Consider the following 70,785-nt stretch of genomic DNA (forward strand, 5'->3'; position numbering starts at 1 on the left):
ATTGTAGAGTTGACAGGTAACTGGGATAACTAGATCACCCTAGCTAGCAGGCTCTGATCTTTACTTTATTTTTGCTTGTCTAATCCAAAACACACTGCTACCTATATATTGGCGATTACATTTATTTATGGAAGGAGATAACTAAGGAAACCTTCAAACGATCCAAGGAAATAACTAAATCTTCTCCAACTAAACGTGGAAGTAATAACTAAGGCAACTACTAATTTAATTTCAAACTTAGCTATTCTGTTGATTGCATTCCATAACATGTGCAGTGTATAATATTATGTTTTTATTGGATCAACTTAAGGATTAGTTTCAGGGTTTAGACTTTAGGGATTGCATTTGAGAATAAATACCATACTCCTATAACTTAATATATGGAATTAGATGCATTTCTCAATTTATAATTCTTTTTTGTTATATTTTCCTGAGACAGTATATTGAGTTGAACAAGCTGTTAGTCATGTTTTTCTGTTATCGAACTGTCTGATAATCTGTAACCGATGATGTCATGTGATTGAGTTTACACATGCTGAAAGTTTATATGTGCTAGTTTTACTACCACCCCTGTTTTAGTTATAAGGGGATTTCTATCTTGTAAAGTGAACACGGAGTAAACTCAGTCGTGTGGAAAGCATTTAACAGAGGAACTATGGGCTATGAAGCTGGGCTTGAGGTTGCTTCAAGAAAGGGCCAAACCTGATTCATTTTGGTGGCCATATATTGCCAATCTGCCAGAGACGTTTACCGTATCAATTTTCTTTCCTGGGGAAGACATAAAGAACTTGCAGTATGCCCCTCTCCTCCACCAGGTTGTAAATATATATGATGATGCTCATATATAGAGAATGCTTATTGTTTCCCCTTTTCTTTTCTGACTCGTTCTATTTCAGGTCAATAAAAGATGATGTTTCCTTCTTGAGTTTGAGAAAGAGGTAGAATGTAAGCTTGGCAGCATGCCCTTGCAGGATCATCCTTTTTTTGGACAAGATTTAAACTCATCTTCCCTTGGATGGGCTATGTCAGCTGCCTCTTCTAGAGCATTCCGTGTGCATGGTGAAATCCTAATGCTGTTGCCTCTTATTGATATGTGTAACCATAACCCAAATGCTAGGATTGTCCAGGAAGGAAGTGTAAATAGTTCAGACATGTCAGTTAAAGCACGTATCCTATGATTTTGGTGCAGTTCTGACTTTTTCCATTTATACAACAACAACAACAGCCGCATTTGTCCCAAGTAAATTGGTGTAGGCTAGAATTTTCCATTTATACACTCTTGAAATTTTAGACTTCAGAATCAAGTCAATCCTTTTCAATGTCAGTTGTCGCCTTTTTCCTCTTTCACATGTCCGCTTTGCAAACTGTGATGCTATTACTGGATATCTTATTACTACTTATCATCTGATACACTAATTTCTGACTTCTCTGCTTACCATTCACCATTCATAACATCCTTGTGTCAGTTGTGTTCTTCACTACCCTTCTTCACATACAAATATAAAATTTCTTGTGTTTGCTTGCATTTGTTAGCCATGCAATACTTCCATCAGCACGTACAAATATACATCTTATCACTACTATACTCTTTAAGCCATCTTTGTGCCATTGCACCTGTTCGTTCGTCTAGCAAGCGACGAAGACTATTGCCACTTCTGGACCTAGAGGTGACAAACGTTTTTTATAAGTAACATAGTTCGCAAAGATGTGGCATAGTGAGGTGCACTTATTCAACTGATTTGCTTGGTACATATCGTTTTAGTCTCTATTTTCCTTGCTTGTGGATATGCAAAATAAATCTATCTACTTATCTTTACGTCTATACGGCTATACACGAGTTGTTGCTAAGACAAAGATTGAGCAAAATGCAGCAATAACTCGGAACTATGGTTGCCACCCCAATGATTTCTTTCTTCTTGATTATGGATTTGTGATAACACCAAATCCGTACGACCAAGTGGAACTGAGTTATGATGGAACCCTTCTTGATGCTGCTAGCATGGCAGCCGGGGTCTCTTCTCCAAACTTTTCAGCACCAGCCAAGTGGCAACAAGATATCTTGTCACAGCTAAATCTACATGGAGAGGGTGCCATTTTTAAGGTTTTTCCCACACTCCTAACCTTCCCTTGTTTAGTTGTGATACATTGTTGAATTCGATTGGATGCACTATTTACGTTCCAATCTGAGTCTGTTAAGCTTTAGTTTCAGTAAGTCTGATGCTTGCTATGGTCAACACATGGGTTTCCCTTCAGGTAAACTTAGGAGGTCCGAAGATAGTTGATGGGCGCTTGTTAGCTGCTTTGCGTGTGCTTCTTGTAGCTGATCCAGAGGTTGTGCTCAAGAATGACCTCAAAACTTTGATGTCCCTTGACGAGCAAGCACCTTTAGGCTCTATTGTTGAAGCTTTAATGCTCCGAACGGTTCTTACACTTTGTGCTATATATATCTCTCCAGCACTTTCACACAAAGATAATGGAGGACGAGGCCATTCTAAAAGGAGAACCACTTCTTACTACTGAACTGGCCGTCTAGTTTAGATTGCAGAAGGTCATGATTGTTGCCGTGATGCAGAATCTTAGCCGGAGAATCAAGACGCTATCGCCGCAGAAATCCACCATGTAAGATGTCTGACATTCTGGAATTCCTTCATTAGACAATCTATTACCGTTCTGTACTGATTACTGCAGCATGTTCTTGTCGTCCTACTTCCATTGCCGGACATGGAAAAGTTACACCTGCGTGGTTCAAATGGTGTGTCTCTGTGTATAGTTGCTTGCATACACATGGGCAACATTTAACATCAGATTGGACAATAGACAATAGTTGCGCAAGTTGCAACTGATCTCTCTACCTGAAGATTTGAACAATGTAGGGGGAATGAAACAATAGTGTTCTTGATTATGAAATTATGTTATCTTCTGATTAACTGGAAAGAAAATCTTTTTCACAAGATGATCACAGCAAATCTTCCCTCTACGCTGACGCTAACGCCAAAAATATTTTCTCCAGAAAAGCACAGCAAAGAGAGAGTTCCGCATCATCCTTCATCCTAATTCGACCTAAGGGTGAAAAAACTATGAGTATTTACATGATCCAGATAGGAACATCACCCTAGCAACAACTGAAAATTTTCCATCTCGATGACCACTCTGACCATGCCAAGAAGACGATCAAACAAAAACCCTAACAACGATTGATCAATCAAGCCTAACACCTCTTAGAAAGGAAAATTCTAACGCCTGGCGAAGGAAGGGGAGGAGACGATCAACCGCCTTCTCTCCCCAAGGTTCTCCGAGATCAGCTTCCCTAGGAGTCGCCGCAGATGGAGATGGTGGGGCGTTCGACGTGGCCGAGCGGTGACCAGGCGCGTTGCGGCCTGGCCACATCCCGGAGGACGAGGCGCATCTCGGAGACCTGGTGTTGGTACGTCTCGTGCACCTTCACCTTCTCGTCGTCCTCCTGCTTGATCCGTCTCACCTGGCTGTGCACCACCCGTTGCTGCTGCTACTGCGCTTCCTGATCTCTCGGCTCCTCCATTGAAATTGTTCCTTTTGCAGCGCTAATCAAAACCTTCTCGGATTAATTCTGTTATTTAGATGGACCTAAGATTTCTCTAGAGATGAGATGACGATCGATCATCAGGGAAGGAAGAGATTTACCATCTGAACATTGCGATGTATGGGAGACCAGGGGACGTATAAATAGGGGGCTATGTGTGAACGGAATGGAGAACTGATCGGTTCCTTTCCTCTCTGCTCGTCCGCGCCGTTATCGCGGGATGCGGGGACAAGTGCAGGGCTGCACACGTGTTCGACCGGTCGTTTACCAGATCTGCTCCTTGGCTAATAGGGGCACTATTAATTTTTGGGTGTTGACTGTGTATGCAGCGCGTGTTTGGAGAATCGGTTCCTCTGATATGAAGTAGAGAGTAGTTGCACTGATATGTGGATCCCTCACATCTAAGTCCACATGTTAGCGACAACTACCCTCTTACGTTACACCAGACGAGTCTCGTGGATATTTGGAAGCACGTCGACCGCCCTGAGGCCGTGAGTCCATACTAGTCTATTACATATATAATTTTTTGTGCGTGCTTTGCACACGGCGGGACGTGGAACGCTACGGGGCGTTGCATGCACAGGACAGACGGTAGATCACGCACGACGATAGAAAATTAGTAAACGTTTTAAGTAGGAGATTAAAAGAACAAAAACTAACAAAACAACGGTAGCCAAATCTTTCACTAATTTTTTTGGCAAGTCAACATTTTAGCGAGATAAGCCGGGGCAAACATACCCATAGTCTGGCCTCGCGTCGGCTGATCGCGCCGCGCCGCGTCGTCCGTGAGCCTTTTTTTTCCCGGCGTCGGGACCACGTCCTTCCATGTGCACAGATACATGTCCGCGTGTCGAGCCTCACGTTGCGCGGGTGGTGCTATCCGTGTGTGTTGCGCGAGGTCGGGCGACGTAGGAGGCGCTCGTGGATGGGTACGGGCAACGCGAGCCGGCTTGTGAAGAAGCAAACGTACGTGTTGGCTGGCGTAAATAATTGGTGCAATTAATATTCTGATGAAAACGTCTTGGGTGAATTATGACGTGTTTTCGCACGGGAAAATGAAGAGGGAACCACAATGCTAAAGAGAAATTATATTTTTCCTTACGGACACAAGTACAACTCGTAGGTATATATATATACTCATACTATTACGTACGTATTTATGATATGTATTAAAAATTAAAGATACAGATTTTAAAGATTAACGAAATGACCATAAATACATCGCTATCGACGGAAATATTATTTATCATTAAAGAAAATTCTGCTTTGGTGAGACATACAGGATCAAAGCTGACAAACATGAGGTGATCTCTGGTCTGCAGGGGTAATCCACCCAAGCTAGGCTTGGTAAAGAGAAACTATATCTTAACAATTTTCTAGTTCCGTGTTACTTTGGGTGAATTTTGGCATGTGTTTGCAGAAATAAATCTTAGCTACAGCAAGCAAATGTGAATGTAGCGTAAAATAGAAGTTTGAATGGAGTTAGATTGAAAAGTGAGAACCGAAACCCGATCATGTAGAGAGTGGTGAGTGGATACTGGAGCGCCCTCGTTAAAAGAAGAAAAAAAAATACGGAGTGCTCAGTTTTTTTCTATTTTTTAGCTATGTGTACTTTAGTTATACAGAGAGTGAGAGCATTCTCAGTATGATTATATCACTTTGATGTAATTATTTGATATCAATAACAGCTTTCTTTTTTGAAAAAAGTTTGTTTTTTAACTTTTAAGGAGAGCTGATTTTTTGCTTTCTGTTTTTAGAGGAGGGAGAGCTGAGCTTTTTTGTTGCTGGGCTTAAGCCTACAAACACAGAATGGCCGATTGGCCCATTCCCAGGAGGTGAACAGGTGAAGGGACGTGAAAGCCGGCTATAATCCATGGGCCGAATTTGGTTTCGAAGGCCCCTAACCGCAGACCACGTACAGATCGTTTATCTCGAACGGAACTATCGCCGCCGCAGCTCTGTACACATCACATCCTTCGTCTGATTTTTAAGGGTATAACAGGACACCCCACACGTATGTTCATATACACTCCGAAAGGGATTGGAAGATTTAAAATCTTCATTACGTGACAACACGTAGTATTACTAAACACGTAAGTATGTGTATCTAATCTAATCCGAGTTAGATTTGGACATGAGTGCAAGGTCAGGAATCGAACTCCCCACCAGTCGCTCGCTCACCGGAAGCGTACCACCGAGCTATCGGCTTGTTCGTACAACCTTCATCTGTTCATCATCGAGCGCTCGCCCGAGACGGTAAAGATTCATATTCTCATCGCCCAACAAAAGACAAGACCTTGTCCATGAATTCCGCTTCGATTTTGCTTGCACGAGCTGAAAAGGTGCAGGACAATTCACGGTCGAACAAGACTGTTCAAATTTTACTGTTACCTCTAGTTATAAATACATGTGATATTAAAAAAGTTGGGCCAAACTATTAAAATTTTAACTAACAATAGTTTTTAAAATATTTAATTTCAAAACCTTAAAAGCATATAAATAGGTTCATATTGAAAAATATTTCCATAATATTACAAATCCAATGAGTTTTATAAATATATTTTAATAAAAAAACAATATATTAAAGATTATATCTTGTCTAAAACAACTATATTAAACTGGAGGGAGTAATAATAAGACAGCGTGATGATCTACCGTGGGCTTTGTTCTGTAAGATCATCCACAACCATTTTCTTTTTATTTTGTTATCTTCCTGATTCCCTTTCCTATTCTCATTTCTTTTATTTTCTTTAGTCTCTAATAAGTTCTCTTTGAAGAGATTTGTAAAGTAAAAAGAGAGAATCCCGTACTGAATGGAATAACTTTGAGAATCTCTTTATAAAGTAAATCATTGAAGCGCTGAATAAAACGAAAATTATTTTCTGAAAAGATTGTAGATCGAAAAAGAATCTATTGGACATGTTCATACATCGCCCGATCGTTCGCAGCCTGGATTCCGGAGCTGCTAGGTAGGTAATCACCACATGCCGCGCGTGGTGATGACGTGAACGCGACGGGGCCATCACATGAGGCGCAGCGTCTACGGGGCCGTGGAAACCGGCGCGGCCACGTGAGCGCGACGCAGGGAGCCATGCGTTTGTATGGTGACTGGTGTGGTGAGTCGCCTTCGCCTAGCAATGATCGGAAGAGATTATTCTCCCCCGATCGTGGCCTGTAGTAAAACAGATCGCTTGGAACCTTCAGCCCAGCCTACGGCCACTACCAGTTCATTTGTTTATTCATATCAGAAAAGGTTTGCTGGCATTTCTTCTGCAGTGGAGATCGATGTATCCCCTGCTCCAGAAGCAAGGGCAGCATGCAGTTACACCCACAAAAACATCATCAGGTCAACGTCTGTCATCCTTCTTGGGCATCGGCCGTCGACAATGATCTCGCTGATCTCTCTCTCTCTCTCTCTCTCTCTCTCTCCCTCTCTCTCTGCGTTGATCTTTCAGGCACTGCGTTGATCTTCTTTTACTTCCAGGTGCGTGGTTCTGCAGTGTCACCACGTCACTGTCCTCCCTGCGTTTCAGGCACTCTCTGGTGATAACAAGGACTCGTCCAACATCTGACATCTCATTTCTTTCTTCCATCTAGGATGATATGAGATCTTCATGTTCTGTTGTGATGGCACAGCGCTCATAATTGGTTCCAGGCTTCTGCGCAGGCAAAGGAGAAGTCTGCGTTTGTCAAACGATGCATGTGTGGCTCAGGACGTTGTCTCTCACCCAACATGGTGCGGCCAATGCTAGCTTACTGATGACTGACCTCTTCTAGATGGCTTCAATTTTATAGCAAGCTTTTAATCAGGATGCGGTAGCTAGGGTTAGCAATTCTGAAAGATTTCAGTGTGGAGAAAGAGCAAAAATGTTGAGTGCCGGTTTTCACATGCACTAGTCCAGAAAGGTGTGACAAAAGGTTGAGATCAGAAGAAAACTCCTTATATTTGCCACTGAATAAATGTGAGGTTCCTCACTGTGAGGCTGACTAGCTAGGTAGGTTGAAACACACCTGTCAGTGAGACATTCAGAGGTAATTTAATAAGAAATGTGGGGAGTATTATGTAGTTGTATAATTTCAGATCGATGTGAATGAAACCGGTCAAGATCTCTCCAGTTTTGATCTGGACTGCACATGGTATATACAATGTGATGATGCATGATTCCCATATAGGGGCAGCAAGCTTAATGTGATCGAGCCATCGGATTGTGATATATTACTATCCGAGAGGCAAAGAAAATCGGTCCATAACGCATGTTACTCGCCAAATTAAAATCATACAATATCAGTTGCACACATGTCCATGTCGATGTGGTCGATGAAATTTGCCATATAGATGCTAGTCCGCTCGATCGATCGCCCCTGCCTCTCTTTCACTGCCGTTTCGTAATCTAAAGGCGCACATAAAAAGTTAAGCAGTAAGTTATTATCGGTTTTTATTACGAATCGACAATAATATTCAAATTAGTACTGTTAGTTTTTTGCTAGAACCGATAATGATACCACTTCATAAAAAGTTACACCTTTAATAACCGGCATTGATAATGGCTATCACTGTTGGTTGTGTTTAAAAACCGACGGTGATATTTCAAAAACCTTATAAATTCCTACACCTATCTGCTTGGTTTCTTCTGAGCGCCTTTAAATATTTCACTTGATCGCTCTCGCTCTCACACTCAATCTCTTCGATCCATGCTCTCCTCTCCACTGCCGTGATGGATCTGCCACTTTCTTCTCCCGCTCCGGCCACTCCACCGCCACCTCTGTTGCCACCTTCTTCGATCACGCCCCTCCCCACACCCACATTGTTGTCCAATAATGAGGCAGAGGCCCTGCCGAAGAGCTCGAACGAGGCACGGTCTTTGGACTCCGATGAATCGACGGGGTCCCCCTCCCGAGGATGATGGCGTATGGGACTACTTCCTCAACGAATTGAAGGTGAAGCAACCTTGGAGCTCAGATGATGAGGAGGAAGAGGAGGAGGAGGAGTCCGGCGACGACGGCAAGGATGAGGACGATAACAATGATGAGGACGACGATAATGATGACTACTACTTCTTCATGGCTGACTCACTCGTTTATGGTTTTTTTCGCGCAGGTTTAGGGTTATTCGCGTGATTTCAGCGGAGTTGTTACCCAGCCGTCATTTACGCCAAACAGGTGAAGAGCTTGCATTTCGGCGGGGTTGTTACCAGCCGTCATTTACGGAATCTTAAAAACTATGTACATGCATGGAACATGGAGGATGAGCAGTTAAGGTTCCCGGTCATCTATCATTGATTTAAGAATTGGGGAGTTGATGATCTGACCGAATCTCAATCATAAATCAAGGACGATTAGATCCTTAAATTGGTTCGCAGATAGGCATTTGAGGTGGTTACCTCCCTTAACGATCTACGTGCTGAGATTCTGAAGAAAAAAATTGGAGAGATCGCCGATTATACTGAAGCTTTCAACTCACATCAGAAGAATATCATCTGCGAGACTAATAAAGCGTATTAGAAAATTATTTACATTTTTTATGCAAACGGACCAATCATACAAATGGTTGCTAACGAGGGCTAACCAGAGTAGCAGACTAATTAGCATTGTTGCCGTTGCTTGAAAAATGCCAAAAGGATGCAATCATGCAACCCAAATACGTACCCAATCAATCACACAGCGCTGTTGTTCTTAAAAAATTGCTCTTGAAACATCACTGAACAACCCCATTGGTACGTTTCGCTGACGAGTAGGACGCAAAGGCTAAAGATAAGGTGAGAAATTTCATGATGACGTACTGAACATCACTGAACTAACTGTACGTCGAGAGAAATTTCATGACGACGGAACGCTTGGTGGAAAACCAGCGTGTTTTTTATTTCGATTTTGACCATTTTCAGAAACTATTTCTGAAACTAGACCAGCAGCAAAACTATTTCTAGTTTTGATCCTCGCTTCGCACCATATATGATGACACAGATGTAGACTGTGTCCGCGTTATCATTACTAGCGTGGATGTTACGACCAGTGTGACACGCTGCGTGGCATGATGCTGATGTTGGATCTGCGATGTAGATGGGGGATCCAATATGGCATATATTCCGCGCCAATACCTTTGACGTAGATATTTTGTGTGCCATGCTAGGGGCTTTGGCATGAACCCCCTGCACTTAAAGCACCGTATATGGTCGGTTTGCTCTCTTCTTTTTCTTCTTTGTTCGAAACACACAGCGCGTGAACAACTCTCTTTCTTTGTCCATCCCTTCCCAAAATCCAAGGATTTAAGGCAATTTGACTGTGAATTTGTTTGGGATTAGGTCTTCAAGGTAATCTCATCTGTTCCTCCTTATTTTTTTTTATCTCGATTTGTGACAATTTTGGTGTGAACTCTAGAGGTAGGAATCCACGAAAATGCGCTCGTTTTTGAGATTTATATGTAGTTTGGATTCATGTGTAGTGCAATGTAGGTAGCACATGGGTTGTATATACAATTTGGTTCAATTTCTTTTTTTTTTCGTTATTTGTAATTTAGGGTTGCATATCAATGCACTTTTATTCAATTTGTCATGAAATTTATATGTATGTGTATGATAAATGTAGATTTGATTTGTGATTATGTTAGTTCATTTTAAAAGTGAGGGCTTATTGTTATACATTGATAATTTGTGATATCACATCTTCATGTGATCCTATGTAGTGTGTACATGTTATTCGACACATCATAAATGTTGTGTTTTATTTTTGGCAAACAACTTATGTGCTATGTTTCGATGTGTTGTTATAGATAGAAAGAATAGTCAGTGTGTATTATGACGGTGAAATTTTGTAAAGTGATGATGGCAGTGCTAAGTTTAGCAGTAGTATGAGATTGAAGGTTGTAGTTTTCAAGAATTGTTCCAAGTTTGTTGAGTTGGTAGAGCGAGTGAAGAAGGCGGTGGGGTGCAATGAACAGAGTGTAGTTATTGAGTTGTAAGGAAGGTATGACGTAGGTCATGGCCATAGTCACAAATTAATTCTTGACTTGATGGGTGACGTAGAGTGGGAAGCATATGTGGATACGGTGAAGGAATTTCAGTGGAAAACTCTTGAGGTGGTTGCAGCAAGAAAGGTGATTCAGACGCATGCCAGTGATGGATTGAATTTAAACTGATCTCCATGTCTTAAAGGCATAAATGCAATATGTTCGACTGACGAGTGATTAGATATCGAGATTGAAGTAGATGCAAGCCAGCAATTGCAAATGCTTGTGAAGAGGAGGCGTTGAGAGTGATTTAGTGAGTTTAGCACAAGAGGTTGGTACAATCAATGCATCAACGGTTGGTGGTAGGGACAGAGCTAATTTGGAGGAAGCAAGTTATGCAGCCAAGAGAGAGCTGTTATGGATTGACTTTAATCTAGCAAGGGTATCCAATGAATTAGATCCTCATATATTTGGCGACATGACAGCGGACGCTGTCCCTTATGAGGCTAAATATGAGGACTTCGATGATGATGGTCCTGCTGGTGACATGAGGGAGGAGGATTGTTGTGCTTTCGAGTCAGTGATTGGCCGCCATCCTCGTGTCTCTGAATTTAGGGATATTAGTGGGATCGAAGGTGTTGTAGTAGATAGAGGTCATACTACAACCTTGGTACCTGATGTTTATCGAAGACCACTTGTGAAGAAAGGTATTGAATTCTCCATAATGCTATCTTTGAAGATGTGGCTACAAGAATATTCCGTAAAGCACAACCGGTCATACAAAGTCACTAGTGTTGTGGAGCCCCACACATGTGCTGATGGCGAATGTTCGGAGAAGCATTTGCAGTTGAATGCAATATTCATTGCATATCAACTATGTAGCACTGTGAAAGTGTAGCCTAACATTACTCCCAGAGCTTTGATTAAGATCGTGGAGGAGCTTTTCAACTACAAGGTCAGCTATGAGAAGGCTTGGAGGCCTAGGGAGATGTCACGTCCCAAATTCTATAATTGCATGATTAAGCTTAATAATGCGTCATTAGCATCATCATTAAGCTCGTGGTAAATTATATTGACACATTAAAGCACTTCGTTCCGAGGCAATTGGATAAGAGAAAGAAATTTGAGACAGAAAAGAATGAAATTCATAGTTAAAATGGACCCCTTTTCTCTAACACATGCGCCCCACAAGTGGCCCCGCCATCCCAACCACCTCTCTCCCTCCCTCTTGGGCAGTAGCCCCACCCACCTGCTCCCTCACCCGTGCCTCTCCCGTGCTCAACCGGCCAAGCAAAGGAGCAGACCCCTCTCTCTCAGGTTCCCTCTCACTCCTCCCTCGAATCCTTACTCTAGAAGCGAGGCCGAGGTACGTATGTGGTATCCATGCGATCACAAGCTCATAAGCTATCCATCCATCCCATTCATTTTCGTTTTTCCAAAAGATTCAAACCGAATTTGATGTCTTTTGGTGTTCTTGGTTGAAGCACAAGGAACACCAGAGTTCTTCGATTTCCTGCCGTTTCCTCCTTCTCCCAGCGGTCTCCAACCTCGGCAAAGTGTCTTAGGTGAGTATCCTAGGCTCCCATGGCTTGAATGCATGAATTGGTTGGTCAAAATCCAAGAATTTGGGGCTAGGGTTGAAATTCATGAGTTTTTGATATTTTGGTAACAATAGCCAAGTTTTAGTCGATTTTGGCTTATGCGTGTGGTCTTATGCGGTAGAGGAGTTCAAGATGATGCTCTAGGTCCAAATCCCCACCCCAAAGGTCACTGGAATGTCACCGGTGAGCTCACCAAGTTCCCCCAGTCGCATAGAGCAGTCTGACCGCGTTTCTTGGCCGGTCTGACTGCTAGAACCCAAACCTCTTTGCACGCCGGCGATTTGAACGCGATTTTGGATGGTCTGACCGCGGTCACTCTGACAGAACCGTTTTTAGCACACTTTACTGTTGGCTGAAACTTGTAAAATTCATAATAAATTCTCTGTAGCTCTAAAAATTATGAAACTAACCGACGAATTATTGCTGCTATACGTAGACACGAGAATCCTAGGGTCATACATCTCAGGCCCATCCTACCTCTAGGGTTCGTACCAAAATCGCCACAAATCGAAATAAAAAATAAGGGGAATGGATGAGATTACCTTAAAGATCTAATCTCAAGCAAATTCACGGTCAAATCGCCTTAAATCCTTAGATTTTGGGAAAGGGTGGAGAAAGAAAGAGAGCTGTTCGCGCTCTGTGTTTCGAATAGAGAAGAAAGAGAAGAGAAAAGGGCAAACTGGCCCCATGCGATGCTTTAAGTGCAAAGGGTTCGCGCCAGAGCCCCTGACGTGGCACAAAAAACACCAATGCGAGAGGCATTGGCATAAAATGTGTCACGTTGGATCCCCTGTCTACAACGCGAATCCGACGTCAGCATTGCGCCACGCTGGCCATAACATCCGCGCCAGCAGGTGCGGACACAATTTACATCCGCGCCATCATATATCACATGGAGCCAGGGGCCAAAACCTGAAATAGTTTTATCGTTGGTTCAATTTCAAAAATAGTGTCCAAAAAGGGTCAAAATGGGAAAAAAAACTAAACCAGCAAAGCTAAAAGGTAAAGTGAGAAAACGGAATAAGCCGACAACCGAGCCGATCGATACATCGATCTCCATCTACAAGCAAAGAACATTTTGAGCGGTGCATGCATCTGCATGCTTGACAGGATGAACTAACCGACGAATTATTGCTGTTGTACGTAGACAGGAGGAAATTCCACGGAAGACTTTTCAGGCTCTCTGTTGGCTCCGTAATATGTCTGAACACTGGCCTTTAACTGCATCGTGCATGTCATAACAAAATGCAGTTATATCTGCAAGACTGCAAATGTTCCCAGTATGGTCGATCTGAACTCACATATCCCCGATGAGGTAAAAACATGCGCCGGTCGCATGCATGCATACATGCACGTAGTCGCGTTTACATACCCGGCTTGACGTCCCAACTGGGATTAAAATTTCATGGAAATTTCGATAAACTTTGAGAATTTCGAACGAAATGAAATGTCTAATTATGAATTTTTCTTTTATTGATATGTGAGACCCATATAGCATGGACAAAAATAATTAAATTTTTAACAAAATTTTACAAATTTCGATCTTTTCACTAATAAATAAAAAATATACAACCAAATTGAAATCCCTAGTCCCTGGAGCCAGCATGGCACGACCTTTCCCTGTCTTCGTCAGTCGTCTCGTCGTCTGGTTTGCAGTTCCCAACAACTCGCTGCTGCAGCCTGCAGGTCGCAAAGTAGCTACGCACTATCACTAATCATCAACAAGTTTCCAAGGCATGAGATTTCATCTTTCCATGGGTGTCGAGCCAGCATGGCACGACCTTTCCCTGTCTTCGTCAGTCGTCTCGTCGTCTGGTTTGCAGTTCCCAAAAACTCGCTGCTGCAGGTCGCAAAGTAGCTACGCACTATCACTAATCATCAAGAAGTTTCCAAGGCATGAGATTTCATCTTTCCATGGGTGTCGTTGATAGATTGGAGCCTAGAGGGAAGGGGAAAAAAAAAGGAGAAACGAACAAGCACAGAGATGACACATCACAGGACGCGAGAGGACCCAAAACACAAAAGAAACAAAGCGGAGATATCCAACAGCGGACGGGATTCTCTAACACACTGCACAGCCACTGACACCTGAGCCACAGACCCGCATGTTACGTCCTACTAGTAACCCTGTCCCCAACCAGCTGAACAACCGCACGCTTGTGGTCCGTAGGGTTGTCAGGGTCCAGCATCTCAGCAGCTAGCGTCACAAGCTTGAGTTAATGCACGGCCATGTTGGTGGGAGACCCATGCACGACGCAAGCTGGCTCAAACATGGCCGATTGGCCGTACGAGAGATCGAACATGGCCTGTCGACTCCGGCGACAGTGGTGTTTAACTCGATATCGTTTGGTGGAGCTGCAGGGAGAGCCGGCAGGCCGCGCGTACGTCTCCGTCGGTCGCGCCGTTGGATTGCAGCTCCGCCGCGACGTATGTCCCTGGCCGGCCGGCTTGCGTTGGTCCCGGTCACGTCTGCTCGATCGTGTAAAGGGTCACCTGTATTCCCGGGCCATCGATGAATTCAGCGACGCTTCCGGTTCGTTACTCGATCACATATCTATTTGGTGCAGTTTTGGCTCCATTGATTCGTGCAACTACCGTGCCGGGCAGCATGTACCACCGGAAATCAGTTGGCAACCAAAGACCGAACGATCGACTACGCCCGCCCGACCGACTAGATCTTCGCCGACAACTAGCCTATTTTGACCCTCCTGTGATTTCTTCCGCCTAGCTATTAGAAAACCTGGCGGCAACATAGCCAATTTCCAACACGCATACACGCAATTTCTACCTGAATCTCACGTCGGTGACAACGCCGGAACGACGGTGGTGAGCAGGAGAGTCAGACCATCGCACCTGCATGCACGCATGTGTATCTCGGCCGAAACGGCTTTTCACATCCGGGCCCGTCGGGAGACGTCACGGCCGGGGTTACACAGGGTATTTATATCACGTGGCAAAATGAAATCGATTGCCTTGTCGTAGTATATTGCAATTCTTGCGCCATTGCTAACAAGATTTGTTTACATCGAAGAGGATACATGCGAAAGGAAAGAACGGCAGTTCGTGTGAATTGGCTTCATCAACCGGCTGCGGAAAGTGTTCTGGTTCTCTGCCTTCGTCACAAGTAAGGAGAACCGGGCACAACAGAAGCAATGTGTGAACATCGATCGCTTGCATAACAGATGATGCAACTTGCTTCTGAAGCAGGATCACTGATACACAAATGGTTTACAATTCCATGGATAAACAAAGCATCAACTCCAGAGAGAGGGAGCAGCTACGTTGCTGAGGACACTGACAGATGTGATAAACTAAGTGAGAAACCAAATTAAAATATATCTTAGTTTGTATATCATGAGTTATTAATAATATTAGATTTGAAATGATTTTGGTTGTTATGAGCTTGTTTGTGTGTGATCTTATTTATAGTTAACCAAAGTTTGAATTGAAGCAGACTGTTTCAGAGTCTAGAAAATTATGTCTCACCGAAACATTCGGTGTGTGGATTTTTGACCATACTAGATAGTCCGGTGTTACGGTGAAGTGAGCACTGAAGCATTTTCAATGCTGAATCAGAAATATAAGCAAACACTGGATGGTCCGGCCTGGACTTCGAGAGCGCTAGAGTATTTTCTGTAGAGAGGAGATTTTTTGCGCCAAGTTTGAAGATGTACGTCGGATGGTTCAGTGCTGAGTTTGTGAACATCGGAGAATGTGCCGGACCTTTTTGTTGAAGAGAGGTTGTAAAAGGGTGGTTCGGTGGATTGGCACACGTCGGGTTATCCGGTAATGGATATGAGATCACCGGAAGTTTTCACCGGACCTTTTCTTTCATAAAGCAAAATTTTTCTAGAACTAGATAGTGCTACACTCACTGGATGGTCCAATGTTCAGGAGCAGAATACACCAGAACATTTGGTGTTCATATTTTCTGCAAAATATGCTCTAAGTTGAAGTTTTTGATTATTGTGCTAACCTAGAGATGTTTTAAAATATGGACTATATTTGCTTGTTTCATGATGTGCATGTGACGGATGTAACTTGTCGGTCTACGACGGGTGACCAGGGCTAAGCGGATGCTTGGTGCCAGATGATCAATATAGGCCGGATAGAGTCAAGGGTGATCCTAGCTGTAGACATAAAGGTCAAGCAAAGCATGCAAAGTAGGATGAAGATGACGTGTTGACAAAGTCAAGTGAAGGGGATGCCGATGCAAGTGACAAGGCGGCTCGATGGATCGAGAGCATGAGAGACTTGCTGATGCTCAAGATCGCAAGACGGAGGATACATGTCATCATCAGAGCGCTTGCTTTTGGTGGAAGCAAGTGGTGGTTAGTCGTGCTTTGAGAAGCATGCTAGGGTTTCATGGTTCAGTCTCAAAACCGTGGGAGGACTGGAGGAGTACGTGACATAATTGTAAAGCTTGCGTCGAGACGAAGCCAAGTCATGAAGGCGACGGGGCCATCCGATGAATGAAGAAGAAAATAGATTAAAATACCCTCGGTGGTAGGTAGGAGTGTACTACAAGAGAAATATTTTGGGAAAAAGCTAGGAAATTTAGGAGTCAAATTTCTTAGGTCTATAAATAGAGGGGTGAGACTATGAGAGAGGTTGAACCAGCCATTTGAGTACCTTGTGCCATCTGTATGAGAGTATTGTGCTAGGGTTTTAGAGGAGAGTAGGATGAATGCTTAGCCTATATAATAAGTGAGAGTTTTAAGAAGAAAATCTTTGTAATCTATCTAAAATATGGCTAACCTCTTTGAGTAATAAAGTTTATTTTGTTACATATGCTTGAATTTTCCTCCTTCTAGTTTCCCTCTTTTGGTTCCCTTACCTTGTGTATAAGTTTTTTCTCTTCAGTGTTGATTTTTATTTTTCTTTTTGATCTAAAATTTAACACTTTGGGAGGTTGTTCTTCTTGATGCTAAAGGTATAAAATTCACATACACATGTATATGTGATAGGGTCTTAAATTCTTGTACCTTTAGACCATCATCTTAGAGATCTTCCTGGTGTTAATCTCTTGATCCTTGAGTGATCTTTTCTCAAGATTCAATATTTGTGGGGATGAGTCATAGATTGGTTTGCTGTGGAACCTAGTGTTCGATTCCAACCATGAGACCCACATTTTGTTGAATCTTTAAATTTGGTTTTTTATCTTTCTTAGAATCTTCGGACTCTTCGATCCCATCTCTGGAGTCTTTGGACTTTCTGGGTACATGTAGTTTTTTCGCTGCGTATTTGTATTGCATTATGTTGTGATTCTCTTGTAGAGGTGTGTTGGGTGATCAAATAGGAGAGGACTATAAACTTCGTAAGAAATTTGTTGTGCGTCTATTCACCCCCCTCTAGTCGTCACTCTCAATCCTACAATTGGTATTAGAGTCGGTTTCATCACTTGTTGACTCTAACCAGTTTTGTGATCCGTAGGCAATATGAAGAGAAGTGGAAATATTCTGTTGTTTGATGACTGTGATTTTTTTATATTGGAAGGTACGTATGAAGACTTATCTTTTAAGCCAAGGAAGTGCAATATAGGAAATAGTTGGTTCCAACTATGAGATCTCTGCTGCTCGTATGACTCAAATTCAAATCGAACAGTATGAAGCCAACAAAAATGCCAAAAATATTTTATTCACTAGTCTAAGTCGAAAAGTTTGACAGGGCCCAACACCTTCGTATTGCCCAGGAGATCTGAAATACTCTAAGTGTCTTTTATGAAGCACTAATCAGATTAAGACCAGACACCAAAGCACATACAACAAAAAATACCAAATATTTGTGCAAGGCCACATAGAGTATTTAAATGCGATGTTTGCTCGGTTTGATGGGATTATTAGCTATTTTCGATCAACTAGTGTTTTGCCCTATTTTCATCCACTAAATGAAGTACACCAAGAATTTGCTGAAGAAGTTCGATATGAGTGATGTAAAACCCTTGGCGACACCGATGGTTACCTTGACCGTGCTTGATCCAGATGAAGATGGCGAGGAGGTGAACCAGTGGGAATAGAGGAGCATGATCGGCTCTCTCCTGTACTTGACGGCAACAATACCCGACATCCACTTCGTCGTTTGCTTATGTGCTTGTTCCCATGCTTCACTGAGGACGTCTCACTGCTAAGCGGTAAAACACATTCTGAGGTACCTCAAGCACACTCTCAAGTATGTACTTTGGTTTCTACTTCCTTTTCACTTTCTCTTTGAGGTTTTTTGGATGCAGATTTTGCTGTTTGTGGAATTGACAGGAAAAGTACCTCTGGTACTTGTCACTTCTTGGTATTTCTCTTGTGTGTTGGTCTTTTCGTAAATAGTCTAGCGTTGCGTATTCTACTGCTGAAGCTGAATATATAGCTGTTTCTAGTTGTTGTTCTTAAGGGATTTTGGGTTGAATTTCAGGAGTGTGTCACTTTTATGTGACAAGTGGTATAAGCTTAGCCAACAACCCAGTTCAACACTCCAGAATCAAACACATAGATGTGAAATTTCACTTTCTAAGAGACCACAATGAGAAGGGAGACATTGGGTTGAGCTACATAGATATCCAACACTAGTTAGCCGATATATTCACGAAGCCTCTAGATGCTATAAGATTTACCTATTTAAGAAGAGAGTTTGGTGTGTCTCATCCCTATGGTATTGTGTGAGGGGGAGTTGTCCTTTGTATATATTCTATCTTACTTTTGTTGTATTTGTATGACATTTTTTTATGTAAGATAATCATAGTAATTGAGCTTTGGCTTGTATGCGTTCATGTTTTCTGCAAAATGAGCTCTAAATTGAAGTTTTTCATTATTGTGCTAACCTGGAGATGTTTAGAAGTGTGGAGAAATATGTTTTGCTTGTTTCATGGTGTTTAGGTGACGGATGCAACTTGACGATTGACGACGGGTGATCGAGACTAAGCGGGTTCTTGGTGCGAGACGATCAAGAAGGCCAGGCTAAGTCAAGGATGATCCTAGATGTACATATGAAGGTCAAGCAAAGTATGAAAAGGAGGATGGAGATAGCGTGTTGACAAAGTCAAGCGAAAGGGATGCTGGTTCAAGTGACAATATGACCCGAGGGATCAGGAGTGGGAAAGACTTGCTAACGGTCATGATTGCAAGATGGAGGGCACACGTCATCATCAGAGCGCTTGCTTCAGGTGTAAGCAAGTGGCGACTAGTCACGCTTTGAGAAGCATATTAGGGTTTCGTGGTTTGACCTTAAAACTGTGGGAGGACTGGAGGAGTACGTGGCACCATCGTAAAACTTGCGTCGAGACGAAGCCAAGTCGTGAAGGAGACAAGGTTGTTTAATGAATGAAGAAGAAAATAAATCAAAATATTCTCGATGGTAAATAGAAGTGTACTAAAGATATGAGTATTTTAGGAAAAAATTAGAAAACTTGTGGTCAAGTTTGCTAGACCTATAAATAGAGGGGTAGGGCTATGTGAGATGTTGAACCAGCCATTTGAGTCTATTTTGACACCTATATGAGAGCATTGTGCTAGAGTTTTAGAGGAGAGGAGGACAATTGCTTATCCTATGTAATATGTGAGAGTTTTAAGAAGAAAATCTTTATAATCCGTTTAAAATAGGGCTAACCTCTTTAAGTAATGAAGTTTATTTTGTTACATATGTTTGAATTCTCCTTCTTCTAGTTTCACTCTCTTGGTTCCCTTGCTTTGTGTGTAAGTTTGTTCTTTTGATGTTGGTTTTCGTTTTTCTTTTTGATATGAAATTTTAACACATTGGGAGGTTGTTCTTCTTGATGTTAAAGTTATAAAATTCACATACATATGCATATGTGATAGTGTCTTAAATTCCCTTATCTTTAGATTATCATTTTGGAGATCTTCACCCGGTGATCATCTCTTGATCCTTGAGTGATCTTTTCTCAAGATCCAAGTGTTCAATTTCAACCATAAAACCCTTCTTTTGTTGAATCTTCAAATTTGAGTTTTGATCTTTCAGAATCTCTGGTCCAATCTCCGGACTCTCCGGTCTCATCTTCAAAGTCTCCGAATTTTCTAGATAGATGGAATTTTTCTGTTGTGTATTTATATTGTGTAATATTATAATTCTTATGTTAGATGATAAAATAAAAGAAGATTATTAATTTCGTAAAAAACTCGTTGAGACATATATTCATCTCTTCTAAGTCACTCTAGATCGTACTAGCGCATCAACCTGTGCGATGCACAGGCTAGAAATTTAACTTACAACTGAATTCTAGATATTTGTGTTAATAATGGTTATATGCTAAGATACATCAGCTATTATATTTAAATATTAGAATGTAAAATATAAATATAATTTTTATTCATAATATTGGAATCATATTTATTATTTGTGAATAGATCTAATTTATAATTTTCATTTTATGTGTTATGCAAATTGATTTTTATTTGTTTCTTGATTTTTTGAAATTATTATTATTTTTAATGTCGTCACCGTATCTCATATTATTTTTTTAAAATATATTATAAATTCTTTGATATTATTTTTATGTGATAATCCGTAATATGTTTGCGTTCTGTTGTTTTAATTTTGTAATGTTTGATACACGCATATTTAATTGTCATATTTTAATTGATTTGAAAAGTGTTTATTGCTAATGTAACTAAGTTGGAGTTTACTAACGTAACCTTGTTGGACAAAAGGTATCTATAAAAAATGAAGGAAAGGCAAGGAAAGAAGTAGTCTTGGAGTTGGACTCTATGATTTATTTTTTAATCTTTTGTTTCTTCTGGTTATTGATCTATGGTTACAGTTAGTCAATCAATCAATTCGACGGTCGGATGTTTTGTTTTTTTATGAGAAATTCTAGGATTTTTCTAGGATTAATGTGGAGGTATCAAAAGGAGCCTCAATTAGTAAATATAAGATACTAAACCCATGCTGGCTAATTGATCTGAGCATACGGCATTGCAGCAACCATGATGGAAGAGATGGACCTGGCCATGCATCCATGAACTTCCTGGTTGTAGCAGTAGTTAACTAAGGCAAGGAGACGCAGACGAGGAAAGCATGCAGAGCGGAGGAGAAGAGAGCTTGTGGGCGTGCGCGCGCGGCCGACGGCGAGAACCGAGAGAAGAACACGAGCGAGAGAAACAGCTGCGAAGGACGGGCGGGCGCGGGCACTCGCCCACGGTTACGCGCTTTGTCCGCTATCGTCTTCTCCTCCTTGCTCTCAGGAGCATCTTCTTCGCTCTGACTTGAGTGGACGCGGTCTATGGACGGCAGGCGATGCCTACCTGATTAGATGATGGTGATGCTTCCGTTTGGTGGCGGTGGTTATGTGTCTTTTTTTCAGTTTGGTTTTTTAATTTTGAGATAAGCTATAATTGAATTTTTTTTGATAAATCGAATTTTATTTCTTTTCATCATTATATCGATATGATACAACCGTATAAGAGTTTACTCTCGACCTCTGTATCGCTCAGAAGCACACAACCAAGTTATATTCAAACATAATTTGCAAAACAGGAAAAAATATGTTATAATCGAATTATGCTTTCTCGTCCAGCTGATTTGGCAAATGACGCCTTTCAAAGCTAACGGTGCTTCTTCTATTGGGTTTTATTAGCCTATTAGGAGTTACCAGAATCCTTGGTGTTAGATTGTATGGTGTTTTCTTTTCTTATTTCTTGCCCAAGCTTCTGAACAAGTCCATAGCATCCAAATAAATGAAGGATCACGATGTTTGTCAATGAACTAATGTTTGCCAGTGAACCAAAAGGAATCTTCAAGAACATTGAAATCATGTAGTTGACGAGCATTAGTTAAAATGTTGTGTCCAAAGCTCAAGCTAGAAAGAACAAAATTCAATCGATGATCCACGTGACATGGTCAAAGTCTCCATCATCCTTCGAAAAAGCATATGGAAGTAGTTTTGATGCTATTAATCCTCTTGTGCTTCACAATACTATTATACGTGAGAAGCCATCGTAGACAGAAACATACGAGAGAGTTGGAAATAGATGATAAAATTGAATTTCTTGCAAGCAATTACTTTGACTACAATTCTCCTATATACACAAATCATAAATCATAGATGGCTTAATGGATGTGAATTTCTATATAGTATCTAGTGTATGATACATTTGAAGCGGAACTAATAAAAAAAACTTAGCGTAGGTAAATAAAACGGTGTACATGGTCCGATAATAAAACATTACTCCGCTTTTCAGCTATATAAATCATCACGCCCAAAAAGTCAAAAATATCCAGAAAAATAATCCTTTTACACTTGGGAGGCATCTCTGATCGAAGTGAAAACCCTATGACCACCTGAAGCGAGGACAGCGTCCAGCAAGACATACGCCACAGAAGATCCGTTCGTCGTGTGCACACACTCAGCCGATACCCTGATTGTCTATACTCCATGCCCATGTTACCTATCGCTCAGTCGGCAACACCACCATCAAGCAGAGCTCCATTGACTCGACGCAATATTAATACCCCGCGATCCCCAGCTCCATGGCCGCAAACCAGCAGCTGCTGCAGCATCCATCCATCCATCCTACCTCACCAGCTCCAAACCGCTTCTTTAGCCAACCGAAGCAACCAGCATCCGTCCATGGCCGTGCTGTTAGCGAGGCAGGGGCGCGAGCTGCAGAGGTACAGCCAGAACACCGGCGGGCGCATCGTGGTGGGCTGCATCCCGTACCGCGTGCGCGGCGACGGCGAGCTGGAGGTGCTGGTGATCACGTCGCAGAAGGGGCACGGCATGATGTTCCCCAAGGGCGGGTGGGAGGAGGACGAGTCCATGGACGAGGCCGCCCGGCGCGAGGCCCTCGAGGAGGCCGGCGTCCTCGGCGACACCGAGCCGGTCCTCGGCTTCTGGCACTACAAGAGCCGCCGCTACGTCGACCAGACCTACGAGGGCTTCATGTTCCCGCTCCGCGTCGCCGACGAGCTCCACCAGTGGCCCGAGATGGCCTCCCGCAAGCGCACCTGGGTGAGTATCGATCGACTCCACACGCAAACACCTTTTCATTGCTCGCAGCACAGCCTGCCAATTCACAGCAAACTACTGCAAGAACATGTCATCTAACCTGCGTTCGCCATTGATGGAACAGGCAACGGTGCAGCAAGTGATGGACGGATGCTCGCACTGGTGGATGCGGGAAGCGCTCGAGCAGCTCGTCTCCCGGCACGCGAAGCTGCAGTCTGCTCTCTGACTGATTCATCGAGCGGGGCGAAGCTCGCGCGGGAGCGATTCACGCAAGGAAGAATCAGGAGCACGAACGCGGTCACGCCTCTCTCGGTGCAGCGGCAGGCCGGCCGGCCGGCGTTTGCCGGGCTCGGATTGAGTATATTTGGCCGCCCTCACCAGAGAGATGACGATGACGGATGACCTGCTCTGCTGCGTGGTCGATGCTGGCGATGCTTTCTCGAGCGTATGAAGTTAGACAGGAAATGATTGAAGAGAAAGTAAAGAAAATCAAACAGGACACACAGAGAACAGCGCGTAGCAATTCACGATTCTTTGGAAGTGTAAAAACTGTACTTTAGCAATTAGTGTTTCTTGGATGTGAAATTAATGCAGCCTGTTCATGAAAGTTTCACACGTAATTACTCGTAACTACTTAATTAAGCAGTAAAGTTGCTCGAAGACAGCAACATCTGAAACTCCTCGTCCCTCTGTATGTGCTCTTCAAGAGTGGCATCTTGCATTCTTGCTACCTCTGCCAGCCGATAAATGGTTATTTGCATTGCTGAGAAAACACACATAGGCGTGAATTACAACTAAGCACTTGAGAGCTACTCCAGCTGATTGAACCAAGCGAGTGTTCCAGATCAAACAGCACGGACCCATCGCCTTTCTAGATCAGAAGAACACAACTTCTGCAACCCGTTGAGTGATGGCCGGGTAGGAATGTAGGATCGACCGTGCCAGAAACTGACCTGTCCCTTGTCCGGCCCTGAGCAGCTACTGCTCCCGGGCCCCCCATTCCCATCACGCAGCTGTGCGCCGAGACGTCGTGCTCGCGATTTTTCTAAAGCGTGGCCCGCCGATAACAACGGCCGGGTTTCTCTTCGGCGATGAGTAAACTACTCGGCCTCACCGCGATCTCGACGTGGCGACAGCGACCCTGCACTGTCACCGGCCCGCTGATGGTCCCCACTCCGATTTTATTTTTGTAAAACCATTGACTTGACCCGGCTCGGGACAATAAGATTTGTCTGGGAGCGGGAAGGTAAAAATTAGAAAGTTGCTAATTTTCAATCGAACAAAAATAGATATATTTCATTTGACACTTGGATGAAGATCTAACGATTGATTAAAAAATTGATTCATAAGCGAATAATATTTTTTATAGTAGAAATATATACTTTAATATACGATAGATAAAAACCTCTGATTAAAAACAGATCATGCACATTGAAAGATTTGACAAACAACGCGTTGAGTAAAATGAAACCCTAATTTAGTTGATTGAAGCCTAGTAAATCTGTAAAAATTATTACGACAGATTGGCATGCTTACAAAGCAATTTGGGTTTGGGGTGGCATTATTATTACAAGGCGATGATTAATCCGGCGCCATCCGTTCTTGTCCACGTGTGCGTGATTTTTGTCAAAGTGTTAGGTGACACGCGCGAGAGATAAACATAAACCACGGGAAAAAAAGATATATCCAGATGTGATGTAGACACTTTCTATTGTAGCGTTCTTTGGATGATCATCACCTATTTTAATATGAATGTTAAAATAGTGAATCTTGTGCAAATGAAAAATTATCATGTATACCTGTTACTTGATGTATATTATTAGTATTAAGTAGATCTTGTCTACCGTTTTAACATCCACCATGTAGATAAATGATGATCACCTCGACATGTTGTAGGAGTAGACGTTCGTAACACCGATAGATTTTTTTCGTCAACTGGAGACACTTTGGTTTGCTGCTGTCGTGTACGCGAGCTCTTGTTGGCAAGCGGTTTTAGCCGTTTATTCGCGCGCACCGGTGGATTTTGGCGGCCGTCGGTGATTTTTCTTTTTGGTGACATCCGCTTTTACGGCGCGTGATACTGACGGATACGGAAGAACAATCAGACGAATCGATGGCGTCTCGACGCAGGAAAAGGATTTTCCTGGCTGCCATCGGAACCGTGAAGGATATTTTTTCTACTTCTCTTTCCCGACAACCTCGATTTCAAATGGTAGTGCTGTTTGTCAGGAGTGAACATCTAGGAGCTCCGTTGTTATGCCCTATTTATTTTCTGTTTCTACTACTAACAGAAATTAGAAGCTAGAAGTCAGAATAAACGGGGTTCTAGAGAAATAGTTTTTGAGAAGTCAGAAGCCTGCTTCTAAGAAAAACTGCTACTGACAGAAATTAAAAGCTAAAAGTCAGAATAAACGGGGTTCTAGAGAAATAGTTTTTGAGAAGTCAGAAACCTGCTTCTAAGAAAAATAAACTAAATATGAGAAGCTCGCTGAGATATGTTTTTCTGAGAAGCTACGTGCTGAGAAACTAAAAAATTATTGTAAAAACCAACAGCCTATTTCCAAAAACAGTTTTTTAAAAAAATTAAAAACATAATTTTAAAAAAAACTAAAAACAGAAGCTCAAACAAACAGCAACTTAATCTTCCTTCATTGGCAGAGCTGCGTGCTACGAAATGCTCGCGTCCGTGCAGTCAAAGCCATTTGCCTGGCACCCTTTTTTAGTAGAAGCCGAGAGCTTTGTTTACCTGGCACTTGAGATGGGCTGATTCAATCCATATCAGAACCGTCGCTGATCCGGGCGAACGAGCCTGTTCAAGCTAAGGCAGCTAGGTCTCGGTGTGTGGGCGGTTCCGAAGACAGTTCGGGCCGTCCTGGTAGTCATAGTCCTCATCTACTGGCCACTTGGCACGAGCAAGTCCCGGGAGACGCAACGCGACAGTGTTGGACTAGGACGGCGTCCGCAGCGGCGGCCGAGCGGTTGGTACACGAGCAACAGCGACGGGCCCCGGCTGCAAGGCTGAACTGAATAAGAAGCTGAACGAAAAAGGAGCAAGCCAAAGAAGATCTTGAAACCAAGCCCAGTCACCGTTGCAGGTGGCTCACGGCATTAAAAAAGATCTTGAACAGTGGTGTCGCATTTTTTCTTTTTAATAATCTATTTTCTTTAGTAGTTTTTTTGTTGCTAGTCCAAGTGTTATGTTCTTGCTTACGGCTCTAGTTGGTGTGTAGTAGTGCTCTGCTGATGGACTTTTCTTTTGTCTGTACACTCTTTTACTCATAATATAAATTCAATAACTCTCTTACCGTCCGTTCGAAAAAAAAGGAGCAAGCACTTGATGCATGAGGTAAAGAAATGAGATCACGTGGCAGAAGGGCTTCTGATTGTTGTGTTTTGTCGCAATCCTTTTGTTTGGTTTGTTGGGTGTGGCGAATGTGAAATATGCATGTACTGTAAGTGTAGAAGTGTATTAGGCTTGAAATATTTGGTGTCGCATTGAGTGGAAGTGATGATTTGTGCTTGATGTTTTGCAGCATTGTCATTGAAAACTAGTTACAGTTCAGTTAAAATGGACAAGTTCAGTTAAACAGGACTGCATTCAGAAACTCAAGTCAACCACATAGCACTTAACAGCACAAGCGCATGGCAATGGTCATGCACCCATTTCAAGAGGATGAGTACAAAAGGAGCTTGTTCTGGTATCAGGTTATCATTACATGCATAGCAGCCAAGTTAAAAACACAGCACCAGATTTCCACAAGTTAATAAGGCATGCCTAGTAGCCAAATTCTGGGATGTCACTTATATGACATTCACAGGTTCAAAAGATCTTTACAATGCTACTGTCTTCTTTCGTCCAGCCTTCCTTGTAGTCCTGGGAGCAGCCCTGCTGCTAAATTTCTTATCGCCTGCAGCTGGCAAGGTAAACAAGAGTTAGTGTGTATCCTGCTATGTTTTGACTCGCATCCAACTGAATCTTTTTTTTTTTGAAACGAACCGGGGCAGGCTATCCATTATATTAATAAAGAAGAAGAAACTCAGACTGGGCAGTACAATGACCTAAAAGGGATTGAGCAGCGTAAAGCAATAGTGACAACTAAGACAAGAGAGTTAGCAATGCTAGCAATAGCAAAAGCAACTAAAACAAAAAACAACAATGGCTGGTTGGACCCGCACCCAATCGACTCGCGAGATCAACGGCTCACGACCCAAGGAAAGCTTAAAGGCTGACAACTGAGATGATCCGAGATAGCTCCAACTGAATCTTACTTACATGAGTGAATGTCGACCTTTGTTGTGTCCCAAGAGTTGCATCCTTGGGATCTCCATGTACCTGACACATTTCAAATGCCAATTTATTGATACCCATATTTAATCAAGGATTCCTTCGGTTAGTCCTTGTCCGTAAAATGTCATACCAAGTGCAAACCTAGGGGTTTCAGCATATTTCTTATACGGCACATGGATACTCTTTTTTCTGGTTGTGTTACTATCACGATCATCTTCATAGCTATACACTTCACTTGAGTCAAAGTAGTCAGTCCAACTGTCTTACTCCTCTCCTTGCTCTTTAGGGAGTACTGTTTTTTCGATAATGAAAGCTTTATTAACTTTTCAACCGCATAAGAGCTTGCTTTCGACCTCTGCATGACTAAGCTGCACACAACCTAAAAGACAAAATAAAAGAAGGGAAACCACCAAACAAAAAAAGACAATCTCAAATGTATGAGCAAACTTGAGACAAGCGACATTATGGAGGTGGAAGCATGATTTGAAGTCTAGAACTCCATCCGTGTCTAATGAAGATAAATGTGCTTCCACTACTGTCTTGTAGTCATCCACACCTAGCTTCTTTGCCATTAGCTTTTGCTTGAATTCTCTGGCTAGCTTCCTCAACTCCTTATCTTCTTCATCATCGACCAAACTGTCCTCACCACTAGGGATATAATGACTATCTGAGATATCAGTTGCAACAGGCTTTTTTTTTCCTTTACTTGAATGCCCTGGATCAGCAACAGTTAGTTTTCCCTATCCCTCATAGCAGGCACTTGCCTATGTCCTCACCAGTATGCAGTTGCGCTTCATTGATCCCGGCCATATCTATTGATGCTATTCAAAAGGAGCCTGTTGAGGTTTGTCGTCTTCTTTCTGGGGAGATGACGAATGAGCTTTTACTAGAGTCAAGGAGGGAGCATGAAGACTCCCAGCATAGTCCTTTACATCTTTAACTTTTGTGTGTATGGCTAGGAAAACGCCAAGATATGTTAGTCGGCTCTTTTGGTGCATGTCCAGACTTCCTATCAGTGTGTATAACAACTGCTTCTGCTTGTGCAATCTGGCCTGGTGGACTATCTATTCGTATGCCTCAGCGACTATTTTTGCTGTCCTTAGTACTTGGTGCCTCACAATTGGCCTCTCCTGCTGGACTCTTTTTCGTCTTTGATTGCACCCCCTCCCCCCCGGTTTATGAGTTTGGGATGTAATGCGTTGCTGGTTCAATACTGTGTTTTGCCTTTCAGCTTGGTTTGTCTCACCTATGGTCAGACATTGGGTTTTTTTTTATCTTTAAGTGTTTGCAATGAATAACTCCAAAAGAAACTGGAATATTCTAAACTGGAATATCAGAGGTTTAAATGCTGAAAGGAAATGGCTGGTCGTTAGGAGCAAAATTGAGGAAAGTGCCTGCTCTATCCTTTGTGTCCAAGAAACTAAAATAGAAGTTATTGACAACTCCTTTCTCAAGAAAATCGCCCCCAAAAGGTTCAACAAATTTGCTTATGTTCCCTCAAGGGAGCTTCGGGTGGCATCCTTATTACCTAGATTGGGTCTCTCTTCACTGGCAACATTACCTTTGCTGCTTCTTTTGCCCTCACAATCTCTTTCACTTTTAATCTCAATGCTAAGCAATGGTACCTCATGTCTATCTATGGACCCTGTCATGACCCTAAGAGAACGGCTTTCATTGAGTGCTTGAAAGATCTCCAGATTGATGATGAGGAAAATTGATTAATCCTGGGGATTTCAATTTCTATCGTTCTTTGGAAGATAGGAACAATCCTGGAGGAAATCTTATTGATATCGAAATCTTCAATGATGTTATCAGCAGTATGAGCTTATTTGAAATCCCTTTAAAAGGAAGGAAGTTCACCTATAGCAACATGCAGATGGAACCCCTTCTTGAACAGCTAGATTGGTTCTTTTCCTCTGTTAACTGGATTGTGGACTTCCCAAACACCCTTTTACTTCCCCTTTCTAAGCCAACTTCTGATCACTCTCCATGTTGTGTTCAAATTGAATCCAATATTTCCAAAGCTCAAATCTTTTGATTTGAAAACTTGGGTGAACCAACCAGGGTTCATGGAGATTGTCCAAGCGGCTTGGAATTATGACTTCAGAGAAAATTCCAGCTCAAAAATTATCTCGACCAAAATGAAGCTTCTTAGAAGGGTCTTGAAGAGATGGTGTCATGGTCTCTCCAACCTAAACAATCTCATCAAGGATTATAACCATGTGCTTCTGATCTTGGAGAAACTTGAGGAAAGAAGATACCTCTTCATCCAAGAATCCTCAAAAATCACATTCTCAGGCTTTTGCAGTTCAAAAATGAATATTGGAGAAATATATGTACCATTAGATAGGTCACTTTGGGGGATCAAAGCATGAAGTTCTTCCATGCTGGTGCTACAAAGAGGTTTAGAAAGAACACTAGTACCTTCCTTGAAGATCAGGATGGTTTCCTTGTCAGTGACCATGATGAAAAGGCCGCAATTCTTCTAAATGCCTTCAAGGGTAGAATGGGTTCCATGGATAATTTGAGTATGCAGTTTGATCTAGATAGTTTGGTTCGCATAGCTAACTCCCCTGATAATTTGGTGATTCCTTTCTCTAGGGAGGAAATCGACACAGTGATTCTTGATATGCCTGCAAATAAGTCACCAGGTCCAGATGATTTTAATGGTTTCTTCTTCAAGAAATGTTGGATGATAATTAAGAATGACTTCTACTCACTCTGTGATGATTTCTATAATGGTACCCTCAATCTTCAGGCTATCAACAGATCTTTCATCACCTTGATCCCAAAGAATAACAACCCCACTTCTCCTAAGGACTTCAAGCCCCCCCCCCCCCACTTCTCCTAAGGACTTCAAGCCCATCTCTCTCCTCAATACTAGCCTCAAGCTTATCACTAAGCTCCTTGCGAATAGACTGCAGAAGGTGATTATCTCTATAATTCACAAAATCAGTATGGTTTCATAAAAAGCAGAACAATTCAAGATTATCTTGCTTGGGCGTATGAGTATCTTCACTAATGTCATCTGTCTAAAAGGGAAATGATCATTTTGAAGTTGGACTTCGAAAAGGCCTTTGATATGGTTGAACACCGCACCATTATTTTGATGCTCCAGTCTTTGGCCTTCCCTGCAAAATGGATCACATGGATGAAATATATTCTGAACTCTGGTGCCTCTGCAGTCCCGCTTAATGGAGTTCCCAAAAAAAAATTCAAATGCAGAAGAGGGGTCACATAAGGAGATCCCCTCTCTCCTCTGTCTTGGCCATTGATCTGCTTTAATACATTATCAATGCAACCTTCAGATCAAGGGTCTTCTTTAAGCCTATTCAAAGCCAGATCGATCAGGAGTTCCCCTATTCTCCAATATGCGAATGATACTCTTTTGTTCATGGAAGGATCCCAAATGTAGCTTTTTTTTTCTTAAAAGGCATTCTGCAAACCTTCTCAGATCCAACAAGTCTCAAAGTAAACTACAACAGATCCTGCTTAGTCCCCATCAACATTACGCAAGAAAAGGCTTCCCTTTTGGCTGGTGTCTTTGGCTGCTCTTTGGGCTCTTTCCCTTTGACCTATCTTGGTCTTCCTTTGGGTACTACAAGGCCAAGAGTGGAGGATCATGCACCTATAATGAACAAAATTGAAAGAAGGCTTTCGGCTATATCTAATTTCCTCACCATGGCTGGACGACTGGAAATGGCCAACTCTATTATTTCTGCGCTCCCTACTTATTCTATGTGTACCCTTCGTCTGCCTGCTACAGTTATTTAGATTATTGATAGAGCTAGAAAGAACTGTCTTTAGAGAGGTTCTAATTTTAACTCTTCAAAGAAAGCATTGATCATCTGGGAGAAAGTTTGTAGACCGAAGGCAAAAGGAGGTCTGAGGGTTGTGAACCTTAAAATTCAGAATGAGGCTCTTTTGATAAAAAAAATCTTCACAAGTTCTATAATAAAAATGATGTTCCCTAGGTGCACTTGATTTGGGAGGCTTATTATTAGTGGGGTCAAGTCCTCCACCTGGAGCTTAATAAAGGATCATTCTGATGGAAGGATATCCTTAAATCATTGGACCATTTTAGAGGTATTGCTTCTTGTAAGGTGGGTATGAGAGACTCAGTCTTACTCTGGAATGACGTTTGGAACTCTTCCTTCCTCAGAGAACAACTCCTATGCCTTTTTTCCTATGCTAGGAATAAGAACATCTCAAGTACTTCCTTCAGGCAAGACATGTCCATTCACAACCACTTTCATACACCCCTCTCAGAGCAAGCATTCCAAGAGTTTACAGTTTTGACTGACAAAATGATCCATATTCAGAATGAACAACACCAAGCTGATGAGTGGCATTACATATGGGGTTCAAATCTCTACAAAGATTTTTTTTTTTACAATCTTACTTTCCTTTGGATCTGGAAGTCTAAATGTAACAACAAGTTGAGAGTGTATTGCTGGCTCCTGCTAATGGACAGACTCGATACTATAAACCTTTTAAAAAGGAAATGATTCAAGGTTGAGGGAGATGACTACAGTTGTGCGCTTTGCAACAATAGGATTAAAGAGATTGCCTTCCACTCGTTTGTCGACTGCTCTTTTGCCTCCAGATGCTGGAGGGCTATCAACATCACCTAGAATCTCAACCTCTAATTTTTTTTCTTATGCTAAAAAAGGCTAAACAAAATTGTTGTTATCCCTCTTCATGGAAATTTTCATCATTGTGACCTGGAACATTTGGAAACAAAGAAATGAGTTAATATTCAGGAAGGTCCCCCCCCCCCCCCTTCCTTCAATGGCTGGAAAGATAGCTTAGTTCAAGATTTTCTTTTGCAATCAAACCGGATGTCTTTATACCTTAGGCTGCTGGTTTTCTCCTGACTCTCTTCTTTCTTTTAGAGCCTTCCCCTTCCCTTGCTCCTTTGTTTAGTGTTCTCCCTCCCTCTCTCTTTTTCCTATTTTTTGGTTTCCATTTCTATGTTGTCTTTGGCCTTTCAGCTTCTTGTTAATATATCTACCACATAGGGATTTTCACTACTGTTTTTCCTAAAAAAACTTCATCATAAAACTATGTATATTGAAAAAAAACATATAATAGTATCACAAAAATGATGGATAGATAACTTTGTGTCGTGTGGTAGTGTTGGGATCAAGATTGATTATGATGTTGGTTCTTACTTTCAAACCCACCAAGGATTACGATAGAGTGATCCTTTATCACCTATTCTTTTCAACGTAGTGGTTGATATGTTGGCTATACTAATTGGCAGAACCAAAGAAGTTGGTCAGATCTTAGGGATTGTTCCACATATTTGTTGCATAATGGATTGTCTATTCTACAATTCGTTGATACCATCATTTTCATGAACCATGATCGGAACGGGACCCATAGATCTCCTCCTCTAACTCTAACAAACTAACAACACATAAAATTTACGCCAAATCTATCCGATTCACCATGTTCACATGGAAAATCTACCGCTGCTAACTACCGCATATATGACAATCAAACGAGATTTGCATTCATGTATCAAGTTTTTTAAACCCTACAATCTTTTATGAAACATATTTACAAGCAGCATAATGTATGGTGTAACAAAATCCTAACAACGAATGTGCAATTTTAGGAACCGTTCAAGCTGTAGCTCTCCTTGTTCGGATATCGTGCGTCACCCAAAACTTCTCCCAGGTACTTTTGCCTTTTCGCCCCGCAGAAGCTGATCCTATAAACTAAGCATGGTGGCCATGCCACTTTTGCTTCTGCTTGTTGTGTCCTTTGGTACACAAGGATGCATGCTCTATGCGCTACCACCGAGATGTGCATTTTTTTCTTACTGTTGCATTGCGTTTGTGAATGCCAGTAAGGGGGTCACATCGCAGGCTGGCAATGGTTTGGGTGCCGGCATGACGACGTTGTAGAAGCACACGGTGTTCTTCAATTGCAACCACGATGACATCGTCACCTTTGACAAGACGTATGAAGGTGAGCTTGACCGCCTCTCCATTTCCACCATTGTTTCCACACTTCAACATGGAGCATACATGCACATTCATTTCATGCTAGCTTTGTGTCGTTCGTTTCAACCTTGTAATTTCAATAATCGTGCTCGATACTACATTGGTGATTTGTTTCTTTGGATGGTGGTAGGCTTGAAGGAGATTGGAGTTGGAACTGTCACGGCCAAAGCCAGCACGGCCTTGATCAACGTCGTCATTACCCCCAAGACCAGACCTGTACTCTCTCTCTCTCTCTCTCTCTCTCTCTCTCTCTCTCTCTCTCTCTCTCTCTCTCTCTCTCACACCGTCTCTGTCATGTATAACGGCCTTTTTTTTTGTGTCTGGTATGGTTCCGGACTTTTGGTAAACTTGAGGCTTGTAGGGAAGCCTTGCTTTGCAGATGAGGCGATGTAAGTCATGGCATTTTTATGTTTCGGTAGATTATTAGCACGTTGATTATTTATAAGCAGCTAGCCCAACATTAGGTGTTGAAACCAACTAATCATACACATTCTTCTGTTGTACTCGTGTACCGTTACAAGCTGTCTTCAAACTTCAATTCCTAGGATAATTTATGTGCATGTACCACATTCAGTACCACAACTATATTGCCAAATCTGATAAGATGATGAGGGTCAAATAATCGAATGTACTTAATGTGAATTCGCCGATTGTGACATTGCAAGCGTGTGATGATGTTGACATGGCTAGCTGCTATGTTGCTTAGCATGTGGCCAATTGATGCTCTTCTTTTACAGCAAAATTTCCTACCTAACCCGATTATGGATCATGTGGATGTCACTTGAGCACTTCTCTCTCTCTTCTTCTTCTTTTTGTGAAGCACTTATGCACTTCTTACACTCACCACGAAATGCAAATAGTATGAATTTTTTTCATTCTATCCAAACAAATTCAAGATAATGCACCTCATCACGCATGGATATCTACATAGAAAACATCCATAAAGGGATCCATGGAAGCGATACAGGCGCATACGACGCTCAAGGAAGGTGCATAGCCAACAAAATATCAATATATGCCCTTGACGCATAATGCAAACAAAAAATATTTGTCCATTGCGATGTGTAATCTTATAGGTTTTCTAACACTTGAAAAGCTTCACATGTTTGTTCCCGAGTAGTTGGATGAGAAGTTCACCAAGCACGACAAAGCCATCCCCAAGGCCATGAATTCAGATGAGCTTGAAGCGATGCTCAAGGCGAACCAAGAGGACAAGGGCGACAAGGGATGATAATTTTTGGGCTAGTCTGAAGTGTTTTTCAGAAGATACTGCTCCCCTAAATTTTTGTTCACAGTCTCTGTTCTTGACCTTGCACAAACAACAATGAAGGCTTGCAGCTTCGTCAGAGTGAAAGATGATGTACAAGCTCGCCAAGGACAAGGACAGGTTCCTTCGTAAGGACATCGTGAGAGCCGTCTATGATGGAACCCTCTTTCATCGGTAGGTGGCGCAGGGGAAGAAGGCTTGATTCATCTGAGCAACAAGATGATTGGTTGATCTGATTATATATGTTGTTGTTGCTGCATAAGAAAATTTGTTGATAATGTAAAATGTAGCCTCTTTACAGTTTGTTTAAGTTGGTACAAGTTGTTGCTGCATAAGAAAATTGATTGTTTACAGTTTGTTTAAGTTGGTACGTGCTTTTTTTCTGGAGCAGAAATTGCATAGAGTTGTTGGGCTGCACTGAGACGTATTCCTATTTGTTTTGAGTTTCTCACTTGTGGGCCGTGTGATGGGTCAGCCTGTCCAAAGCTATGTGCTCCCTCAGTTTAAACTGGATCTAAAACAAACCACCTCCTGGGCGTCAGTCGGCTTTGGTTGTTGACTGTTGTTGTCTCTGTTCTACCTGCATTTGATCTAGACCAGTAATTTTTCCACTCTAACTTGCGTGCAATCCAAGAGACAGTCGAGTAGGATTACGGTATACTTTCAGCAACCACTTTCCACTGCCTCCACCATTTGTAAGAGATTTCAGCTTCGTGTGACTGGAGCCGTCTAGTTGCCTGCATGTTCGCAGCTCTGTTGCTACATTTGCTCCTTAGTTGTTGTTCAAATTTTCAAATGTTAGCTCCTTTCAATTCAACATCACCCGACCTTATATTGGGCAAGTTAGTTTATGTGTTGGTTTGTGCTAGGCAGAGGCTTGTTGTTGGCAGGTGCATATGTTTGGGTTCAGTGGAGGCTTACCAGGCCACTTGGTTCAATGTTTGACATTGTGACGTGCTTTTGCTATGTATTTTAGCTTTTGGTTGCTGACAAACCTTGTTGCTTCTCTATGTTTGAAATCAGTGATGAAGACTTATATGTGTTCAACTGGAATGTCTGAGGACTCAACCTCACTACTCGGTGAGAGCTTGTTTTCGAGTTACTGCAGGCAACCAAACCAAAAGTAGCTTGCCTTCAGGACACTAAGTTTAATCACATTGATCCAGGATTGAGACTTGAATTCTTGGGTCAAACATCAGCCTCTTTTGCCTACCTTCCAGCCATAGGCACAAGAGGAGGTGTCCTGCTTGCATGGGACACAAATTACATTGATGCAACTAATGTGGTTTTGAAAGAGTTCTCTCTTTCAGTGTGGATTACCTTGAAGTTTTCCAACATTTCATTCATGCTGACCACTATTTATGGACCCTCGAAAGATGCTGATAAACCATATTTCATGGAGGAGTTGTTGTCCATATGGCCGCCAGAGGGGACACCTTGGCTATGTATGAGAGATTTTAACCTGATTTATGAAGCAAATGATAAGAACAATTTGAATATTAATAGGAGGCTTATGGGAAGTTTCAGGCACACCTTGAATAGATGTGAGCTCCTAGAGACTACCCTTCATAACCACAAATATACATGGAGCAATAAAAGGGAGAATCCCACTTTGGTTTACCAAAGATTAGGATATGTCTTTCTCTTCCTTCTCTCTACAAGCCCTATCTTCATGTTAGACCATTGCTCCCTATTCCTGTGCTAACAATGGTGGTCACCAAGGCGTGCGAGCTTCAAGTTTGAACAATTTTAGACACGTGTCCCTGGATTCATTGAGGTAGCCAAAGAAGCTTGGCCAGATAGCATGGTTTTGGATTTCAAGCTAGCTGCACGGTCATCTTTCGGCACCGTTATTCCCAAACCGTTTCAAACATAGCAAATGAAAAACAGAATGGTGGTTGATGCGATGTGTGAGGAGTGATGGATCCGTGATATTTATATCACAACCTCACTGTTGGGCTCATCGAGGAATATTTGCAACTTAGTGATCTAATTGAGATGCCTACTTTTTACCCGACTGATGTGGCCAATGATGAAATCACCTGGATAAGAACAACAAATGAAGAATATTCAGCAAAATATGCTTATCAGATGCAGTTTAATGGTGGAATGCAATCTGAATTTCTGACCACAATTTGGCAAAATTGGGCTCCTTCCATATGCAAGATTTTCCTTTGGCTACTACTACAAAACCGTGTAGGACTGCAGATAGGCTATAGCTTAGGGAGTGACCTAACTGCTACTTTTTCTAATTATGTTGCCGCAATCTTGAAACGGCCCACCATATCTTCCAAAGAAGGTTAGGAAGTACAATCAATTTGGAGCGCCATCAATGTGTGGGCTGGCTGTCCGAGTCTATCACCATCAAATTGGTAGGTTATTGAATATATCAAGGACTAGTACCATGGACTAACTACACGCTTACCTACTGCTACAACAAATGGGCTCTGCTCGCTATCCATCCTAACAATCTGGAGCATTTAGCAGGAGATGAACGACGGAGTTTTCAGCTGGAACCAGAAGCAATTGCCTCAACTGGTTTATGTGATTCAAGATGAAGTTCGCACCTAGTGCTCAGCTGGCGCTAAATACCTCACGGAACTAGTTGCCCACATCTACTTTTTTCTTGGTTGAACAATCCCTCATGAGTAGTTCTCTACCTCCTGTCTTGCTTGGTTTTGGCAAGACAAGCTATAGGATCAAGGTGGCAGAAGAGTGGAGGATGTATAGGCGGTTCTAAAATTTCTAGCAAGAGTTAACCGAATCTAATGCGAAATTAATGATCGGTTACAACACATATAAACCTCATAAAATCTATGTCTCAATAAAGTGATCAATTCTATATTTATGTCATGGTTTACAACCTAAGGTGACATATAAATAATTATAATTCTAGGAATGTAAATTGAATAAAGTAAAAAGCTTAAGTAGACAAACCACATAGGAGACACCAAATTTTTTACCATAGTCTCGGAGACTTACCGGTCTTCTCTAATGCACATTGAGGTGGTTTCAAGTCTTCAATCGCTCCTCTATTAAGTATGCAATTCTCACCATGAGAAGAGGCTCACCACGAGCAACTTGATCTTAAGAGAATAATCCAATGAACCACTCACTATCTTGATTCTACCAGAGTTATACTTTACCACTTTGGCAAAGCATGCACAAAGCCTCTCACAATCACACCGTGCCTTCTCACAAGCTTATTTGAGAAGATTACCGGATTACAACACCATCGCACCATCTAGGTGTTAATAAACACCAAGAGTAACAAGCAAAAACTAACTTGACTCTCACCAAGTGCCTAAAACTCAACCTCGAATGCAAATGCTCTTGATTCTTGCATCACATCTCTCTCTATGTGTAACACATGAACAAATATGTGGAGAGAACTTTATTTAGCTCAAGGATGCTCAATGGAGATAGGAGAGACACTCTAAGTTGCTGAATAAGAAGTATATATAGGTCATACCACCAAAACTAGCTGTTATACCTAAGTTGACCCAAACCTCTGTATTTGGCGGTTAGACCACATTACACAACCTGGTCAAACCATCACTCAAGCCAACAGCTATGAAACTAGCCGTTACAGCCTTTTCAGGCCATCGACGGTCAAACCGACCACCTTGGCGATCAAACACCAACCGTTCCAGAGAGATGAAAGTTCTCTATTACTTCTAGCAGTCAAACCGGCTCTCTTGACAGTCAGACCGCTAACCTCTCCAAGAAAACGAAGGTTCTCTGCAAACTTTAGCGGTCAGACCGATAATATTGGAGGTCATACCGCCACTCACAGCTGATACTCAGAGAAACAACGATAAATTTTAAACTCGATGTCCTATTTAGGTGATCTTAAACTCTACGAAAAGCTTATTCAGATAGCTACACATCCCTACTGATTGCTTGATCTCAAACATATTGGATCAAACCTAGAAACACAGTCCAAAGATCCACCACAAGAAAAACTACTTGAACCCCAGTCGTCTTAAAAAATAAATTTGCAAACTAATGGTTTCATGCGACAAAGGGTTAAAGCATTCACTATAACAATTTGCAAAACACATTTGCAAACTTAGTGACATGTTACACGGAGTAGAAACATGGACTTAAGCTATTTGTAAAACACATTTGTAAACTATAACATTCGACAAAAGAGAGTATGTATATGCAAGATTGAGCTTATCAACACATGGTAAAACTCAAGCAATCTTCTAGACCTCTCTTAATAGTACAATATTTATTATATCAATCCTATTATTTTTCTTCTCTAATTACCATTGACCGGTAAAAAAAATACTCTATATTTTATACCTTTGTCTTGAGCTAGCCATCTCGTTGGACTTGATGAACACATCATCCGAGTCTCGATGCTTCTTCTAAGCTTGTCATCAACTCTTCACTTGAGCTTGATGACGATGTTCATCCTCACTTCCTATCCCGATCCTCTCTTAATATTATGGAAGCTTGATGAAGTTCGCTTGATTACTTCCTATGTACCAAGTATGAAAAACTTCTCTTGCACATCATCTTCATATAATTCACCACAAGCATCAAGCGTATAGATTGTCCACTAAGTTTGTCTTGATCTTACTCTTCCAACTTAGCATATTGAATATCTTAATTCAATAGTTACCTTCATATAGAACATAACCCTATTCATTCAAGCACATAGTAATTTGATTAGTCTATAAAATTTCAATTAATAATCTCATACATTTAGTTAATTAATCTCAATAAGTGACTTAACCGCCACATAACTTGAGTGTTGCCCTTGCGTAGATGGCAATCAGATCGCTAGACACTTAAAACAGTTTCTCTCAAAGTGAACTCTTCATTCAGGATTTTCGGTTACTGTTAGAGTGAATTCCTCATTTAGAATTTTCGGTTTCTCTCGAATTTCTCATTCAGGATTTCTGATTTCACTCAAAATGAATTCCTCATTTAGGATTTCCGATTTCTCTCAAAATGAATTACCCAATAAATTCATGTTCAATCCTCCATATACCTTATAGAACAACATACTAATAATTCTTAACATAATTATTAGTCCGTAAATATTATCATTAATTACTAAACCACACTTAAAGGCTAGATACACCTTCACAAGCATCTTAACTTTACACCACTTGACGTATGTAAATGCTTCTCTTTTATTGATACATAAGCCGGCAACATTCCAGATCTTTTGAAACAAAAGATTCTTTTTAGGAATTTGAATGGAAACGATGAATATCTTATGATCAAGCGAGATTTTATAGGACAGGATGGCGCCAATCGAACTCATTTGCTGCTGCTGGCCTGGGGCACGAGGCCATGGCCGTGCATGCTTCAGTTGTTCAGGAGTGCATGTCTCCACTTTAGTTTTCTAGGGGTTCTGAGACTAGCTAATTGTATTGGAAATATGACTCTGTATACATTTGTGCTAATACGATATATCTTAATTATCTTCTGTTCCATATAATACTTATCTATATATTAATTTCTTTTATATATTATAATATAAATTTTAACGTAAATAAACCGTCTTAATAAGCTATACGTGCTATGCCTTAGTACAATTTTCGTGGTCAACTGTACTTAAAGGGGCCCGAAGGGCGTGGGGGGGCACGAGACCATCTGCAAGCAAGAGGAGAAAGGGTAGAGCAGTCAGCGCGCGAGGGAGGGTCGAGAAGAAATCGCCGGAGATGGGCACCACTCCACGAAGATGGGCGGCGACGGCGGGGGTTCTGCCTCCCCTGCTTCTTCTCTTCGCCGTGCTCTTCTGTAAGACACTGTCCTCCGGGACATCGTAGTCAGATTTTGATTTTGCAAACCACCTGTTTGCTTATTTGTCCCTATCTGGCTCCGCGAAGGGAGCCCGGCGGCGGCGGCGTACGACGACGCTCGGGGTGCCGGCGTGACGGACCTGCAGAAGCACGCGGCCTTCTTCGACGGCGACGGCGACGGCGTCGTCTCCTTATCCGAGACGTACCAAGGTGAGCTCTTTGTCTGACCCCCAGTTTACTCCTGAATACGCTTCGTTCATGCTGTAATTCACGCGGTCATGTATGTTTGGTCGTTGCGTGGGCAGCGTTTCGGGCCCTTGGATTCGGAGTTGGCATGTCCAGCATCAGTGCTGCCTTCATCAATGGCGCCCTTGGTTCCAAGACCAGACCTGTAAGACCCCCACCCCTCTCCCTTTTCTCTCTGAGTATTTCGGAGTTTAAGGTGCCTGGTTAAGCTGTTGACTTGCACAAAAGCCTAACTTCTCTGCAAAGACAACAGATTATGCCATTTTTATGTAAGTCTAGCGGTTATTTTTAGGGTTGTGACTTGATCTTAGGGTTAATATTCCTATTACCTCCTGAGTAGTAATAGATAAAAAATCAATTATGGCATAGCAACAAGGAAAGTAACAAGTTTTGGCACCTGTCATTTTAAGAGCGGTGGTTAATAAGGTAAATAATTAGTGAAAGAATTTGAATTGGTGTAGCAATATTCTCATTATGCATTTAAGTTTAAAAACAATAGATATCAAATTCTGGAAGTAAAATTTCGAAAAGATGAAAGTTTAAAATTCAGACCATTCTAAAAATGTGTGCCTGGTTTTTACTTTAAGACTACCATGGAAAATTTGAACTTATAGATATTTGAATTGTGGTGCACGCAATAGATATTTGAGTTTTCGAGGACAAATGTTTTCCTCCAATTACAACAATGTTTTGATAGGTTTAGCTTTATTTTGCATTTTGAAAATTATTTTAGATATGTAAGCCCATATCGGTAGGTCTGCAGGCTACCTTCTTTTCGGTAGGTGCATCCCTTGATTTATGCATGAATGGTTGAGTTTAGGAAGGCTAAACATGCTCATCTGTACCTTCCTTTTAGTTGCTATGGATTTATTGGAAGGAACAAATATATTTTTTATTAGGCAAAAGAGACCATTCATAATCAACTGTTATGATCTATTACAACTCTTACCACTTGCGAGGTAAGAGGGAGCACCTTAAAAGAGTGCCTAGCAACTCACAAGAGCTGTTGGGTCTGGAGGATTCAACAGTTTGCAGTACTGTTATAAATCGAACACCACAAAAATTGAATTCTCGACAGTATGAGATGTGACTAGTACAGCAGATTAATTGCGGAAAATGACAAGATGCTAATCAAATCATCAAACGAACCTAAGGATTCATAGGGAGGTTCAGTTGATGATTGTGACAGAACAGGCTTGTGATTTAGTACATGCTTTGTACTTAGCAACTGAAATATTTTTAAAGAAATGTTGTCGAATCATTACAAATGCAGGAAAACGCGACGTCATCGCACTTGGATATCTACATAGAGAACATCCACAAAGGGATCCATGGAAGTGATACAGGCTCATATGACGCTGAAGGAAGGTAAGCCATCGATTCGCTGACGTCCCTCTCTCATTCAAGTGTTGAACATACATCAGTTACCCTCCAGTAGGTTTGCTAACACTACAATTCTGCAGGTTCGTTCCTGAAAAGTTCGACGAGATATTCACCAAGAACGCAAAAACTGTACCTGACGCTCTAACATCAGATGAGATTGATGCGCTGCTCCTTGCGAACAGAGAGCCTGGTGACTACGAAGGATGGTAATTATCCAGCCCAAAGTTCATGATACTTGTCAGTTATCAGTGCCCCTTTAGCCCTATAGCCTCAGTGTCTGTCTCTGTCTTGCAGGGTTGGAGCAACGTCGGAGTGGAAGATCCTGTACAGCCTTGGCAAGGACAAGGACGGCCTCCTTCGCAAGGACGTCGCGAGAGGCGCCTACGACGGGAGCCTGTTTCACCAGTTGGTGCAGGAGAGGGCATCTGGTGACAAGTAACAACTGGACTGAGAGGAGTCTCGTCTTACTTACTGGTACAAGCAAATTCGATTAGGATAAGGGCTGCACCGTGAACATGCCGTCCAGCAACTTGCATTAGCCGTGTGAACAAGTGTGAACAGAATCTGCAGGTAGGAGGGCTGCGCTGTGAACATGCCGTCAAGCATTGCATTAACCGTGTGAACAAGTGTGAACAGAATCTGCAGGTAGGACGAGTGTGAACAGTCTCGGTGCGATCTGCTTGTTTGTTTGACACTTCTCCCCCCGTGATCGATGCTTGTCTCTGTTCTGTCATTATTGCAATCGAGCCCGTTTTGAGTCTGTTTGTTTGAGCTGGAGACTGTGAAAAGCAGTTTATAGATTATGGATTATAAAAGTTGGATGGTAGACTGTTATAATCTGGTGGAAGATGGATTGCTGTATTGTTACAATCTGTGTGTTGGATTGTAACAATCTAGTTTTTTTAATCAGCTGTTTGTTTTAACTTTTGGATTGTGATTATAATCTAGTTTTTACGATCCAGCTGTTTATTTTAGTTTTTAAATTTTAATCACAATCTAGCTTTTACAATCTGAAATAAACTGGACCTTAGTACACTGGAAGCCAACTAAGTTTCAGGTTTCTAGCATTGTCTTGCCGCGCTAATCTATCTGCTCAGAGAGCTTACATCTGTAGCAGGTGGTGACTGTTCAGATGGCATCTTGTTCATCTGTTATCATGTGCTGTTAACTGATTGCATTTGTTGGTATTACCTGGCTAATCGCAAGTATCAAGGCAATATCGGTTCCTAGTCATGGCAGCAAACGAGGTTTCTATTCAGGATTGTTGTTTAATCTGCGTGGCAGGTGGGTACTCTGCTGTTGATGCCGCTGCTCAGATCTGACTGGGAAAAAACAACAAAGTTTCAAAATGTAGCATGTGCAATTTCGTGCAATTCAGGTGGTAGGTGACAGAGGGCACCGTGCAGGCAATCATAGACTCATGTCAACCACCTGATTTGTTGGAAGTACAAAGCTCAATCTTGACGAGTATCATTGTCGTCCATTTGAGCAGACTGAACTGAACACGGAGGAGAAACGATAAAAAAAATTATTTCGAAAATAAAAAAAATACAAAACTAGACGTCTATTTGAAAAAATTATAAAAATAGACTATTATCGTCCATTGTACGCTGTCACCCTTCCAACAGGCGTCACCTTTAAATAAATAAAGATGTCGCCCTTCCAACATAAAATAAAAAAATTGAGTTTTATTGTTCTCAAAATTCAATACAATATCAAAATAGTCATGAAAAATCCTGAAAAAAATGTATATTGTAGAGGATACTACGATCTAGCTTTTAAAAAATTCAGAAAAAAACATGATTTGTACAATGAGAAACAAAAAAGACAATTTTCATTGTGTAATGAAATTTGTCTTTTTTTTTAAGTAATTGTTTGAGTTGAATTTTTTTGAGAGATAGATTATAGCATCCTCTGCAATATATTTTTTTAGAATTTTTTATTACTATTTCGATAGTGTTTTGAATTTTGAGAGCAATGAAATGCAATGTTTTTCTTATTTTTTAACCCGTCGCCCACTAGAAGGGTGACACGGGCGATAATAGCCTATTTTGTAATTTTTTAAAAGAACGCTAGTTTAGTAATTTTTGATTTTTGAAATATAAAAATAAAAGGCTTGGAGAAACGAAATTAGAAGTGCCCCCCTAAACTTGATACCGCACATACGAATTATACACGCACACAATATATATATATATATATATATATATATATATATATATATATATATATATATATATATTAGTATTTTCAAGAATGCATGCCATTTGAAAAAAATGTATGTGTAGGCTACCGTCACTCGTTCAACGGGTGAAAACAAGATCTCGCTTGTTGAATAGGCAAGAACTTGTGGCCCCCGACGCTCAGTGCATTAAATAACCGGAGAGAGAAATATCTCGCCCGTTCAGTGGGCGAGAACTTGGTCTCGAGACCTCCGTAGGTGCAACATCAGGTGGATCCACTCAAAAGGTCTCGCTCGCTAAATAGGCGAGATCTTTAAGTTATTTAATCTGATCGCGCCAGCCCTGCCGATGTCACTCACTCATTTCATACCAACACAGCCGAAAAGAGATGATAGGAGACGAGGAGAGGGAGAGGGGGAAATTGTGCGGCGAAACCCTACCGGAGGAAAGAGGTATGCTTTTTCTTCTCTGATTTTTGTACAAATCTGGTAGTATAGCCACTAGTGCTAGGTTTTGATATATGTTAGATGTTAGATCTAAGATTTTTTTTACAAACCTAGTAGGATAGAAATTAGACGTAGGTTAGAATGTAGATCTTATTTTAGAATTAATGTTAGATATAGTTTAGCTATTAGATCCTTTTTATACTTATTTTTTAGCAATTAGATATAGTATTTAGACATATGTTACAGCATCTCCAAGAGCCTCCTTAAAACACACACCCTATATCCCCATATAGGGAGCCTTCCCAGTAAAATTCACTCCCTATATTGCTTCACTCTCTAACAGACTTCATGTATCTCACTTTCTATATTTCAACGGCTCCATTTTCTTTCTCACTAACAGATAGACCCTACGTATCATATCCCTTTCCACTTTCTCTCTCTCTCTCTCTTTCCTCTCCCTCTCCTCTGTTCAGCACACAAGAGCACAATATACCACTCGACATTCAGGACAATGAGGACCTCGTGCCCGTCCCGTTGAAGCCGACGCCGCCCAAATTGGCTTTGTGAAGTATGCTGTCACCAAGCTCTCCTCACTCTGCCTGTCGTCGGTCCCATCGGAAGGTGACTCAGTGGAGAGGCCGATGAGGAGTGGTCGTGGTCAGGAAGGTGGCGAGGCTCACCATGGCCTCGCGTAGAGAGCTCGCCCAAGCACGATGAGGTCGAGTATGATGCGGAGGTCGAGCGTGACACGAGTTGGCGGCGCTAGGAGCACGGCAGTAGGTGGAGCCAGGGTGCGGCAGGTGGTGGCTCCACCTCCGTGTGGTGCGGCGTGTGGCTTCGTTACGTACTTCAGTGGTGCAGCATCGTGGGCGCTACGGCCAGCATGGCCAACGTGTGCTTCGCGGGCGCCGAGGAATGGCAGGTATCGGTAGTCGGAGGCAGGTTGAGCTCGCCATGGATGTCAGATGGGAGGCGATCGGGCTCACTCCTCTCGAGTCGCACGACTGCCACCACCTCCACGTGCGCGCCATCCCCGAGCAGCCGGGCGCCTCCGCAGATCTCCGTATCATGACTGCAGCCTGGGGGAGGATGACAAGGTGCCTTGGAGAGGGGTGGGCCCGGGGGCGCTTGAGCTTTTTGGTAGCGAGGGGACGCTCCCTACAAATAGATAGCAAGAGGGGTGATTTTAGAGGTTGGTAAATATTAGAAGTGGTATTGAAAAGCTGTTGGAGAGTGTTTTAGGGTCAAAATTCCTATATTTAGCTATAGGGAGTCATTTATGAGATCTCTTGGAGATGCTCTTAGGTAATAGATGTATGATTTGGACATAGTGTAGTCATAACTGATTTGATAGATGTATTATAGAGGTGTTTGATATAGCAATTCGGTATATTTTTTTGCAGTATAGATTACATGTTGGGTTATGTTTGTAATAAATTTTTTATTGTAGGTGTAGTTTTACATAATTATTTCTGTTCTATCGTAATAATGTTAGTGTTTTTGTTGATGCTTGTCAGGTATGTCAGATATGTGGTAGTTTAGGTTTTTTATGGGGACAGTAAAATATTATATGGTCTGGAAGGGGTAGCACTGTCCATATTTCACTCAATGGATAAGGGTATCTCGAGACCTATACACAAAAGTGTCAGACACTTGTACATCTGGTTGATACGGGGTTTTAAAATAGACCCTAAGGTTTAAGAGGTGACCATTAGCATTGTGGGCAATATAGTGAGAGATGCTGACCTGCTTCACCATCGTTGAACAGAGGGACAGCGTGTCCCCTTTCAGGCCTTTTCCAGGGACCGAGAAGCACAGCCCGACAAAAGTTTTCTCGTTCAGTTTATTGTACGTATGTCTTGTATTGTATTCTTATCTCCTTTATGTTACTAATAGATGAAGATATTGGTACTTGTTTCTTTTTTTACAGGTGGACAATATCCACCCACAGGCTGACGATGAGGACACTTCTCTCCATCAGGAGGCGTACCTTCTGTGGTTGTTCGGGTGGGTTATGTTCACCGAGACCCATAGCAACAAGGTCTCGAGGGGCATGATCCCCTACGCTAGAGAGGTTGCTGACGCCGACCAGTGGGAGGTCCCACAATACATCTATGCTTTAGCTGTGCTGGCTGCGACGTACTGCAACCTATGTGATGGCTGCATGAAAACTGACATCAACGCGATCCTTACTAGGTGTCCCCCACTACTTTAGATGTGGTTGTACGAGCGCATCGCCATCGGCAGGCCCGTTGTCGATCATAGCCCGTACCAGTTCTGTAACATCCTGAGTTTTAACATGTTAATTAATTACAAAATTTCACTCCAAATTAAAAATTTTGTTATTAATTAAGTCAACTAAAATCAAAGAAAAATATATGTTCAAATATATTAAGTTGACTAGGTATTCTAAAATGCACTAGAATTATTTCCAAAATAATCCATGCATTAAATTGATTCATATGCATTGGTTTATGATTTTTACGGTTCTTTGTGTGGAGATACGAAATTGAATATCTCTCAACTTCAAATATATTCTTAGATTCTAGTCAGCTCAATTCCATTTTGAATTCAAATCTTTTGATTCAAATCATATTCAAAATCTCAAGATCCAAATCCAAATCACAATTCAAATGTCCCCATTTGAATTTATGCCAAGACTAAACTCAAATCCAAATTCAAATAATCTCTTTTGAATCCATCCCAAAACCAATTTCCCTTTTTCTTCTTCCTTTTCCCCTTTTCTTTTCTCTCCCCAGACTGATTTCCCCTCTTCTTTCTCAGTTGCGTGTCCCAGCCAGCCCGACTCCCTTCCCCTTGCTTCTTCCACGCCTAGGCTGCAACCGCGCTGCTGGCCTAGCTCCCGCGCTCGTCAGCCCGCTTGCGCACACTACGCCGCCCACGTGACGCCCATCCCACGGTCGCACGCCCTCGCCTTCCTCCTTCAGCGCGTCACTATGCCTCACTGTCCCACGCCACCGTGACGGCCGGCATGAGCCACTTGCCTCTCTCACCCATCCCTCTGAGCTATGCCACTCCTTCTCCCCCCTCCTCTCTCTCTCTCCCACAGCCCAAGAGCCTAACGCCCATGACTTCCTCCGCCTGCATGTGTGGCAGGTGCAGCCCAGCCATGCCGTGGAAATAAAGGCGGGCCTTGTCTTGCCACTCGGCTGGCCGACAACCGCATGATGCAAGCACCGCATCGCCTCATTGCTCCCTCTCCCTCTGTAAATAGAGCTATTGCCCCCCCCCCTCCCCTTCTTCCAATCCACCCCCACCAACACGCCATTGCCATTCACCACCATAGCTCACCGTCGTCGGTCCGCCACCCACGTGCTGCCAAGGAGCTCCAGGGGGACGACGTTGTCCCAGTGCCGCTCTCCATCAAATGGAAGCCTGACAGGAGGCCGTCCGATCCTTTGACCGAGCCCCACCGCCACCGCCTCTTCGATGAATCACTGGCCGCCACCCTGCCCGTCGCCTTTCTTGCTCTCAGTGAGCATCCCAGCCCCCTCACGAACCCTCTTTGTTAGGGTGTAGATGTCCCCGTGCCTTCTTCTTGCACATGGCCACGTGCAACCATGCTTTTGTTTCTGCCGCCGTGCAAATGCTCGTCGACAGTGTGCATGTGCCTCTGTGTATGTGGTCTGCTATCGTGCTGTGAAGCCTAGGGGCACTAGGCCCTTTTCCTTGTAGGTTGGCCCCTTCTAGTGCAGGAGAGATGCTGCCCAATTTTCTCGCGCCATCGCTATTTGCTCCGTCCGTCATCTAGTGTCGCTCCCATCGCCGACTGTCGTTGATGAGCCCCTAGCCAAGTTCCCCATAGTGCCCAGGTCACCGGCGTGAGCTTCCCATCGTGGAACTCTGGCGGCAGCACATCTCCAATGAGCTTACCAGTGCAGCTCCGCCAAATCACTCGTCGTTGGTCTAACCTTTCCCCATTCAACGACTTGATTCATCTGTGTGCCCCCGCACGCACGTGGCCTGGCCGCCATCCGCGCGCCACACGCCTTGGCCGAGTAGGCCATGGCTCGGCCCGGTAGAGACCGGCCTGCTAGGATGGCCTAGCCACCGAAGGCCTCGCCCCAGTGGACCGGCCCAATTTGCTGCCCGTGAATACTACTCGGCGGATACTGGTGCGGATACTACTATTTCGGCCCAACATACTTCGGATCCAAGATAAATACGTAAAAACTGCCAGCCCTTTCAAGGAAATTCCGCATCGCAGCTGGCCCAACCTACGACGATTACTTCCTTCTAATAAATATGACTTCATTTATTTTATTTTCATGACTGCTTATACGGTAGAGCTCCACTACTTGGAAGCTCGTTCGGAACCATACACACCTAAGAACTCCTGCGCTCCCATGGCTCGGGCTCGCTCGGGCTCGCTCACTCTGAATGCAAGCGCACGCCGAGCAGGCGAGCAAGGAACAGCGAGCATGGCCACGCGCGTCGCGGCAGCAAGAACGCTACACCAACAGCGCGCCATACACCCCCTACGCCAACTCCTCCGTGGTCGGCCTCTATCAGTGCCGCTCCGACCTCCCCGCCTCCGTCTGCAGTTGCTGCGTTCGCTCCGCCATCTCTAGGCTCTCATCGCTCGGCACCTGGTCCGCCGGCGGCACGGTGCAGCTGCGCGCCTGCTTCGTGCGCTACGGGAACGACTCGTTCTTGGGCAAGCAGGACACGGCCGTGCTGTCAAGAAGTGCGGCGGTATGCCCGGGGACGCCGGCGGGGTGACCATGCGGGACTCGGTGCTCGGAGCGCTCGTGGCCGCGGCGGCGCCGGTGGGCGGAGGGTGCCGCGCCGGGGGCTCGTGGGGCGTGCAGGCCATGTTGCAGTGCGTAGGGGACCTCGGCGCCATGGCGTGCTCCGACTGCGTCTCGGCCGCTGCCGGACAGCTCAAGGCCGGGTGCGGCTACGCCACTTCCATCGAAGTCTACCTCGGCAAATGCTACGCGCGCTTCTGGGACCACGGCAGCGGAGGCATCAGCAGCAGCGCCGGCCAGCGTGGACACGGATTCGGGCTAGTGTATGCATTCGCCACCGGTTTCTTCGCTTCCTTGGCTTATGTTTCACTTGCCATGTAGCTGTAGTTTCAGTGTGATCTAGAGACTTGAGTACTAGCTATGCTGTGTTTTGCCATCATGTGTAAATTATCATGCAGTACAGTCATTGCTCTTGTCCTAAAAGGAAAACGGTGTTGTTGTAAGTTGCAACTTAACTGAGTTTGTCGAGTTTGTAACTGTAAATTTCTTTATGTTCTAAGCATGTAACTATGCATGAATTCCTCTGTACACACGTTTTTATTGCAACTTGAAATCATCGATCTGATCGTTAGTTGTGGTGATGCCATTCTGTCAGTCAGTAAGTGTTTGGCACTTTGAGCAACTTTGGCTATCATCTACGCAAGAAGCCAAGAAGTTTGGCACGAGCATGACCTCAGTACCCACCTCTGATCTCTCATAGATTGTCAATGATTTGGTGACGCCATGATTTGATCGTCTTCGCCGTCCTTAACCATATCAAGCACTGAAGTCATTGAAGCAGAGATTTTGAAAACATTCAGATGCTAGTAACATAAGTAAACTTGCATTGCAACTACCCCACAATATCATAATAAGAGAAAGCATGCATGTATGAAGTTGTTTATAATAGCCAGTAATGTCAATAATTTGAACGCAAGGCCATAGTGATCCTGGTCTGAACGACTCAACATGCATGTTGTGCTCAAAGGCACTATGTGACAGCAGGCCCAAGTGATTAAAATAGCTTTAATTTTGTTTGCCTTTATCTTTGCTAGCTTTTGATGTGGACCCACTTTATTGGTGTTACTAAGCTCAGCTGATTTTTAGTATATCTCAGAGTGGATTCAAATGATTCTGCTTTTGCGTGATTGTAATTTGAAATGAAGGGATATCTCTCTGGTACCCACTGTACGATAGCAGTGTGTTGTTTGCTTTTTGTAGTAGCCTTGAACATCTTTCAGACTTTCACTAGTTACTAGGCTTGATAATACTTTGGATTAAGTTAGTACTTAGTACCATACTACTCTATGTCATCCTATTTTAAGTCCCATATTGCACTGCCATTTTTAGTTCCAAAATTGAAGTTTCACCACCTTCAGAAGAGATGGTGGTTCTTCTCTGAAAGTCTGAATACTTCACCCTTCTGATTTCCTGCAGTTTACACTATTGCACCCTTCGCCTTCTGATCTTTCATTTGCAGGAGTGCAGAGTGAGCTCTTAGCTTCTTTGAAATGCTGCAGAGAAAAAAGTTGGTTGCAAGATTTAGTGCGACAGTTTGCTATGATTGGAGCAACCGGTGGCTTTTGCTCGAACGCCGCCTTTGCTTTCCCTGTCGTTGTTATTATCATTTGGGGCTCTTTTTTGGCATCGTTATAGGTCAAAAGAATGGGCACCAGCGTCATGCTTCAGTGAGACAAGCTAAAATATTACAAGCCGCGGTGCTTGATGCGAAGAGATTCCAGCTACCATATAGTAGCCATGGACAACCGAGAAACTTCTGCACTGACGATAGTTCTTAGTACTTGTTCACTGACGAAGAGGCCGCCGTGACGCACGCGGCTGAGCGGTGGCAAGACGCAGAGCAGGCGAACGAAGCTGAGGACAGAGCACACCGGCTGTCCGGAACAGCCAGTTGGGCAACCTGTGGCGCCGTGCGGCGGGCGGGACAGCACGAATCGTGTCCGGTGCCCATGCCGCGCGAGCGCACAGGACATATACGGACACGGCCGGCGCACCGCGCACTAGAACCCGGGGCGGTTCGCCGGTTTCCATCGGATAGGTGGGCCGGACAGTGTTCGACGGTGTGAAGTATGGGTGGCGCGGTTGCGACCGGCGGAAGAGTGGGCAGGCCTAGTAGCCTACGATGCGAGGCAAATAGCAAAGGAGAAAATCTATTTTGTTTTCCTCCGCTATTGTTTGAGTCCTTTTTTTTCCTCAACCGTAAAATTAGATATTTTATCTCTCTCGCTTATCTATATCAGATTTTTTTCTCACAATATGGTTTTGATAGTGATTTTGTCTGACGTGAATCACACTTGACAGGGACCCTAATTGTCATATGATATCACATCTTTTTTTTCTTTCCTCTTTTCGCTCTCTCCAAAAAACAGATCTCACCGGCCCACGAATGTCGTTATCCCGAGCTCTTTAAAGGGTGATGCACCTCCCTCCTCTCCCTCTCGTTCTTCCCTCTCTTAGCCAGAGCACAAAGCACAGCACAGAGTTGTCACCGAGCACCATCCACAGCACCCGAGCCCCGTTCAGTCCTTTCCCAACTTGAATTGTGTGTGTCGGCCACATCTTCCCCAACTCCGGCCACTACCCGATCAAATCACACATCAAGCCACCGCTGCAGTGCTCCTTCCGACCAAACAGCACACATTGAACTTCCCCTTGCCCTCCTCTTTTTTTGCGCTCGTCGCTTTTCCTTGGGCCCAACGCCGCCGTGCCTCTCCATGGTGATTAAGGGCCTCGGCCGCACGCCATCGGCAGGGCCTCGGCCGCACGCCATCGGCTGGGCCACGGCTAGGCTCTCAGCCCAAGAACCCCTAGCAAGCTTTCCCTTTGTGCGCATTGAGCACTATCTCCTTCTCTCTGTGGTGGATGCGTTCACAATCCTCTCGCGCAATCTCACGTACCGAACGAGAGCCTTACAGCGGAATCCCAGTTGTCCCTAATCGTGGTTTTTCGCTCAAGCCGAGGAGCCACCGGGACGCATCGATGCCAAGGACAAGCTTCGAACCAGTGGTTACCATGCACAAGCCTTGTACCCCGTCACCGCTCTGCTCCACTTCATCAAACTTTCTTCCACTCCGATCGTCGCCTCTCTTTCTCGGTGAGCCCCAGTTCGCCTTATTCCTTGCGTAAGCTAGTAGATGGTTGGTTAGGCTGAGCCGACTGCAATGGATGGGGATCGCATCCACCTTCTCGTTGGTGCAGCTCGACGTGCGCACCAGCACCGATGGAACCACCTCTACCAACAGTTGCTTCATCGCCTCCTCTTGTGAGGCCCGCCACTTCTTTTTCTTCTCCTCCACGTTCATCACAGCCTTGGTCCTCACAAGGAAGACTGAATTCTTGTCGGTCGCGATTGTCTCCTTCGACACCGCATGGGCTGGAGCTCTTACTGCGCAGCACGCCGAGTCGTGTTGCACATCCCGCTACGCTGTTGTTGCCGCCTCGCCGAGCCATACTACTATCCCGCTGAGGCCTTGCTGCTCTCCCACCGGGAACAATTGAGGTGGAGCTGTTGTCGCCGTCCACCGAGGCAAAAGGAGGAGAACCAGCCGGAGGCTTTGCTTCCGCTACCCATGGCATGAAGGGGAGGATCAACCAGAGCCCCTGCTGGCCATGTGCCAATGGGGACCAGCTGGGAAAGATGAAGAAGATGATGAGATGCCATCTGATATGTGGGTCTTACCGTCATGTGTGAGCCAACTAGGACGAAACTATCATCAAAATCAGCTAAGGAGGTAAATTAAATTGGTTTGAATAGTTAAAGAAGATGAGATATCTAGTTTTACGATTTAAATAGGAAAAACAGACTCGAGCAAGAGTTGAAGGAGAATACAGCATTGTCATCTGCCGAGCTCTCCCGGTCCAGTCCAAACGGTTGAAGTATAATATAAGGCCCAAGGACTTGGGGAGGGGGCCAAACCGAGACGAACTGAAGCCGTCTGTAACGGGCGCCACGCGCGGCCCATGGCTTGCCCTGCCAAAATACGACGGCTGTTCGGCCTAGTAGCATGCAAATTTGCACACTAGAGGCCATCAAAGTATACACTAGCGTAAAATGTAGTAGTAGCAATAATATACAGATTATAGAAGTGATTATTAATTTATTATCACTGACAGCTAAGAAAGGAAAATATGTACGGAAATAAATGAATGGCAGTAACGTTGCGGTGACCACAGCCGCCCCGGTGTTTCTTGAAGAGGCCGCACGCACCGCTAGTGTTGGTCCGAGGACAACACCGTGATTGACCACGCTACCGTGCCGCCGCTAGGGCAGTCGTCGTCCAAATTGCTGGCAAGCGGGTCCTCTTTGTGGTCGCTGCTGCAATCATGGTTAAATGGGTCATTCGTGTTAGCTCGGTACGGGCCCGATTCAGTACGGCTCGGCTACGGTATGGTCTAAATGGTCCATCTACAGTAACAGGCAGTGCTGTGCCGGTCTGTGTGCCTTCTCCTCGGTCCACGGTACGACCCATCGGTGATCGTACCGTGTTGGGCCGGTCCGGGCACGATTTTAGCCCGACAGGCCGAAATAGATAAAAAAATAAAAAATATAGAAAATAGATAAAAAAATATATATAAAAAATAGATAAAATATTAAAAAATAGCTAAAAAATTAAAAATATATAGAAAATAGAAAATACGTGCCGAGCCGGACCGTGCCGGGCTGGGCCGTGCCCGTGCCGGCCCGTCGTGCCGCACGCTGGGCCCAAACACGACCCGTGGCCTCGTGCCGTGCCGACCCGGCCCATCGATGATCGGGTCGTGCTGTACCTACAGTACTGTGCCTCAGACCGATCCAATAAACACGACCCATTTAGACGTATTTACGCTGCTGCTTCCCTTCTCTCCATTTTTGCTGTCGTCGGTGTCCGTCAGAGTATCGGCCTCGTCCTGCACGCGAGGGTCGTCCTCGTCCATTGGGGAGTCTAGGTCGGCCTCAGAGCCCGAACAGGTGCCAACGCATAGATGTTCTAGAGTACTGCTGTCGTGCCGAGATTCCAAGTTCCAACCTTAGCAGCGAAGCAAAATCTCCCTTTTTCTTTGCTTCGTCTACTAATCTTCACGAATCATCTCTATAAAGAAAACAAAAGAGACTTGTTTTCAAGTGTTGAAAACGAAAGTGCCCGTGAGTCTGCGTTCTCGAGAACACAGGAAATATCCGCGCGTCATGACTCCGAGAGCTCAGCGCAGATCATAGCCGTCCACGCTGGTTTCCGCTGTCGGCACCAAATTTCGCGTGCGCATTCGCTCTTCCTCAATCTTACGGTATATAAAATAAGAGTAGTTCTTCATATTAATTCTTCTCATATTACGCTCTCATCTAATAAAAATTTATCAAATTTAAATAATTTACTTATTTTTATTATTCACTTTCGCCTTTCAATCTATCCACTTTTATTACAGATATAAAACATATTTTACTAATAAAAATAATTAAAAAAATAAAAAAATGAGCAAAATTTTCAGTTTCCAGCTAAAATCCAACAACATCCGTATTTCTCCTCACCTACGCCATATATATGTATCTTCAAGTTTAAGCCTCACGTTACTGCGGAAGTAAATTTTATAGAATTCTATTTAAAAATAACTTTTTCATCTCTTTAATCTAATTATTAAATCACGTAATTAATAATGTAAATGAGATCTCATGAGTGACATACCTGTTTTTCGTTGCAACGGGATAGTCCTCATGACTCAGCCATCGGGTTCCTCGAACGTGTCGTCCATCCAAATCGACCTGAACTGCCTACACCGCGTCCACAAGAATCTCTTCTAATTCCTCCCTCCATCAGCAACCTCACCCCATAGACCCATTGCACCCAGCAACTCACCAATCCACCGCCCTCCTCTCCGCTCCCTTCGCTAAATCTCCCAATCCCCCGACGCATCGCACGCGCTCGCGCACCCAATCCCCAATCTCCCAAACCCCTCTCCCAACCCGAATCGAAATCCAAGGCTCGAACCGGCCGCGGCGATGGCGCTGGAGTGGGTGGTGCTGGGGTACGCGGCGGGCGCGGAGGCGATCATGCTGCTGCTGCTGACGATGCCGGGCCTTGACGGGCTGCGCCGGGGCATGATCTCGGTGGTGCGGAACGCGCTGAAGCCGATGATGTCGGTGGTGCCCTTCTGCCTGTTCCTGCTCATGGACATCTACTGGAAGTACGAGATGCGGCCCACCTGCAGCGACGAGCACGCCTGCACCCCCTCCGAGCACCTCCGCCACCAGAAGTCCATCATGAAGTCGCAGCGCAACGCGCTGCTCATCGCCGCTGCGCTGTTCCTCTACTGGGTCCTCTTCTCCGTCACCCACCTCGTCGTCAGGCTCGAGCAGATGCAGCAGCGCGTCGACAAGCTCAAGAAGCGCGACGACTGATCCGGTCCCAGAATCGTATCCCATGCGTCCCGTCCGGTGTCGTTCTTCTTCTCCTAATCTGTTTATGTTCCTAGAGGGCACTTGCTTTCATGCCTGTGGTTGGTTCCCTTCTTATGTAGCGCGGATGTTTTAGATCTTGATCAGAACTTGAGATAGGGCTCGTGGTATCTGGCTATTTGCTGCCTTTATGACATAAAAGCTGTTGGAAATGTTAATGTTTTAGATTCGTTGGATTACTGGATCAAGTCTGACTTGTTTACTCATGTATTGTTGGAGAGATTGTGAGATCGATTTAGCTGCCTTGTTCGAGAAATTTAGCTCAGAATAACCACAATTGGTTGTGGCTGCGATTGGGCTCATGCTATGATAATCTAGTGTTCATTCAGAGGGATTGGGACGCTTGAATTGAAGGCCACTCCGAGCCGTATTAGATGTACTAAAACATAGGAATTTTGTCAATCCGTAAATGTATCCATGGGATGCCCATATAGTTCCTCAGAATGTTGAGGTGGCCAGAATGGATTTCTATCAAGGAACAATGTCTTTTCGTACTCACTACTCAGGGCTCGAAATCATCTGGTTGGAAATTCTGTCTATTATAAGCAAGGAAGTATGTGCCCTGTGATTGGTGTTATACTGATCAAAACCAATTAGGGATGATCAGGGTAGTAGCTACTCATTCTAGTTTTGTTAATTCAATACTAAGTAGGGCAGTTGTTTCTTTCGATCAGACTGGAGTTTAGGTGAAACTCGTTTGATCCAACATGAGTTTCTTGGTGATTTTGTTCAACGGTTCGATAATCGGTTAATATTGCCTGATTGTTCCTTGGAATTCATGTCTCTCTTCCACATGAACTGTTGCAGTGAGTAGGTGTGTTGACTGTCATTCTGTGTCTGTCAACCGCATGTATGCTTTTACCATTCCATGTTTACATCGCAATTTGGTAGAACTACTAGAAACATAGCACGCTGTCGTTGGCGCGCGATATTGACCCGTCGCCAAATTCAAAGAGTGAGATGCAACAGTTTGATGCATATGATAGGCACAGTATCAAATTTAGTACAAAGGTAAAGTTACAGTTATCTAGATTATTATGAGTGAGGTGATTTTTGGTAGGGAAATCTGATGTAACTGTAAATGTATGGATCAAAAATATGTGGAGCCAAAAAATAGCGGATGTATAAGAATCAAAGCTTTATCAGGCATACATCTGGTCACCGTATGTATCTGATATGATAAAACAATCAAGTAGCTATTTGAAAAGAAAAATTGTGTAGCTAATCTTATTTTATTTTTCGCAAGAAGTAATTAGGTAATAACAGTAACTGACACTACCATCGTTTTGATATATGCCTGATAAACACTTAGCTCCTCATTTGTAACTTCCTCTCATGCTATTCATTCTTCTGTTTTAGGGAGATACAACATATCAGTCTTAGAAATGCAGTAAACCTTGGTGTCTGAGCTATCCTATAGCCGAACTACATATTTACATTTGAGCGAGAAATATTTGACCAGCACTTCAAAGAAAGCATCAAGGGTAAGTATTATTGTCTGAGAGATATATTTAAAGCAGAATATCTAGCATAAATCATTTATGAAAGCAGGAATACAAGAATATATTTGATGCTTGCATTTAGTTCAGTTTCCAAACCAATGAGACATATGTGAAAATGAAACATGGAGGCTTTGTGTAAATATTAAGACACTCCTTCAAGATACGAATTGAACTACAACATCTAGAGTGTGATAATTTACCTGTACAGCACCCACCATGTTGCTTGACGGCATGTTTTTTGCCATAACTGAAATGAAACCAACGATGAAGAATTGTAAAATCTGAAAATGAAGCAAAAATTCAGCCATTGTGTGACTATTAATAAATCATCTCAAATCAAACTATAGTTGCACTTATAGATGAAAACAGATATCTTGTCGGCAATAAATATTTTTTGCCAGTTCCAGTCATGACAGCCATAGTACTATAGTAGAAAAAAAAAGCAAAACAGAAGAGGGTTTGACAAATTTACCTTGCTTCTGTAATCATGTTCGTCCAGGCATCACAATATGTTGTACTCAAACTACAGTAAACCAGTTTGGCACTTTATTGTTACTGATTTTGCTCCATTCGGAAAGAACTGTAATTGGAAGCAAGAAATCATTCCCTAGGCAGTGATGAATATAGGCAAAATAAAAAAGGAACTCAAGAAACATATGCATTGAACATTGATCGCGTATAGAAGGCATACTTAACTTCATGTCAACACATTTCATCCTGTCATATCGGTTGAAGAGGTTGCCAATATCTGAGTACAGGGTGGATGCCGTAAGTCCATATTCCCACGATCATCAGCGTCCACTGACGACCAAGGTTCTCCTGAAATTAGGATAAATTTGATCAAAGCTTATATACCTTTTCACTAACTTAAACTAATGCATCAATCATGTCAGAGCAACAAATTTTTTAAATTAATAATCACATACAAAATAATACCATAAAAATGGAAGACTACATATTCCCTAACTCAATCACAAGTAAAAAACCTACAAAGCATCACAGTTCAATAAAAACTGCAGGTGCAAGGATGCAATGAGAAGTTTTGGAATTTTGAACATAAGAATCCTTATGCAACGGAAATACAATGTGCATATATTGTTAGATAATAACTAACCATACAAAATCAGGTCTGCAGTTCTGACCGTGTGTAGTAATTACCTCCTAGCTCACTGCCAAAATGATTCCTCACAAGACATGTTTACTCAAAAAAAAATAAAAAAATCATAGAACGGAACAAATCTATAGACAGTCTATATAGTGGCTTTGATCAAAATTGAACCAATCTGCATAAAGATTGTAAAATTATTAATGTATTGTTCTGCAATCATACTTGCTTTATCAGCACCAGGTCTTGAAGCAATTTCATCCCTTAGCTAATCTCCTTGCTTCTAGCCTACTCAAGTACTCAATCAAGATAACCAGTTTGTGATTGTGCACTCAAACCCAGAACTTGAAGGTTCTTAAAACAAACAAGAGACCTAGACAAATTTCCTTTACAATATAACTCACATATCAGGAACCAATTGGCTAGTAAAAGTAGTTTTTGGCCACGCATCTTCCTGATGCTCAGAGAGCTAACCGCTGATCAACAAAGAGCGAAGCAATGACCAGAGGTTTTACAGATGTCAAACAATTTGATCCTCTTCAAGCATAACAAAGCACCAAACATAATCTATCAATTGCAAGTTGGAATGACTCTTAGTATTCTAGCAATACAGCAGTGGATCAAGAGGATCAGATTTTACCCAAATCTAAAATCCTATGTAGCAGCTCTAGTGAGGCATTTCATCAAACACCACTCGCCTTACCCTAGATCTGCGAACTCGTAGACACACTAAGAAAATAAACGGCAGGAGAGAAGCTAAGTGGATCCCATCTCACCGTATAGAGAGCATAGTATCGTAGGAACACGGCCTAGCGCCCGACCTGATTTTGCAGCACATGTGCGGCACGGTAGTACTCACAGTAGTTGAAGTAGGTCTTGGCGAACAGGTACTTGTCGCCCCCCCCCCCCTCTCCCCGAATCAAATGCGTCATCATCGGGGTCCCAGCCTCGGAGCTGCTGCCGCCACCGGGGCTAGACCCCCGCTATGGTGCAGGTGCAACAGCCGCCCACCGGAGGCCACAGACAGCGAGGAAGGGGAGTCCATCGCTGCCGATGGGCCAGGGCAACGTCCATCTCAACGCCGATGAGCAGCTCAGTCGCCCTATAGAAAGGGAGGGGATTGTTAGGGTTAGGTCTTTAGGGTTCGAGGGGTCTGAGGGGCGTACCATTTGGCGATGGAGTAGAGGCAGCGCTCACCGAGCTGGCGGGCGGTGGCATTCCTTAAGAGGGGAAAAGGGAAGTAAAACCAACTCTAATAAGGAGGAGATGCTCATGTTGTACACACAGAGGGCGAGCTCCTCGACTAGAACGCAACGTCCTCCCATTGTGACACGACCATGAGTGTCATGACGCTATCAAACTCCTCCTCCCACGCGGCGGCCGCCTCCTCCCGCGTGGAATGCGCCTGACCACGCTACAGCTTCCCGCGGTGGATCCCACCTCGTCGGACCAGGAGGCGGACTGCAAGCCGCCAAGGGTAACAGTGGAGGTAAGGTGAAAGGAGCTTAGGGCGTCGATGCGCGCGGGGGAGAAGAAGCTTGTGGTGCCAGAGACGGCCATCCCGTGCGGGGAACGAAAAGGCGGCGACGGTGGTGGTCACTGCGGTTGCGATGGAGATTGACATCGCACGTGGAGAAGGAGGTGTCGGCCGCATTGGGGAAGAAAGGATGACGAGCGGCACGCTTTGAGAACTCGAGAAGACTCCGAATCCAACGCTCACAGTACAAGATCGGATGGCCCTCCTCCCTCACTGGATCGATCCAATGGAAAATATCGAGGTAGGTGACATGGATAGCTTGGGAGGCCGAGAATGCGGCGAAGTTTAGAGTAGTAAGAGATTTGTCTGTTAACAACCTGATCAATCAACAAATAGGTAATGCAAGAAGTTTCACAACTCATACGCGGACTTTCTAAGTCTGTTAAGCTTAGGGCGATCAGATTTAAAATTGAGAGGAAGACTTCTGTACCTTCCTTCACCTACTGCAACCTAGAAGCATTTTTTCTAATAATTCAATTAGTGTGTCATATTATTTTAATTGTTCACAGTTCTTTCTGGCCATCTTGATCAATACATTCAAAATGTTGGCATTCTGTTAGTTGAAAATCATTCACTTCTCCCCTGCAAAGTAAAATGTGGATCTGATGACGCGATATGTTGTGAAAATTGGATCACGTTGTAAGCTTAGATAGTTCCTAACTGTTTCCCTTCATTTCATTCTCTTCCTAGCCCAAAATCCCTTCTCGGAGGAATTCTCTTCTCAGACTTATTCATTTAGGTTCCTGCACTCCAACATATTCTCTTTCCTATTTTATTCTCTAATAGACTTTTAATATTCTATCATTTTTGTATGACTGTTATGACACATATAATACGACTATAATACATGACATGTATACACTGGATATGTCTTAGAAAATACAACGTCACTACAAGACAGCTAGGTTGTGCTAACACATGGAATATACACGAGACACAATTAAACTTGCGAGCAAACCATTGGCCCCATGGGTATTTAATCATATAAACATCTGAAATGTACAAAGATAATACAGTCAACATGAGCATTGTTGATATAAATAATATAGGGGTCCCTCGCCGGGATGGCCCGCAACGGTCAGCTTTGGGCGGTACCTACTTTCGTTTTTTGACCCATGACTCCTGCGCGACCAGTCGACGCCAGCGTGACCACGATCAGGACCTCCACAGGGTTCTCCATGACCAGTCCTTATTGGTCGTGGGGCACATACTCGTATAGGCTAGTCAAACCTCATTTAATACTGCTACTCACGCCGTTTTCCTTCCCCAGACAGTCCACTCCGGCTGAGGCGGCATGATCGGCGCAGAGTTAACTTATCCCATCCCGCAGACATTAATTGTTGTGGAACGGGCGCGCAGACGTGATAGAGGGCGTAGCAGACACGTGTGGGAAGCCTGCGACAGGATAAGGCAGGCTGGGTGCTTCGGGCGCTACAAACAGGGGGTGCGACCGATGGATGGGACGGCCGCCGTAGGGATCCAGGGCTAGCACAACGGATGTAGGCTTGTAATGATTGTTTATATCGTTTCTTAGGACAGGTATGGGTCTGCTAGTTGGTCCCTCTTGTAAGACTTCTCCTCCTGCAATATAAAGAGGGATATCTTCTGTAAAAGATGGAGAATGAAGAAGAATACACATGATTTAGGGCTATTAGGGCATCTCTAACAGTGGAGGTATCCAATGCTACAGTACCTCACAATTTTGCCAAGTACCGTAGCATCTGCAATACTGTTCATAGAGGCTGGCAGCAGGCACAGAGGGAGAAAAACACTGTAGTAATACTGTAGATAGAGGCTGACAGTGGGTCCGGAGGGAGGAAAAGAGTAGTAGAAGGTAGAAAATAAGGTAGCTGTTAGAGATAAAAAAAAATAAGAGATGCTGTAATAGTGATAGGGGATGCTATAATAGTATTTTTGAGGATGAAAATTTGAGGTAGCTGCTGGAGATGGCCTTACCTCACAAGAGATCTGGAACTTAGATAACTCTGATGTTCTTAGTAGCAAACACACACATTTTATAGACGCACCTGAGATGCCAATCACGCACCCACTGTCTAGCATACCCCGAAATCATTGTCAAAAATTTACCCTCGATAAGCACTAATCAGAGCCTCACTGAATATTTTCCTTAAATGATGATACATTGATGTCTGCTTCCCACAAATGAAATTAAATGGGTAAATAATCATATGGAGGAACATCAGTAAATGAAAATTCTATCTGCAGGAGTTGCATTGGCAACATTCAGGTAATTGACATTAACAATAGCTTCTCCAAAATCATCTGCATAAGTGTTTTAAAAATAGTTAGGTTATCTAACATTTAACTAATAACACATGTTATGTCACAATGACAAAAAAAGTATCAAACCAAACATTCATATATTATTCTTACAACTTGAACATAATCACATATCATCTCTTGATAGATAATTCCATTAAGATGAGAATCTAAAACAACTAAGACTCTTGTGGTAGATTGCAATTTTTAACTATGAAACTAACTGCCAAGGGATTCAAGATCTTGTAATGACAAGAATCCTATGTCAACCCTGAGATAAAAATTGGTTTTACTCAAGCTCCATTAACCTGACTACCAAAGAATGCATATCTAGTGTGTATACTAGTATATCACAAAGAAATAGTATGTGATGCCAAAAAAATATTTGCATCGCATACTAAAAAGATGTCTGAGCATTGAACATTAGAAAGTTTTGGGAACAAAGCTTATGCAATAATTCTAGGCACTTACAGAATTCCAAGCCTTTCAGGATTAGAGAAAAGAATGCAAAATATGAATTGATCTCCTGTTAATAACACAAAGCATATGAACAGATTGCCAAACCTATGAGTTGAAGGAAATTCAGGTACAACTGGAGCCAAATCTGAACCTCATTGGCAAAGCTCCATGAATGGTGCCGGCGGCCACATCATCATCTCGTCCGCCTCCACTGCATTGCCTCCTTCCAAAAGAACCTATCGAGGATACAGGGCATCTGAATTCATCAGGGAGCGATGCAAACCTGTTGAGGATATCATCCCCTCGCATCGCATGTATGCATGTATATAAATTCATTCATTCATGGGAATCCTCCCTAGACTTGAGTTAGATTGATTCCTAATCATCGGAGTCGGAGGGTAGGAACCTAGTAGATCTTGCTACCGTCGTGGATAGCGCAAAGGAGGTCGCGCGCGGCTCCCAAGCTGTCGATGGGAGGCAAGGGGGCGCCTTGCTCTTGTTCTTGGAGCCGTTGGAGGAGGGGTGCGAAGAGGCTGATGTGGATGACATCGAGCAACTTCTGCGCGGGCTCTCCGCCGTGTCACGTATCTCCTCGAGCAGCTTCTACGCGGGCTTGAGGAACCTAGACTGGCCAAGCACTATCACGTACCCCGTGAAGGGCTCGTACGTCCCCGTGATGGCCCTGGTGGCGAGCTGCCTCGGCGGCACGGGCGGAGGGTTCGAGGACAACGAGCCCCTCTCTGTCGCCGCCAACCTTCTTCCACCCTCCTCGTGCACGCAGCCGTCGCCGCCCCTCGCTTCCACCTCTTTCGTCTGAGTGCGAAATCGCAACCTCCAGCCCCTGTCCCGCTCGACGTATCTGCGAAGGGATAGGAGAGAGGTTCCTAGGGGCGTAAGAACCTCTCTCCTATCCCGTCCCGCACTGGCCCCTGACAAGAAGCGCTTGGAGCACTGCGGCCATTCCTGTTACGATCTTTTTACCATCGCGAGGGGAACGGGAACCGTGATAGGAACCCTTTGAAAATGGTCTGCTGCAAATAGACGCGCATGTGCTCTTGTGCTTTAGCACTTCATATTGGTGCTCTTTCAAGAATCAGGAATGATGGGGGCAGTTGTTTCTCAACTTTCATGCATGTGAACCATCCAGGTCGTCGAGGTGATGAATATATTTTGTGTCCAAGGTTAAATATAGGATGCTGAAGCTAACAGATCCTGTCTTGGAACCTTGCTGAACCAGTTTGTAGCTCTGTTCTTGTGGTTTTCTCGCGTTTTGTATGGGGTGTTCGCTGCTCAAGTGCCCAGTGCCTCAAGCAGTCATCACGCTTGCAGGTTCAGTGTGTTCAGTACGTAGATTGTTCTGCCGGTAGGCGGTAGCATCGGGTGCTCTGCTGCAGATTGTTTCAGTCTAACGTTTTTGCAGTTCTTCCACGGCGCGGCGTCGAGCGGAAGGCCATGCTTTGTTCACAAGCCCCTGCCGTGCCTTCGCACATGCACAGGTAGATTCTTAGACGTGTCGCTTGGTGCGTGCTTTTGCGGAGTTTTTGTTGTTGCAGACTGTCGCTGCAAGCTGCGGGCCGGCGGACGATCACGGGTCATAACCAGCACGTCAGCCAAGGCGAAACTTGAGCCGAAACGACAGTGATATACCATTTTACTATAGATCTAACAATATATACAAATTTATATATAGATATGAGTAAATTACTAGTAAATTCTTCTCGAAAAAATAAGGCCTGTGGGCTACAAAAGTATGGGCCTTCCGAAGTTTCTCAAGAAGTCTAGACGACCGGCGACACGGCTCGCTGGCGGCCGCCGCCCGCTGCTGCGCCTCCATCTGGCGACTGCTGCAAATCCCAAGTCCGAACCCCTCCGTTGCGATCAAACGCGGATCCCGGAAAATCCCCCAAAAAGAAGGGGAAAATAAAACAGCATGAACTGCTTGAAGAACTCGCGCTCCGTCCTCTCCCGTCTCCTCCGCCACCGGCCAGCCGTCTCCCCGCCGGGGCAGGCGCCGCCCCCTCGTTACTACTACGCGTCCCGGGTCCTTCGCGACAAGCCGGCTGTCCGCAAGCCGCCGCCGGCGCAGACGCCGCCTCCCCGGTACTACTACACCTTCCGGTTCCTCCGCGAGAAGCCCGCCGTCCGCCCGCCGCCGCCGCCGCCGGCGGTGCAGGCGCCGAGTCCTCGGCATTACTACACCCCCCCGCGGCGCCAGGAGGTCATCCATTTCACCCGCCGCCGCGGCGGGTCCCGGTGGTACCACGACCAGCGGAAGCTCACCGCGGCGGTCCTCATCACCGGAGGCGGTGCGGTCGCCGTCTACTTCGGCCATCTCGAGGCCGTGCCCTACACCAACCGCACCCACTTCATCATGCTCTCGCCCAAGCTGGAGCGCCAGCTTGGGGAGTCCCAGTTCGCCGAACTCAAGAAGCAGCTCGCGCCCAAGATCCTGCCCCCACTCCACCCCGACAGCATCCGCGTCCGCCTCATCTCCTCGGAGATCGTCCGCGCCGTCCACCGTGGCCTTGCCGGCCGCCAGCGCCACGACGCCTCCTACGGAGAGGACGCCTCGTATGGGTATGGCGATATCTCCGCCGACCTCACCATCAAGAACCACGATGCGGAGGCTGGTGCCGTGATGCTTGGCGTGTCCCCTCGCAAGAACGCGAGCGCAGCCACGGCGGCCCAGCGAGACGACGAGGTTCTGGATGACAGGTGGGTCACCGAGTGCCGGAACCGTGGGAAGGCGCGGGGAGCGCAGCCGCAGACGAGTCACCTCGATGGGCTCAATTGGGAGGTGATCGTTGTCAGAGATGACCTTGTCAATGCAATGTGCTTGCCTGGTGGCAAGATTGTAGTCTTTACTGGATTGCTCGAAAAATTCAGGGCGGATGCCGAGATTGCCACTGTGATTGGGCATGAGGTAGGGTTCTTAGATTACAGGGTTCATGTGTGATTTTGGGTGGTTGCAGTGGATTGGAACTGACGTTGCTGCCCATTTTTTTTTAGGTTGGGCACGCTATTGCAAGGCACTCGGCAGAGCAGATCACTAAGAACATGTGGCTTGGGATCTTGCAGATTGTCATCTTACAATTTATTTACATGCCAGACTTGATAAATACAATGTCAACATTACTCCTCAGGCTGCCCTTCTCACGAAGGTATCGATTATGTGTTTCGTGTTACTCATTGTAACTAGCATTCTGCATGTTATAAGCTTCATGTGACTGAAATGGGATACTAGCTAAAAGCCAATAAAAGGCAAAATTGAGCTTTATAAGTTTATAAGTAGACCTTAATGCTACTATGTTACAGCCCTTTGGGTCCAAACTCTTCCAACACGCACCACGCACTAAACTTTGTGTGTGTGGGGGGGGGGGGGGGGGTCATCTTATTATGTCGGTATCAAGTCTTTCGATAAGTTTCGTAATTGTTACTGACATCAGTTCGTAGATACAATAGTAAGATTAGTATCAGTTGTCAATTCACATGACAGATGTTTTGAATTTTGAAGAATGGTTTAATGCAGTTTTTTCAGATCATGTCCTTTTATGGAGAGACAGGGCATGTTGAACTTAAGTTTTTCAGATGCACTCTATTCTAGGCTCTAGGAATTAACTAAATAGTCTTGGCATTAGTAAAACTTTTCTTTCTTTTCTTTTTTTTTTTTGCGGGTGCATTAGTAAAACTTCTGGTACTTGACAGTCCTTATAGAAATGAGATTATGGCTTCTAATTGTTACCTCAAGCAGGACTTTGGAGAGAGATCCATTTCTCAGCTTCACACTTTTTTATGGACCTTATCTTTTCACACAAATCTTCAGATGTGTGCCTTCGCTTTTGTTTTGGAAAGTAGATTCAATAAGCTTCCGAGTAGCATATACATATAGCATGTGTTCAGAAGCCTGGCTAGAATAATATTCTTCTTGCACAACCACTAGAGCTTCATCACGAAGGTATTTATAATCTGCAGTATGCCAGTTTGAATCGGGCTGTCTATAATTTTTCTTATAGCTCAATGCTTCAGAAATTGTTTTACAGCATACATGTGAAAAGATGAAGTAGTCTATAGTTGAGAATTCAGATGCATAAGGCTTTTAGTAATAACAGCAACTGGTCTGCCCTGTTTACTTAACGTAGCATCAGTCCCCATGCCAAGTGCATCGAGTTACACTTGGAGCAGTGGTTAATTAGAATCTTCTGTGTGAAGGTGCAACATATAAATGCTAAAAGATTTTGACCTCTCCATCCTCTAGTAAAATGGGAAAGTCATTTGCAGAAGTAAAATTTTAAAACAAGACACATTATGTAAATTATTTGAAGGACAATTACTTTTTTTAGTTTGTTTACCTTTGCAGTTCATCTGTTACATATGTTTGTTCAGAAATCACAAATCATGTATAGCCTTTTCCTTCCTTTCTTTTTTCTTTCCAAATCCTCCCTCAACCTTAAGGCCTTGTTTGGATGGGCAGTGATGGGCCAACCCATCCAAACAAGGCCTAATGGAATAATATATGTTGTTTTACCTGTTGATCCTCGCTGCCACTAGCCACGGCATTGCATATCACTTTGCTTTGTGTGCCTGAAGCATGCTGCCCTCGCCATTGAACTGTTGTATGACACATCCTAGGTTTGCACACTGCTGGGAAACACAGCTGTTGCATAGCATTGCCAAGCAAGCTGCCAGGTGCGGCCATTGCATGCTTCTGTTAGATCCAACTGAAAATTATCAATAATTTATATGGATTGGATAGTGAGCTGCCTTGCACTTTTCCGATATGATTTGCATGAACAAATCCTGGCTATTGTCCATCTTCATTAGAAGCCAGTTCGCTTCTTTACTTCAGAAATAAATGCCAGTCAAGTGGTCGGCCAAATCCTAATACGAGTCATTCCTGAGCTGTGTGTCATGCATCTCTACCTTATTGTTGCTTGTTAGAAGCTCTTTTCATCTTGTTACCCATGTCACTGTAGGATGGAGATAGAGGCAGACCACATTGGACTCCTGCTACTCGCTTCTGCTGGCTACGATCCACGCATAGCCCCTGGGGTCTACGAGAAACTAGGAAAGATTGGAGGTGATTCAGCATTGAACAATTACCTCTCGACTCATCCTTCGAGTAAGAAAAGAGCGGAGCTTCTATCGCGAGCCAATGTCATGAACGAGGCGCTGGAGTTATACAGGGAAGTTAGTGCCGGCCAAGGCGCTGAAGGTTTCCTCTAGATTCGAGGTCTTACTATCCTGCCGGTTACACTTTCAAATGCTTGACGAAAAGCATGTTCTTCCTATCTGCACAGTGTAATTTTGTGTGATTCGTGTCTATGCCTGAAAGCTGAAAGCATGTTTTGTCCCGTGCTATTGCCCAGTTGTTCTGAGGCCAAATGAAACTCATTTTCGAAACAGAAGGGTAGAATCTTCATTTGTGATTAGGAAAAAGAAAGCAAATACTAATCCATTGCTGTTAATAATTGGTAGTTGTGAGCATCATCTGATCCCAATGCTCCTTGGTCCATTCATGCTGATGACTATTTTGATGAATTATTTTTCGTTATCTACTTTACCTAGTACATCAGACTGACTCAACCTTGACCGATTAATCCTCAGAACGTGATCACACCACATAGCTTGCTTGGAATCTTGATGTGCTTTGTGTAGTTATTTATTTGTGTCCATAAATCAATCCCTATCGATTATTTCAGTATATGACGTGGTCAGGATTCCAAATTGCACGATCACTTGTGTCCATTCATCACTCAACTTTTGCAGATTTGAGACACGACCAACAAATTTGCATCCATCAGCAGGAACCGAATGTACAATATAGGGTTAAGTTGAGCAACATCTGGTAGCATCATGATTACCTGAAGAGTTATCTATCTGATTAGGCTACACCTTGCTTCTGTCTCTTGTGCTGGTGTTTCTCATCAGAGCCGCAAATTGCTGCTATATACTAATGCTCTCCTCGTAATCAGAGTAGTTTATGATGAACTCAGAGATAATTTAGAACTACAAAACAGTAAGGCGTCATTAGCTTTTCGCAGCACGAAGTGGCGCTTGCTGATTTGTTGCGTTCTTGCGGATCCATGGACCATGGCGTCTGATCATGCCGGCCAATCAGCCCTTTCCGGCAACTAAAGGATGGCGACCTTAACCATGCATTTGGGTCACTGTTCTACAACCAATCTACACTGTGTTTTGAAAAGTAATTTTAACTATAACTTTTTATAGCTTTATATCAATATACACTGATAAATTTGTATTTTTATTGAAACATTTATAAGAACAAATCTAGTGTTATAATTTTCATATACGTAATCTTAACAACTTTAAATATATTAATTAACAGTCAACATTTATATGTTTGACTGCGTAGATCCTAAAAGTACAAATTAAAAAGAACGGTAAGACTATGTCAAAAGAATTTCTTCACGGTTTAGATTCCCGTCGTGAGGGATTTTCGTTCTCTTCAGCGTTCTAACGATTTTCCTTCACGGTTACCGTCATGAAGGGATTCCTAAGGTCATTCCCGCCAGAACGATATTTTTTTTCCTTTTTCTTCACGATTCTTCTTGAAGAGAAGCTGTTAGAGATGAGAGAAAATAAAAAGAATGAAAACGAGAAAGAGAATCGTAAAGCAAACGAAATAAAAAAAATATAGTTGAAGATGATCTAATATGTTGTTGAGGATTGAGACACCGAATAAACAGAGTCGGTTTCTTTTGAGACGCGCAAGGGTGGGGTACTGAATGTTTTGGTGTGCTGTGAGAGGCCCAGGTACTATCACTCTGCCAGGCTTGCTTTTGACCAGGCAGAGATCAGCGAGAAGATGGCGTCGCCTTTCACGCTAGCTGCGTTGCACCCGTACAATGTTGCCGGGGTTGGTGAAGATGCAGTGACTGCTAGTGCCCGCAGGTCAACGTCAAGGAAAGAATGGTATCGCTTCAGAGTTGTTGGATCGTTGAGAGCTCGGGACGATAGCACCATGATGGCGCTGCAAGCCTGCAACCTGCGTACCACACGTACGATTCCAGCGCATGATCCTCGTGGGGCACCATTCTTGGGAGGGAAAGCGTGCGCGGACAGCTTCAGGCTATGGTACTCATCGCAATCTCTGATAGATTCGCTTGTTCTCCTATGGTGCCATGGGACATGCATGGAGCTGTTCCGTGAACAGGAGAATCAGGAGTGAGTGCGTCGCAGGAGAATCTAACAACTTTGAACGCGTTTTCTGATAAAACAACTCTTCCCTTGTCGCATCAAAAAAGCCACAGCCATTGGAAGCGCCGCAAGCATTTTGCGAGTAATCAAGATTACACCACTAGCAAAGCGTGTACTTAAAAGGCGAGCGAGAACTCGTGATGCAAGTAGTACCACCGCTGTGGTACGGCCATTATTGGATTGCACAAGACCACCCAAACGGACGGCAAGGAAGCAACAACGTTTTGTTTTGTCTTGGCACACAGCTTGCACCACCATCACCCATGGCGAAATGACCTGACCCAGACCCTAACTAAATGTAGTAGAAGTGGGAGTAGCAGCGTATAACCAAACGCAACGGAACGGGTAGGAGGTGAGACGCTTGCGTGAATCTTGGAACAAGAATCGTGTCACCGGCACAATGCAATCGCCGGATCCTGCGCAGCTGGGACGACGCGTTCAGGGCTTCCAGACGATGGTGGTGTCGGCGATCATGGAGGTGACGACGTAGGGGTCCATGTTGGACGCCGGCCGGCGGTCCTCGAAGTAGCCCTTGCCGTTCTGCTCCGTCTCGCGCCCCACGCGCACCGACGCGCCACGGTTGGCCACCCCCTGCACGACACAAACAGATTGGCACACGGTTTTCAGGACATGCCTTGCGGCGAGAGAATCCGGAGCTCAGGTCGAGAGTGCGTGCACGGCGCGTACCCAGCTGAAGGTGTTGATGTCAGCGGTCTCGTGCCTGCCGGTTAGCCGGCGCTCGTTGCCCTCGCCGTAGGCGGCGATGTGCTCCCTGTGACGCAGCTTCAGCTTCTCGATCGCGGCCTTGATCACCTCGTACCCGCCGTCGTTCCTCATGGACT

At 43.8% G+C, this 70,785-nt stretch overlaps 5 protein-coding genes, 1 long non-coding RNA gene and 3 pseudogenes across 7 annotated transcripts in view; 8 read left to right on the forward strand and 1 right to left on the reverse strand.

Annotated features, from left to right (window-relative positions):
* The first annotated feature begins 644 nt into the window (after window positions 1-644).
* On the forward strand, window positions 645-2,623 carry LOC133917696 (uncharacterized; annotated as a pseudogene).
* Window positions 2,624-6,773: 4,150 nt separating this feature from the next.
* On the forward strand, window positions 6,774-7,501 carry LOC133917697 (uncharacterized). The gene is made up of 3 exons (XR_009909712.1): window positions 6,774-6,905; window positions 7,015-7,043; window positions 7,157-7,501. It is a non-coding gene; the product is annotated as an uncharacterized LOC133917697 (long non-coding RNA).
* Window positions 7,502-22,485: 14,984 nt separating this feature from the next.
* Window positions 22,486-23,658, forward strand: LOC133919736 (nudix hydrolase 18, mitochondrial-like). The gene is made up of 2 exons (XM_062364227.1): window positions 22,486-23,054; window positions 23,176-23,658. Exons 1-2 carry the CDS (start codon window positions 22,674-22,676, stop codon window positions 23,275-23,277), a joined length of 483 nt encoding a protein of 160 aa, XP_062220211.1. The 5' UTR covers window positions 22,486-22,673; the 3' UTR covers window positions 23,278-23,658.
* Window positions 23,659-29,710: 6,052 nt separating this feature from the next.
* Window positions 29,711-34,822, forward strand: LOC133918079 (probable peroxygenase 5; annotated as a pseudogene).
* A 5,387-nt stretch (window positions 34,823-40,209) lies between these two features.
* On the forward strand, window positions 40,210-42,785 carry LOC133919737 (probable peroxygenase 5). 2 transcript variants are annotated; one of them, XR_009909963.1, is made up of 7 exons: window positions 40,210-40,383; window positions 40,473-40,595; window positions 40,691-40,776; window positions 41,905-41,999; window positions 42,095-42,220; window positions 42,309-42,584; window positions 42,660-42,785. XR_009909963.1 is itself a non-coding variant. In XM_062364228.1 (6 exons), exons 1-6 carry the CDS (start codon window positions 40,305-40,307, stop codon window positions 42,451-42,453), a joined length of 654 nt encoding a protein of 217 aa, XP_062220212.1. In that variant the 5' UTR covers window positions 40,210-40,304; the 3' UTR covers window positions 42,454-42,785. The 2 variants fall into 2 exon arrangements, 1 of the variants encoding a protein (XP_062220212.1); XM_062364228.1 differs by having other exon boundaries at window positions 42,309-42,785.
* A 6,166-nt stretch (window positions 42,786-48,951) lies between these two features.
* Window positions 48,952-49,843, forward strand: LOC133917698 (plasmodesmata-located protein 7-like; annotated as a pseudogene).
* A 5,302-nt stretch (window positions 49,844-55,145) lies between these two features.
* LOC133919738 (uncharacterized) lies at window positions 55,146-56,021 on the forward strand. The gene has a single exon (XM_062364229.1). It carries the CDS (start codon window positions 55,387-55,389, stop codon window positions 55,783-55,785), a length of 399 nt encoding a protein of 132 aa, XP_062220213.1. The 5' UTR covers window positions 55,146-55,386; the 3' UTR covers window positions 55,786-56,021.
* An 8,473-nt stretch (window positions 56,022-64,494) lies between these two features.
* Window positions 64,495-68,237, forward strand: LOC133919739 (mitochondrial metalloendopeptidase OMA1). Its single transcript, XM_062364230.1, has 3 exons — window positions 64,495-65,648; window positions 65,735-65,886; window positions 67,699-68,237. Exons 1-3 carry the CDS (start codon window positions 64,656-64,658, stop codon window positions 67,946-67,948), a joined length of 1,395 nt encoding a protein of 464 aa, XP_062220214.1. The 5' UTR covers window positions 64,495-64,655; the 3' UTR covers window positions 67,949-68,237.
* Window positions 68,238-70,081: 1,844 nt separating this feature from the next.
* Window positions 70,082-70,785, reverse strand: part of LOC133919740 (glutamine synthetase cytosolic isozyme 1-1) — a 3,637-nt gene continuing 2,933 nt past the window's right edge. Inside the window, exons 10-11 of the mRNA XM_062364231.1 lie at window positions 70,631-70,785; window positions 70,082-70,534 (exon numbers count right to left, since the gene is read on the reverse strand). The exon at window positions 70,631-70,785 is cut by the window's right edge and continues 5 nt beyond it. Of these exons, the coding sequence (XP_062220215.1) occupies window positions 70,382-70,534; window positions 70,631-70,785 (308 nt within the window). The 3' untranslated portion in view covers window positions 70,082-70,381. The remainder of the gene's footprint in view (window positions 70,535-70,630) is intronic.

The sequence above is a fragment of the Phragmites australis genome, chromosome 5 (assembly GCF_958298935.1).
Source record: "Phragmites australis chromosome 5, lpPhrAust1.1, whole genome shotgun sequence".
Lineage (NCBI taxonomy): Eukaryota > Viridiplantae > Streptophyta > Magnoliopsida > Poales > Poaceae > Phragmites > Phragmites australis.

Excerpts from the sequence above, each read along its gene's own strand:
- LOC133919737 (XM_062364228.1), top strand. The coding sequence starts at position 40,305 with ATGGGCACCACTCCACGAAGATGGGCGGCGACGGCGGGGGTTCTGCCT. Across the intron at positions 40,384-40,472 it reads TCTCTTCGCCGTGCTCTTCT|GGAGCCCGGCGGCGGCGGCG; the intron begins GTAAGACACTGT and ends GGCTCCGCGAAG. Across the intron at positions 42,000-42,094 it reads TCATATGACGCTGAAGGAAG|GTTCGTTCCTGAAAAGTTCG; the intron begins GTAAGCCATCGA and ends ACAATTCTGCAG.
- LOC133919739 (XM_062364230.1), top strand. The coding sequence starts at position 64,656 with ATGAACTGCTTGAAGAACTCGCGCTCCGTCCTCTCCCGTCTCCTCCGC. Across the intron at positions 65,649-65,734 it reads CCACTGTGATTGGGCATGAG|GTTGGGCACGCTATTGCAAG; the intron begins GTAGGGTTCTTA and ends ATTTTTTTTTAG. Across the intron at positions 65,887-67,698 it reads AGGCTGCCCTTCTCACGAAG|GATGGAGATAGAGGCAGACC; the intron begins GTATCGATTATG and ends ATGTCACTGTAG.
- LOC133919736 (XM_062364227.1), top strand. The coding sequence starts at position 22,674 with ATGGCCGTGCTGTTAGCGAGGCAGGGGCGCGAGCTGCAGAGGTACAGC. Across the intron at positions 23,055-23,175 it reads CCTCCCGCAAGCGCACCTGG|GCAACGGTGCAGCAAGTGAT; the intron begins GTGAGTATCGAT and ends TTGATGGAACAG.
- LOC133919738 (XM_062364229.1), top strand. The coding sequence starts at position 55,387 with ATGGCGCTGGAGTGGGTGGTGCTGGGGTACGCGGCGGGCGCGGAGGCG.